The sequence below is a fragment of the Malania oleifera genome, chromosome 1, assembly GCF_029873635.1.
Source record: "Malania oleifera isolate guangnan ecotype guangnan chromosome 1, ASM2987363v1, whole genome shotgun sequence".
Taxonomy (NCBI): domain Eukaryota; kingdom Viridiplantae; phylum Streptophyta; class Magnoliopsida; order Santalales; family Ximeniaceae; genus Malania; species Malania oleifera.
In genome coordinates, this window is record NC_080417.1 from 48,632,976 (window position 1) to 48,705,064 (window position 72,089).

The 72,089-nt window shown below is 35.9% G+C and overlaps 1 protein-coding gene across 1 annotated transcript; it reads left to right on the plus strand.

Annotated features, from left to right (window-relative positions):
* Positions 1-1,227: 1,227 nt before the first annotated feature.
* LOC131155719 (26S proteasome non-ATPase regulatory subunit 4 homolog) lies at positions 1,228-40,593 on the plus strand. The gene is made up of 11 exons (XM_058109077.1): positions 1,228-1,372; positions 1,446-1,559; positions 1,697-1,802; positions 7,851-7,965; positions 8,051-8,260; positions 8,356-8,671; positions 13,323-13,461; positions 14,227-14,330; positions 14,458-14,526; positions 39,940-40,015; positions 40,226-40,593. The coding sequence occupies exons 1-10, from the start codon at positions 1,361-1,363 to the stop codon at positions 39,991-39,993; spliced, it is 1,239 nt and encodes a 412-aa protein (XP_057965060.1). The 5' UTR covers positions 1,228-1,360; the 3' UTR covers positions 39,994-40,015; positions 40,226-40,593.
* Positions 40,594-72,089: the final 31,496 nt, after the last annotated feature.

Here is a 72,089-nt window from a genome sequence, read left to right on the forward strand (position 1 = left end):
TGCAAAGTGCTTGAAAAAGATTTTCAACAAAAGATCAAAAGCTTAGATTTGTCTAATGAATGCATATTTCTCTTTTTCTCTTTCCTAAAATAAGTTAGAAACCTTGTGTTTATAAGCAAGATGGTCTACTAACCATTTTATGATCGTCGGACTTTTAAAAATAATTTATATTTTGAAAAGTAGCCATTTTTTTGGCCGTTGTGGCAATTTGCCACAATTTTCGGTTGACCAAATTGAAAATTCGACCATCCAAATTTTTGGGCAATTTCACCCAGAAACACTATTCAGTATTTAGAGCATAACTTTTGCTAAAAAACTCCAAATAGGGCGATATTGGTATCAACAGAAAGCTAATAAAATATTCCACAACTTTCATGTTGAACATTTTTTACGATGATAAGTTATTAATCAAGAATATCGCTCATCAATGCGACAGCATAAAAAATAAGGGGATTTGAAGAATCTTGTTTTAGGGTTTTTCATTCCAAAAATGATTTTAACACTTTGAAATAATTTTTACACATTTATAAAATGATTTTCAAAGAAATATAAAGTGCTTAGGGTCAAACTAAGGTTACCAATGAGTTTCTTCACATAATCAAAAATAGTGTACTCACATAGGTCATATTTGCAAAATATATGACATAAATTTTTTTAATTCTTCAAGTTTGGACTTCATGTGCTTCATAATCATAGTCGTAGTCTTTAAATTTGGTCTTAATAAGCTCCATGTTCATAGTCAAATGACATTGTCTTGTACGCTTCATGACTTTCCAATTTGCATTTGTTATTGTACTTAATACCTTAATACCTGTGTACACACTTAGTAGCACAATTAGTTGCATTGAGTTGTCATAATTAAAACGTAATGAAACTTAGAAAAACCAACAAAAATTTCGATGTTTAGTTATAAGTATATTTTTGTTTTAATTTTTAAAATATTAGTAAGAGATAGGTTGTTAAATTTTAATTTTTATTTCTCTAAATTTTGAATTTTGATTTCTAATTTGGAAAAAAGTCGTTTCTCCCTTTCAAACCCATTGAGAAAATGTTTAGAGAAAAAAAAAAAAAAAATTTCTCACGGAACTTATCAGCGCATGGCACGGAGAGGAGCTTGTTGATGACTCATTTGGACAACCAATCATTTTTTGATGTCCATTGACTTCCCTATTCGGCACCGCACCTGATTACTTATTATTATTATTATTATTATTTCCCTCCGCAGCATCTCCCCTCTACAAGTAACCTCAAGTCTCAACTCCTCCCCCCCCCATTCTCTCTCTCTCTCTCTCTCTCTCTCTCTCTCTCTCTCTCTCTCTCTCTCTCTCTCGATTCTTGTTTGTCTTCGGAGTCTGCAGCCATGGTGCTCGAGGTTAGGGTTTTGTTACTTCGCAAATGATGATTTCTATATTAATCTTTATTCTAATTTACTTATTTTCAAACAGGCGACGATGATCTGCATTGATAATTCGGAATGGATGCGAAATGGCGATTACTCTCCCACGAGGTTTCAAGCTCAAGCCGACGCCGTAAATCTTATTTGCGGAGCTAAAACTCAGGTCTCTCGATTATTTTTTCTCGTCGCAACCAAAAATAAGCCCGATTATTCCTTGTTGGCGTTTGTTTAGGGTTTCAAGAATTGTGACGGGACTATATTTTTGTTTAGTTTTAAAAATATTTCTGGTTCTACTTGCAGTCTAATCCGGAGAATACTGTAGGAGTTCTAACAATGGCCGGTAAAGGGGTTCGTGTGTTGGTCACTCCTACCAGCGATCTTGGCAAGATCTTAGCTTGCATGCATGGTAAGCTTAACCATCATTGCTTATATTGTGTGTTTTTCTTTTTTTTGTTTTTAGGTTGTGACAACTGCTACTGCGTGGTTGGGCTTGGGGATATGGATTAAGGAATATGCAGATGTAGGACTTTTTGAGGACAGTATGATTGGTTAATGTTGAATTTCTCACTGATTTTTATGAAATTTATGTATTGCCTTTTCTCAATCAATTCGATGGGTTACTGAGATTACGGCCAAATTTGCCTAGATACAAAGTGCTGTAGGTGCATCTTGGACAAAGATAATGTTTTCCAATCATTAGAAGTTAGAAATTAAATCCAGTTAAGAGATTCAATGTCTTCCAAATCTACAATTACAAAAGGCTATATATCTAATTTCATAGTGTATTGTTCAATTGCTTTTGTAGATCTGTATTACATTTATTTGAAATAAACTGAAAAACAAGGCAGTACAGTATGCATTGTATGTGTAAATGTGTATGTGTGTCTGAGATAGAGAGAGAGAGGGAGGGAAAGAGTGACCATGTACCTAATAAGAAATCCAAAAAAAAGATGATGTGTATGTCCAGAAATTATTGCCCAATGAAACCAGCAGATAAAGATCTAAGCCACCTATCTTTGAGTAAGAGAGTTATTTCAATTCTCTCAAACACTTTTCTCTCTTCCCGCATGACCAAAAAATGTGAGAGGGAGTAAAGTTACAGAATTTTTCCATGTACAGTTATTTATTCATCTCCAATTCTTAAGTTTCTCTCCAGCAGACCCAGCTATGGCTAGCCAAGAAGAGATAAATCCAACTCCAACAAATATTTATTCCAATAGATTGCTGTAAATATGATTTACTGATTCTGCTCCATTTTGTACAGGGGGAACATTGTTCACTAGAATTTCCTCCCTTTTTGAAGGTTACAATAGTAAATACCCTGTCTCAAAATTCAAGGCTACTTTGATTGGAGCATACTTCTTTCTAATAGCTCTTGCAAAGTTAGCCCTTCCTCCAACAAGATTCATGCTTTCATGGTCTTTCTAGCTGGAAGCTGCCGGTATTCAGATTTCAGGTTAGCCTGTTTTGACCTTGTATGCTGACCACCATTTCATGGGTATCAAAGAGGGAAAAATTCCACTTTCCAGCTCCCAAACTTTAATTCTTGAGCATTTCTTTCGAAAAGAATGTTTCAAGACACTCCATTGGTTGAGGAGACTAAACAAGAAATCATCAAAGCATCCTTGTTTTGGGCTAGAGAGAAGACAACCTGGAATTGGGTTTTCAAATAGGCATACCAAGCTAAAGAGAATATTGCTTCAGTTCCCCACATCAAGCAAAGCAAAGCAAAAAAGTCATTCCTCCATTTCCATATCCACCTCCAAACTCTTATTACATATGGTTCTGTTTTATCATAGATGATACACCACTTGAGCTTGGATTCATATTTGGCAACAGTGGTCTCTCCTTCCCATACAATCATGATCCTACAAAGCCATTTCACGTGAAAGGGCTCTATGAAACAATGTGAGAGATTTGATGCCCCAATTCCCAATTTAGACGAGTTGCTTAACAATTTCCCGTTTCACCAAATTGTATCCAAATTATTCTCCCTACCACCCCCAAAGAAATCTCTTTTTAATATCTTCTCATGTCTTGGCAATTTCCAAAGGATTGGAAGAAAAGACATGTACCACATAGGGGATCGGGGAGGGTATTATTAATGGGGGGTCATCTACTACCTGTGGAAAGATAATGTCTTTTTTAGCCAGCAACCGTCTTCTCAAAATTTGTCAATGTTGAATCCCATATACCTTTTTTTCCTCAAGTATTATTACCATTAAACTTGGCTATAGGATAAAAATGGACCAGCTGTTTTTTTTTTTTTTTGGGTAATAAAATGAAGAAGAGAATTATTTGGAGAAAAGAGGGAAAAATACAACATTGAATAAGGATTCTTGCCAAAGAAAAACAAAGGCAAACTTCTAGGACAATAAATCTTTTTAGTCCTCTTGAAGGGAATGAGGCTTATATCAAGTAAAGGCGCTACAATATCAATTACAAAAGAGAATCCCCCAATCCCTTTGCAAGTCAGTCAATGAGACCCCCAAAAAAGTCCCCAAAGAAGCCAAAAAACTAAATTCCATCTTGAAGAAAAATGAAGGGAGTGATTTGATTTTCAATGATTTGTTTTGTTGGACGAAGTGGAGAAAAGAAAACAAGAAAGGAGTGGATTTCTCTTCACTTTTCCATCATCCGTCATCCATTGCATGTGGAATAATTGAAGCCTCAACCATCAAAGACAAACGCCTACTCCAAAGCTGCTTAATTCCTTGACAATCAAGAAAATTGTGCTTTGTAATCCAGTAAGAAACCAAATGCGTCACACAAATACGGACTATTAGCTTTAGGCCCCCTCACATACAACAAATTGTTAATATTAATCCTATTTAGGTCAAATTCTAGTTAAAAGCTCTAATCTTTGAAAGAAACATTATCTTCCAAATACTAATCTTTAAAAAGAACCTAATCTTTCCAATTATGTTCTCCAAATGGAAATATTTTTTTTGGGGGGGGGGGGGCGTTGGAGATTTTAATAAATGCAGTGGAAAGATTTGGAGGAAAATGTCTAGTAAAGTATTCTAGAACTATTCTTGAGCCATATGTGAGTATTGTTTGTTAAGTGGAGAAGAAAGGAATCTAGAACTATCATCAATTGACAAGGTTGTCTGCTTGCAAGGAGCCTTATTCATTAAAATTTTGAAAGAAAATTTTTTCTTATCTCATTTTTTTTTTCATAAAGAAATGGAAATTCCAAAAAAAGAGCCACTTCATTAGGAATGGAAAGGGAGGGGGTTATCGGAACATTATTTTAAGAAGGATAGATAAGGAGCTTCTCAATTTGTAGAAGGGGCATTGTCTTTGGGATTTTCACTTTTGGAGGCACCTCAATTAGAGAGAAACTAATGAGTTTGCTTCTTTGACTACTTTGTTTGATTTTTTCCGTGCCTTGGATGGGAGTGATAAATGTGTTTGGAATCTTAATTCTCTTGGTGATTTCTCATGCAAGTCTTTCTTATCTCATTTGGCACATGACCCTAATTTTAGATCCTTTGCCCTCTATTATATAGTTTGGAAAAGTAAAGTTCCTTAAAATATCAAGGCCCATTCTTGAGAGAAATAATACTAATGATATACTTCATAAGCGAACACCCAACAAGTCTATATGTCTCGATATTTGTGTCCTCTGCTTTAGGAATGGGGAGACTTGTTCTAACTTGTTTCTGCTTTGTTGGTTCTCGTGGGGGCTTTGAAATAATTTATTTTGGATATTTGGAGAAAATTGAATTTTCCTTGTTTCTGCTTTGTTGGTTCTTGTGGGGACTTTGAAATAATTTATTTTGGATATTTGGAGAAAATTGAATTTTCTTGGCTTCTTGGAATTGCTTTTGTATAACTATGCTTGGAGGCTTTGATAAGAGAGAGGAGAGGAAAGTTCAATGGAGTTGTATTGTTCTGACTATTGTTTGGTGCATTTGGATGGAAAGAAACGCCAGAATTTTTAGAAGGGTGAAAATCCTATAATATGCTTTGGAGTAGACTAGCTGAGTGGTCTTTTTAGGCGCCTCTTTGGTTACCCATCCCATACACACAAGACAAGTGTTATAGGCAAGCATAATGCCTTGAACAAGCTTGGTTCATGACATTCTTTGCCACTTATGCTGTTGATGTCCTCGTAGATTTTGATGTTAAGTACTTTTCAACTTCGTCCACAAATAGTTCCATTTCTTCTGTTGACATCTAGTTGATTTCTTCAACTCCAAGGCCTGTCCACTTCACTAAGAACTTGTGCTGCTTCTTCCTTGATAATGCAAACTCTTTGTCTACAAAAATGACTTCTACTTATCTTCTGTTAGGTTGTGCTATCTTTTGTGGTGCTTTAGTTAACTGACTTTTGTTTGGATCTTTAGCATCAACAATGAATGGTTTGATGTAGCTAACGTGAAACACATGATGCACCTTCATTCAAGCTGAAGGTTCGAACTTGTAAGAGGCCTTCCCATATTTAGCCATGTTGGGGATTGGTCTTTCATATTTGTGAAGTTGTCTCCTCTTTCAATCTTGTAGTGACTTGGTTTGTTCTAGATGGAGCTTAGTTAACAAGCACCAAGTCACCCATTTTTCGAGTGCAACAGTCTTCTCTTCTAATCTACCCACTTCTTCATCTTCTTGTAAGCTTTCACTTGGTAAGCTTGGGCAGTCTCTGTAGACACCTAATTTTGCTCAGAATGAAATTAATTTGAAGAATAGGAGATTCTAGTTGAAGTTTCTCCCCCTTTTCTCTAAGCCTTAATAAATTTCAAAGTTGGACTCTCAATTGCACTTTTAAGGCTTATTGAGCCTTAATTGAGTTAATTGAGGAGTTATCGAAGATAAGGAAAAATTCCTATCCTTGCAAGAACTTTCTCGTTGCCAAAAACCCCATTTAGGACAAGGAAGGTATTTCCTTATTCTAAAAGGGAAGTTTGGAATTAGAAGATTAAGGTAAGCTCCCTTGCTTCCCTATCCTTGCATAGACACACTTGAAGGATTAGAGTTTACGTTCACTCCAAAAGTGATGGTAAGAGAGAAAAAGCAAGCTTGAGAGAAAGAGCAAGAGAAGAAGGGAAGAGAAAGGGAGGGAAAAAAAGAAAGCTTGGAATTTAGAATTTGAAGATTCAAGCTAGGATGAAGGAGGGATCTTCCGAAGGTGGGAAAAACCAAAACCTCAAGAAGATCAAGGTAAGTCTCTCATTCTCCAATTCCTCTTTACATGATTTAATAAGATTAAGAATGCATGAATGTTTTACATATCAAAATCCTCTTATTTGCCTGCCAAAGGTATGCTTTTTATGTGTTCTTTAGTGCACGAGTTAAAGTTGCAATTTTTCAGACAGATACTGTATTAAAGGCATTATTTTTAAGGGTCTGATTGCATATTGTTTGTCCATTGCAGCATGTTTAGGAGTGTTCTTAAGTTACGGATAGGTAATCTAGAATTTATATGGAAATCGTGCGAAAATTTTGGATCTTTAGGCCATACGTGTGGCTAGGGCTAGAACAGATCAAGAATTGGTGGAGAAGACAGAAAAATGCAGAGAAAAGGTCAACTGAGGCGTTGACTAGCTGGGAAAAGGTGTGCCTTTTGTGCAAATGTGTACATTTCAATGTATAATGTGTTGGTCTTTTTGAGGTTTGGTATCTTATACTGATCATCAAGATGTTTTGGGCATGCCTTGTCTTGAGGTGAGCCTCGAATGAGCCTTTTAAAACATGGTGATATTAGATTTTGTTATCTTGGACCTATTATGTAAGTAGAAGGAGAAATTGAAGTTGTCGTATGTAGAATTAAGGATGTTTGGGTAAAAACGAAGTGGTGCACTTGGTATGTTGAGAACATATAATACCTCTACAATTAAAAGGAAAATTTATGAGACGATTATAGACCATATATCTATATGACTTAGAAAACAATGAAAACTGAGAAACATCATATCCAGAAAGTAAATGTATTTGAAATGAGAATGTTAAGATGGATGAGCAGCATAACTTTAAGAGATAAAAGTAAGGACGGACACATCCCCAGTAGGTAAGGTGTAGTACTTGTAGCACATAAGATAAAGAAAAGAGTGGTTGAGATGGTTTGATCACCTTGCATTGTACCAAGGTAATGCTTAAAGTAAGAACAAAGTGATTTAGTTGACATCAGAGGTTGTAGGAGGGGTAAACCTTGAATAATTTGGACTGAAATAGAAAGAAAAGGTTAGATGATGTTAACTTCTTGAGGATGTTTTCCTAGATTGTACAGAATGACGGAAAAGAATTCAAATAGATGACTCCACTTCATTAACATTAAAGATTAGTAAACTTGTTGATTATTTCTAAACTGTAATGAAAGTTCATCCAAAAACAAGAAAAGAACCATGCAATTTTCTTTAAAAGTTGCGTCAATTGATCATTACTGTCAGTAACCACGTGTTGAATTTATATTTTCTACATGAACCTGTTAAGTTGACATTCCTTCTTTGTTTAGGACTAGAAATTGGTGGTGAAATGAACCTGGCCGCAGGAATTCAGGTGGCTCAATTGGCTCTTAAGCACCGCCAAAATAAAAAGCAACAGCAAAGAATTATTGTATTTGCTGGAAGGTAGGTGCTCTTCACCTTGTCTCACCTTTGCATTTAAAATTTAGATAAATTTTTAATTTGCATAATTTTATTTATGTGCCTCCAGTCCTGTCAAATATGACAAGAAGGTCTTGGAGATAATAGGAAAGAAGTTAAAGAAGAACAGTGTAGCCCTTGATATTGTTGATTTCGGTGAAGAAGATGATGGAAAGCCAGAAAAGCTGGAAGCCCTTCTTACTGCAGTAAACAATAATGACACCAGTCATATTGTTCATGTCCCTACTGGCCCAAATGCTCTTTCGGATGTGCTTATAAGGTTAATAGGTCTTAAGTTTTCTTTGTTTTCTAATATCAATGTTTGGAACTGTCATTGAGCACCTCCCATTAAATATATGCTTTTTCCCATGGCAGTACACCTGTCTTCACTGGCGATGGGGAAGGTGGAAGTGGTTTTGCTGCAGCTGCTGCAGCTGCTGCTGCAGGCGGTGTCTCTGGTTTTGACTTTGGTGTGGACCCCAATCTAGATCCTGAGCTGGCTCTTGCACTCAGAGTTTCTATGGAAGAGGAGAGGGCAAGACAAGAAGCAGCTGCCAAAAGGGCTGCAGAGGAAGCTGCTAGGCAGGAAAAGGGTGGGGAACAACAGTCCAGTTCACAAGATGTGGTTATGACTGAACAAGCTGCTGCTGTTGGAGCTTCTGAAGCTGATGATAAGAGAAATGACCTAACGGTTTGTGGCTGTTCGCTTTTAATTTTCCTGAACTTCATTTATTCATGCCGTTCTAGTTTGAAGTTAAATTTACTTCCTTTATGTTTTGCATGTGTTTATATATGTGTGTGTGTGTGTGTGTGTGTGTGTGTGTGTATGTATATATATATTTTTTTTCAATTTGGGCATCAAATCTTAGAGAAATGTGATTAACATTATTTAAAATTTATAAATTTTTTAGATTAAGTTTGTGTAGAGCAGAACTAGGTGCTCATGGAAACATTATTGGTTGTGGTATCTGAAGAATATTTTCGAGAGATGACAAATGAACATGATCCGCTTCTCAGTCCTCAAGTTCATTGCCTTGTTAGTTGATGATGTATGCCTGGATTGGCTGTGTCATGGAGGGATCCCCTAGATAGAGTAACCATGTCTTAGAGAAATATTTTGAAAATTTATTGTGCATTCAAGTAAAAAACATTTATTATTATCTTGTTTGGAATTTTGTTTGCTCCTAAAGAAATTGGAGTTTGTGGAGGCGAATAAAAGTTGTACAAGTGGATATGATGGATCTGGGAGCTGTCGTAAGTTGATTATGCTTGAAATACTGGAGTTTTGTGATGGGGTTTAGAGTTAGGGCAGAAGGCCTATGAGGCTTTGGAAGGATGTTTGGTGTGGGGTAGGCCTCATGAAAGATATTTCTCATCTCTTTTGAGTTAGCATTGGAAAAAGGAGGCTCTGGAAGTGCAATGTAATAACTAATGAAGGAGACAGAGATATTACCTTGGAATGCACTTTCCTCAAGGAACTAGGAATCAGAGTGTGTGATGGCACTTTCCCTCCAAAAATTATTCATTTTATAACAAACTAGTGGAGGGCCAGGTCATTTGTGGGGGAATTCAGAATGGAAGTTTCTTGGTTTAATAATATTTTTGAGGAACTTTCAGATGGTCGGGTGGTATCTTCTGAGCTAGTATAGTGTGGTTTTTGTGTCGTTCTCAATGGTGGTTCTTTATTTCCTTGATTGCTGGTATTGCACCAATGTTTAATGGTTGATCATTTGATCCATAGAAATTAGTTTATTCTGAATGAGTTTGGAATGTGCAAATAGGAAACCGAAAATAGATGTGTATGTTCTTCTATTGTAACTGTAGGGGTTGCTTTGGACCCTTGGTCCTTTATGCTTTCTGCTATTGTAGTTTTGCGTGTTCTTCGTGAGTTGATAATATAATTTTGACTGTAGCATAAGGTAATTTTATCAAGAAACAAATATAATATGAATCTTTGGAAAAAAAATTATTTCATGCTCTTTTTTTGCATTGTTTTTTTTAATTTTTAATTTTATCAGTAAAAGGTAAATATTATTGATCAAATGGAATATGTACAGATGACTTCGGACATACACTGTGCAGGGAGACAAAAGCTCCAAATCAAAACAAAGCGAGAAGCAATGCTACATAAAACCTGGGCATACCCAGAGGCTCAAAGCCAATCAGAATTAAAGCATCAAAACAAGGATAACCAAGCTACAAGTACAATCGAAACTGGGCATTCCCTGAGAAATCAAAAGCATACTAATACAAAACATTGACGGATATGGTGCAACTGCCAACAGTTAGCCCAAAACTATCAGTCCAACTTAAGAGGGTCGGGACCCTTTTTTCTTTTTCTTACTCTTAGCAAGCTTAAAACTCTCTTTATCCACAAGTGGAGCTTTTCCTTTGTCCATAGACCTTTTCAGCTTCACCTTTACCTTGCTTAGAGAAAGAATATTTGGTAAAGTCTTCAGTAGTGCACCCAGTAGAACACTCACTCTTGGAACCTTCTGCAGAGATTTTTTCCTTGGCCTTCAAGCGTAAACTGGTGTCCTTTGCTGGTGCCTTTGCATCTACCTTAGAAGTACCAGGATTATCTGTATCACTGCCTGATTGTATACCCTTGACTGTAGTATGCTCAGTGACTACAGGTCCATCGGTCTTCTTTCCTTGATCATCACCCGGGCATGCTCTCCTAAATTCCATCAGTTCCTTCTCCTTCTTGGTTTTACAATTTCTTTCAGCATGGCCAAGGGTTTTACAGTAACAACAGAATTTAGGAACATTTTCATAAACAATCTCTTGGGTGAATGAATTATCTTTAGGGAGCCTAACCTTGATTCTCTTTTCCAGGTCCTTTGAAACAACAATCTCAACCAGAACCCTTGTGTATGAAAGCATTTCCCTGTTAGTGGTAAGCTTATCTGCATGCACAGGCCTACCCAGAACAGAGCAAAATTTCCGCAAAGACTTCAGAGACCAGAGTTTAAAGGGGAGATTTCTCAACTGAATCCAAACTGGGAGAATGCTTAGATTCTCTGTATCAAATTGAAACAAGTCTGGCATCCTTTTAAGCAACAGAGGACGGCCAAATGCAAGTTAAGGTCCCCCTGTCAGCACTTGAAACATGTCCTCTTCATCACAAAATTTAAAGATAATCCAACCACTCACATGGTGGAAAACTTCAACCTTTATATGCCAAGCTTCAATAATTAGGTTGAGGGCAGCTTTTCCTGGAAATTTACCGGCAAAAAATCCCACCAAGCTGTATTCCCGCTTCTTCTCCGTTTCATTGAAGTCCTCATCATCAACTTGAGCTTCTTTGCCAACAGGAACAGTTCTGGAACAGCACCACAATTCTGTTGGTGCCTATTTTTAGCAAATAATTCCGCCTAAGAGAACTTCTTGTTCCCCTTCATGAAGAATTCCTTTTCACCTTCGTTTGTGGCATTTTGACAAGCACCAGTATCACTAACACCTGCCAAGCCCTTAGCATTCTTTGGAATCACACTAGTAGCACCCTTTGCAGCATTTGAACGAGCAGCTGGTGCACTAGTATCATGAGACTCAATTGTGCCACTGTTTCCATCAACAATTCCTTTTGTGGAATTTTGTCGAGCACCTGGAGTGCAAACTGAGATTACAGCGTTCCCAACAGAGTATTGCTTCCCACCTTTCCCATGCAAGTCCTTTGGGACCTCTGCATTCTTCACATTGTGAGGGCAAGCAGCAGTAGCACTATCAGTGACCGAGACACTCACACCTGCAGGGGTTAATGGTTGACGAACTTCTGCTCCCTTTGCTGTATTTGGTCGAACAACAGGCGCCCAAACAGCTGCGCCAGTCTTCTTATTACCCAAGGGAGTAGTTGTCTTCCTTCCCCATTCCTTTGTCATTGCGTTGAGCACCTGGTGCATGAACACCAGAAGCATAGTGGACGGTCCAACCAATTGTTCCAAACATTTGTTCTTCGTCATTTCTATCCAGATCTACAGAGGAAGATTCCCCTGGGGTCTGTTCGCGATCCCCATCTGTCTCAGTTTCATATTCGGAGGTAAATTCTTCACTGCATAGCCCAGAATCTACCTCCTCCTTCTTTGATCTGCTACAGGAAGCAGATTCAATCACTCCCGTAGCCTTCTGCAACTTCAGATTTGAATTTTCAAATTTTGATCTGCTACTAGATAGAGCTTCTTCAAGCCCTGATCTGCAATTTCCTTAACATTTGAACCGATTTGAGAATTGTTAACTGGGTTTACAATCTCGTTGGTTCTTCCAAATCTTCCAAATCTTCGGAATAAGATTCATTTTCCTTCAATGGCGAAAATCGGTTGGCTGCTGCAGTGAGTCTGTCAACGTCCTTTCGTATCTGTTGAATGTTCTTTCCTGCCCAAAGGGATCAATTTCCTCCATTATTTGCGATGAAATCAAGGGCAGAATTCCGTTTCTTATTAAAATAAAATGCTGAAATAGCCTTGGAGGTTGAATTTCTCCCCATGGCCAAACAAATCAAGAACTCAGTGAGCAGATTCAATCCAAGCTGTGCGTCCCTCCTAGAGAGAGGGAGAGAGCTTCTCTCTCTAACACGACTTTTTGCATTGTTGGAAGGATAGGAATGGGAGGCGGTCTATCTATTCTTATACCTTTCTTTTCCTTCATGTTATAATTTCCTAGGAAAATAGACCAAAGATAAATATACTTTGACAAAGGATAATTACTAGTCTTGTATGCAATGGAGGGTGCAAGAGAATCTTGATTTTATCTACATTTATACCTGATGAGGAACTCTATCTGTAGTTTAAATTTATAACACACGTTGGTCTTTGCTCCCTACATTTGTTTCCGCAGTAATTAGCAACCCCTAGTTGCTTACAAAAAATGTGCACCTTTTTACTAGGCCATGATTGTACTGAGTTCCTTTTGTTAATGAATTGAAGCTTATTATTTTAGATCCCTTTTCCATTTATTGACAGGTATTAGGTACCTGGCATTTTTTCCTAAGCATTGGATATTTTACTGAAATGGTCGTCTCTATAATCTTGGTCATGTAACTTGGGCTATCACCTGTTAGGCTATTCATTTGGTTTTGTAGCGGGGAAAAACTTGCATGTAGCATGTCAATCAGTTATAGACCTAAATTTATTTAGAGGCTAGATATAAGATTAAGAAAATTAAAATTCAAGGTTATTTTTTCTGGATGCTGAGAGAAGATGGGTTCATTAAATGACCAAGTGATAAGTTTTCACTCTCTGATTGGTTAATTTTGGATTGACAATGACATCGTATCAACAATAATCTGAACTCTAGCATGAAATGGGATGTTTATTCTACATGAATTGACTTTGAAATATTGACAGGATGATGAGAATGCCCTGCTACAGCAGGCCCTTGCAATGTCCATGGATGACACCTCCTCCACCCGTACTGTGCGAGACACGGATAGTGTGCGAGACATGGATATGCCCGAGGTAGTAGATGATCCAGAGTTGGCACTAGGTTAGTTCTTGCAAATACTGTAGCCAATTTTCCTTATATTTAACTGTTGGTTTGAGCCTCTATTACTTTGATCCAGCCTTTGAGTGTTGATACAATTTCACTCACTCAATATACACACATATTGAGCACATATCTGCTCTTTCTGGCACACTTATTCATGATTACTAAGTGTGCTTCTGTGCAAACTTCTTCACATTGGTTTTCCATACGCTGTATATACTACTGTGAACTTCAAATATGAGATTTGTTTTGTCTATACCTGTAAATTTTTTTAACACCAGCCATAATCTATTTGTGAGGCTTAACTGCTAAGTATGGCTAGAATATCAAATATCACCAGTTTCATTCATGTGCTAGTTATAAAATGCTGCCAGGAGTGTATGTGGTAAAGATGAGCTTCAACATTGGTTCATCTGGTTTGGAGGGAGTGGGGTGTGTTTGGGTCCATGAGGGGCTCAAAACAGGTAACTGCTTTCCTGAATGTTATTTAACCCTCTACTGTGAACTAAATTAACATTGCTGGATGGATTTAGAAGTTAACTATGTTTCTGAATCTCTTCCAGAATTCTCTAGTGACATTTTCTGATTTTAGGTTGTCAAGATGCTGAGATTGCTGACTTTTTGCATGACCATACTGTTAAGCACACAAGCATGCCTCAAATTTCATAGTATTGAAATAGTTTGATATCATTTTTACTCCCACTGATGTTCAGATTTTTAATTTCTAGTAGTTATGATGATCTATTTCCCATTATCTTCTTGCAGCTCTTCAGCTGTCTGTGCAGGACAGTATGAAGGAGTCAGGAAGCCAAACAGATATGAGCAAGCTGTTGGCGGACCAGTCTTTTGTGTCATCTATTCTTGCATCGGTATTTCTTCTACAACCTACAGTTATTGACTTCCTTTTTCTTCTTCCCTCCCAGCTACTCAGGAAATAAATGAAATCACCTCTAGTGATACATTGTTGTTGTTGTTGTTGGTTTTATTCTTTTAAAGCTTCCTGGTGTTGACCCAAATGATCCTTCAGTTAAAGATTTGCTTGCTTCAATGCAAAACCAATCTGAGGTGAGTTCATTAAATGTATGGTTTTAGGATGAAGGTTACGCTGAATGAATACTAGCAGTCTGTGAATTGCTATTTGTTAAGTTTTATGGTGCTCCAATTATTTTAATACATGATCATTTTGTTTTGGATGTTGTGCTCATCTTTCCCTCTTTTTCTTGTGGGCATGCATTGCATTGTGCTATCCTTGTTCCTATCTATTAGACTGTTCAACTTTTACAGTGTCATTAATTGCAGGATGTTTGATACATGTTTTATCCTTGTTTTCCTATCTATTAGACTGTTCAGATTTTACAGTGTCATTAATTGCAGGATGTTTGATACATACTCTTGTAAAGTCCTCAATATGTCACCATGGTGTTGTAAGTTTAACCTGCATGTGGCAGTTATATTGAATCCACTTTATGTAGTAATCGCCATTGTCATTGATGTCGCTGTCAAAAGTTATGGAAACAAAAACCACAAATGAAAAGTGAAAACCAGAAACGTAAATTAAGAACTGAAAACTAGCAACTTGTTTGGTTAATATTTCCAAAACTAAAACAAATTTTAAAAAAAATTTAACTTGTGTATCTTTGTCCTCAAATAAAACAAGTAAAAATTATGATTAAAATAATAAAAATGCAAACTAATATAATGATAAAATAGTATAAGAAATAACAGAATCTTTTTTGATAGAAAAATAAATTCATTACTAGAAAAGAGAGAAAATTACTGCAAGTGGAGGATAAGTAATCCTTGTAAATACTAAAACAAAAAATAGGGAAGCAAAAACAGTCACATGAGATCCCCTTACCTATCCCATTGAAGATCTAATGACAAAGTTCCTTGAAAAAGCCCCAAAGCATAAGCCCAAAAGAAGCACAAAAAAGAAAAAAAAAAACTTTATCCCAAAGAAATGTATCAAATGTAATGGTCTCGACCCAAATCTGGTGATGTATTGTCCTTTTTGGCCTATTGGGCCTCATGGTTTTGCCCTATATAATATGCCTCATTGGGTTGAAGTTTTAACCGCCAAAATCTCCCTAGTACATGGCTGATGTGGGATCAAGACATGCTTTCCCTTCTGATCTCTGATGTCCTCACCAGAGTGGCGCACACATCTGTGTGGGACCTACACCTTTTCGTGTAGGATCCACCCACCATTGTTTTAAATAGTGTCCATGACTTTCATAATGCCGTTATGTTTTACAAAACGGTTTTTGGGGTTCCTGATTATTAAATAACAGCTTTTTGGGTTCTTGATATTGTTGCACACTGCTAAATCCGGTGGGAAGAAAATTCAAAGCAGTATTGGCCATTATGGACTGCTACCACTACATAATGGTCACTATGACTAGGGGTGAGCATAATTTGGTTAAAACCTAATTAACCGAGTAAATTCGGTCAGTTCGGTTCGGTTAAAAATTTATTCGGTTCGGTTCAATTTTCATTTTCATTGAATTTTGATTTTTGGTTCGGTTTTTGGGTTCGGTCGAATTAACCGAATAGTATAAATTAATAATAAAAAATTATATATATTATATATTAAAATATTATATATATATATATATATACACGCAAATTTTATTTATTTTTTGTATATTATATATATATATTAAAAATTTATATATTATATTAAAAATCTATATTTTTGTATATATTAAAATATTAAATCGGTTATAATCGGTTAACCGATTTAACTAAAATTCGGTTCGGTTGGTTTTGAGTTCGGCTAAATAAGGAATTTTGATCGGGTCGGTTAGTGAGATTTTTTATCCGAAAATTTTCAGTTAATTCAGTTAATTAATCGAATTAACTGAACTGATCGAATGCTCACCCCTAGGCCCTAGCTATGACCACTACACTATTGCTGTGAGAATTTTTTTTTTTCCTTATTTTTCTTTAGAGTCATTCTTGATAAGCCATGTGACAAGGGGGTTGAGAAGATCATAATGAGGATGATGATGCTACAAAAATGATTTAGTAATATTCACAAAGGATACATTAATTAACAATTTGATATGAACACCATTTTGTTAAAAAGTTTATTTTTTTTTACAATATTAGTAATTTGATATTTCTTTCTATATTTTTTGTTTTCAAATTCAACCTTTTCTTTCTTGTTTTATTGTGTTTTCAAGTTGCTAGTGCTTTATTTATTTAGTAATAAATTTTATGAATTTGCATAATAGAATTTTAAAGGTTAGCATATAGTTATATAGTATAACTCCTTGGTCTAAATTTGTTTAAATTTTTATTGCTTTAACGAATAAAATAATAGAAATTGTTAAATTTGTTGTGTTATTTGTATGTCTTTTGTGCCTAACATATTAATGGTGTGTATAATATATTTTATTTTATTAATTAATTTACCACACATGATTAACTAAAAAGTGAAAAAAAATTACATAATTTTTTTGTCAATAGTGGTTTAAAGTGAATGTAAAATTTATTGCCCTCACTGAACAATGTTAGTAAGTTGAGCTTAAGGATCTAAAATAAAAAAGACTAAAATTTATTGCCCTCACTAAACAATGTTGTAAGTTGAGCTTAAGGATCTAAAATGTACAAAAACTCTTTTTTAAGAAGGGTTGAGAGCTTAAAACATGCAAATAAACCAATATTCATAAGATTGATTGTGCGTGAAAAAATTCAGGATGTTAGACACACTTCCCATATCCTTTGCTCTTGTTTCCCACTACACCTATTTCTACAATGCTATGCTACCCACTGCCACTATTGAAAACCATGCCACCTACATGGAAGTATCCCTTGGGTGGCTTCGACATCAAATATAATGGCCTTGATCAAACTCTAGTGAGGCATTGTTTGCTTTGGCCTATTGGGTTTCACGGTTTTACCCCATAAAAGGTGCTTCACTAGATTCTTAGACAAAATTTATATTGCCAAGATCTCCATAGTACATGCCTGATGTGGGACTGTGATAGGCTTTCCCCTCCATTATCTCATGCCTTCGTTAGAGTGGTTCAAGGGATAAGAAATAATAGAAACTAATTAAAACAATTTATTTAATTATTTTATGTTTTTAAACTCACCTTTTAGTATGGGGGCATTACAGTTGATGTTGTAAAAATTTTGGAATAACTTTTATTTTTTTCCCCAAATTTGTAGAAATGTTACAGATATTTTGAAGACCTTTGAAGTTTCTCTAATACTAGTAATTTGCTGCAAATTAGGAGACCTTTGAAGGTTCTCTCTCTCTCTCTATATGTATGCTCTGAAACAAAAATTCTGGGACGGCCTCTTCTTCTTTTGCACTGTGAATTTTCTTGGAGGATTTTGAATATGCTTTTTGGTATTTCTGGAGAGAGCTTGGTTTGCTCTTCTTCGGTTGGTGAACTGTTAGCTATTTCTTTCAAAGGGGTAGGAGAGAGGATAAAACAGTCCTATGGAGGTGTGGAATACTTGCAGTTTTATGGGGGTTATGGTTGGAGCGTAATGCAAGGATAATCAATGGGAAGAAACTAAACTGGGTGCTGGTTTGGAAAAAAAATCAGTTTTTGGCCTCACTGTGGTGTGCTGGTTTGGGTTTTTTCAGAGGAATTAGTTTCCACGAGTTAAATAGAGATTGGAGGAACATTTTGAAGTGCTGATTTTGTATTTTTTGGTATTTTGAGCTGTTCTTTTCTGGATTGTTCCAGGTTTTTTTAGGAGATGTCCTGTGTAAATTCTCTTCCTATTAATGAAACATTCTTTTTCTACAAAAAAATGTTATGGATATTTTTGGGTAAATTTATTTAAATTTAATTAAAAATTTGGTATAGAATGAATGATTTAGTCCACAAAATTAAAATATGGATATCAAAATACTGTAGCAACAGGACGACAATTGAAAACCATAAAATTAGGTTTCCAGTTTTTGTGTGTATACTAACAATAAAAACAGTAAAACTAGCAGCACAAACGAAGTTGTTGCCATAACTTGATTCTTCATTGAACAAGCACCAAAATAGAAGATAAAATTGATGCAAAATAGCCCCTAAGATGTACAGTTCTTTTCTAGTGTTTTTTTTTTTTTTAAATTTTTATTGTCTTGACTGTGTGGCTATGTTTTTGTGGGCTAAGATATTAAGTAATGGAAAATAGAGATGATGCACTGGGTGGAGCTGCGGGAAGAGTTTTGTTGTTAGTACTTTGGTAGCAGTGCGTAAATATGTTGGTATGTGAGAGTCATGATTTGCTGTTTTTGTTGGTGTTGATACTCAGGCTGACAATTATGTTGAAATGCCAAAGGATGGTAGTGACAGTGGGATCAATAGATGCATTGTTGGTGAGCTGATGTTAACATCAAAGGTGGAGTAATTGGTTCTGTTGCTGGCATTGCATAAGTGGGCGGTGGAAATATAATGTTTTGTTCATCTAATCATGTTATAGGAGGTTGTGTCTGAATTTAGTGTTGGTGGTACTGAGTGGGTTCTGCTGTGATTTATCATTAACTAATTTATCAATTTAGCTTTTTAAATTGCATTTCTTAGGAACAGCCTCCCTGAATGTGGAGGTAAGGCTGCATGCATCATGCCCTCTCAGACATTGATACGGCATAGTAGCCTTGTGCATTGCCGTTATGTTTTATCTGTTTGATGATTGAAGTGCACCTTGTTCAAAAGGTGGATGGTTTATTCACATTTCAATTGATGGTGAGAGGCAACTTGAAGGTTAAGCAGTCTATTTTTACAGAGAGTTATGTGCTGCAAACTCTTCTGTTGCTTATGCTGAGGGCTTTAGGTTTGTGAACTTCAACTTGCGTGAGCTGAACTTAACATCAACAAGGCTGGCCTAGATAAGATTTCACTCTGCCATAGGGAGAACAAGGAAAATAGTTGATGGGTCTGCTCTGTCAAAGAATGAGGTTTCGATTACTGTGGTTGAGGGTGAAGATCTAGGAACTGGTTTTGAGATGACGTCTCAGCTTGACAAACCCCCCCCCTGCTGCTTGAGAATTATTTCCCTGCTTGGAGATGCCCCCATCCTTCTTCTCTCTCTCTCTTTATGTTTTATGTTGTCTTTTTTGAAAGCATTTTCATCCCTCTTTCATTCTTTAGGCACACTTTATTTTTCCTGCTTGATGGGTAATTTGAATCGTGGTTTCCTTCTTTTTGATCCCTTCTTTATTTCCTAAATTTTATATGTGTCTCTGAATGTTGCCTTGAATGCCTTCTATTTGGATTCTATCTTGATTGTCATATATTGTTGCTTCCACGCTTGGGCATGTGCATTAGGCACATTGATGAAAGTAGGTCCTGTTTATGTAGCACCTTATAGTCAGACTGCCCTTTGAGAGATATGGTTAAAGGGAGAGCATATCTTCATCATTGTGGTTGCAACTTGTAACCGACCTATGACAGTTTTTTTTTTTGGAAATATGCATCCATTTGAGAGGTGGTAGGACACATTCCTTTTAAGAATTGGGTGTGAGAACAGGTATTCTTTAGGTCTTTGATCCTTATTTGGTGGGTTTGCCAATGTGAGGATAGCTTTTTGCTACTCTTATAGGCAACCACCTTAATCTTTGATATGGATATCTCCCTGTTGAATGTAGGAAAGAAGCCTGCTCAAAATCAAACTTAGGTGGTGTTTGGTAATTGAGAATCAACTCTAGGAATCGGAACCGGAATGTTTGATTCCCATTTATTTCGTTTGTTTTACTATAATCTTATTCCGATTCCCATTCCATGTAGGAATAGGATTTCTCCTTTTACTTACATTTTGATTCCTAACTTATACTCTGGAATAAAAAATCCTCATTCCTGGAAGCACAATATTTATTATAATATGATAATTTATATAATATAATATATTACATAAATTTAAAAAATAATATTAATATTGTTATTTACATTTAAAATATTATTATATATTTTAATATAAATATTAGGCCATCATTATTAATATTTTATTATATATAATAATATTGTAACATATAAAAATTAATAGAACAATATTAGATGTTAAAATATTATGAATAGTTATGGTATGATTCTTGTTTTATTATACTATTATTTATAATATTAAAAATAAAATAAAATAAAATATTTATTATTATAATCAATTATAAATATATAATAATAAAATTTAATAAAAATATAGTATAGAAAAAAAATATAATATTATTGTATGTTAAATATACGCAGGCACACATATAAATTAAAATGTAATATTATATATAATATAATAAAATATATATTATATAAATATAAAAAATAATACTAATATAATACTATATATAATATAATATATATTACATAAATCTAAAAAATAATATTAACATTATGACATCATTAAATATGAATATATAATAATATATTATATATTATAATATAAAATATTTTAATCATTATTATTAATATTTACGTTATATATAATGGTATTACAACACATAAAATAATAATATAGTTAAAAAAATAATTATAATAAATATGAAAAAATATAATACTAAGTATATTCAAGTACATGATCATTAAAATGATTTTATTGTAAAAAAATGTTTATTGATTATTATATAACTTTTTAAAATAATACTATATAATAGTTATATTTATTGTTTTATTATTTCATATTAAATTAATTGGATAAGTTTTTTATATTAACTAGACTACTTTTCGATTCCTATGTCTATGTATTTCAAACACTATAATACAATTTCGATTTCGATTTTGTGTCAAGCCAAACATGAGAGGAATCTAGGATTCCGTTTTTGATTCCAGTGAATTATGATTCCGATTCCAATTTTGATCCCAACTCTGAACGAAACGCTACCTCAGAGATTGTCTTTAGATCATTTTTCTCAAATAGTTTAGTGTTGTGGTGTGGTTAGGTCTTCACGACCTTTAAGTGGCAATTGGTCTATGACATTCATTAGCGGCATACTTCATATCTTGGTGGAAAATGTGTGATGGAATTTGTATATTTTGGAGAAGAAGATGATGTGTTTCTAAATCTAAAAGTGTTTTTCTTCATGAAATATAACAATAATGACAGAAAATGGAATTATAAATGAGATATTATCCACTCATAAATAATTAAAAAAAATGTGTTGTGATAAATATTGAACTAAAACTTTGGATGCTATTCATAGTAGTTAAGAAAGCGTGCCTAGGTGCGAGGCGCAATGAGGCGACCAAGCTAGGGCCTCATCCTTCTTCAGGTGAGGCGCTCTTCAAGAGGTGCAGGTAGGCACACTGAAGCGCACCGATTCTCCAGGCGCAGTGAGTCGCGCCTTGAAATTTTTGAAGCTGTTAGGAAATATAATGTAGCCAGAACCAGCCCTAGCGCACTTCCAGCAATCTAGCCTTCTATAGTTCGACTTGCACCAACCTTAGCCCTTCCATCCATATCCCAATTCCATTCATTTAATATCCCTTTGGTGTCATTGACATAAGAGATGTCGTTTCTAGTCTATCTGTTTCTATTTCTATATGTGGAAAGTTTAACAACCAGCAGGAGAAGTTCGTTTCGACCAATCAATCCTTCGAAGCAGTACAAAACCAGAAGGAGCCCTTTGTCTTCGACCCTTCAAAGTTCGAACCAGCACGAGGCTTTCGTCTTCGACCATTTGAATCAGCAGGAGCTCTTTGTCTTCGAGCCTTCAAACAAGCATGAGCCCTTCATCAGTTCGTCTTTGAGCCCTTGAACTAGCAGGAGCCCTTCGTCATCGAGGTTTGAGCCTTCGTGAGTCGTCAAGCTACTTCGATTTTCAAACTAGTGAGTCATCGTTGTCGTCTTCTTCTTTTTCAGCTCTTCTTCTGCTTATTCTTCTTTTCTGGTTCTTCTTCAGTTCTGCGGCCTCCTTCCGACCACTTCTTGTAATTTTAACTTGCATTAAGCCTCTAAGTTAATATTATATAATGTGTAATTAATTATGTAGTTTAATGCAAGTTTATAATTAATATATAACATTTTTTATTGAATTTTGCTGCTGTTTTATAATTTGTTTGGAAATGCAATATACAAACTATACATTTTTATGAAATATATTAATATATAATATTTTTGTACTGAATTTAGCTGCTGTTTTATTGTACTATTTTCTTTTGATATTGAAGATGCTTTTGGGCCTTCAACGTGGCAATTTTATTTCATTTCTAATTTGAAGCTTGAAATCTTGCAGCGTATTACTTATGTTGAACTTTGTTTATTTCACTTGGAATGGAACTTGGTACTTGGCTGTCATAATTACTATTGAATATTTTGGCTTTTTAAAATTCTAATATAACTATTGATGTGTTTTTATATCAATTACCCACCAAATAGGCATTGTACACAATTTTAATAATTGTGCACTTCACCTTCGTGAGGCGCAAGGCTTCGCCTCGCGCTTCGCTCCTCAGCTCCAAGTACCCTTTGCGCCTCGGTGCGCCTTGCGCCTTTGACTACTATGATGCTATTTAGTGTTTTGGAACAAAAATGTATCATGTTTTGAAACATTCGTATCAATTTGTGATTCACTAGGGTTTCAACCTTTTTTGGTAACTTTGGGTCTTCACCAATTCCACTGGGCAACTGACCTTTGATTTGATCATTTTTGCTCAAATTCAGTCAATTATCATTTCATGTTGCTTGGAGTTGATTTGTACTATAGGTGATATCTTACCAGGATGCATCTTGATCTTAGGCAATTTTGTATTAGAATAGCTCAATGGCTTTTCTTCTCACTACTTCAAGTTGTTAATGTCATGCCTCACGTTTACCGTTTAAAGTTCTCATAACTTTTCGAGATTGTGGACTTGTACCCTTGCACTTCCGCTATTTGATTTCTTGTCAAAAACTTCATGAAGACGATAGGTGGAAGCGAAGGCCTTCATATTACCTAGACTTGATCTTCCCAATATCATACTATTAAGTTGGGTTTTGTTTAACAACAAGGAAGCCTATCATCACTATCACTTGTGTGCACTCCGTCCCCATCCTTTCGGCTACGTAGTTTCTCCTTTCAATCCCATGATAGGATTGCTAACCAGCATTAGGCGATCTTCGCTAATTTTCATCTGATTGACAACATGATGGAATGTCACATGTGCCAAGCTTCCATTATCTACCACTATTTTCTTGACTATGTAATGTGCTATTACTATTACTATATTGATCATCAATGTGTCATTGTGAGGGTATGATGCATTTCTCGAGCTATTACTTGGAAAAGTAGTTACTTGATCTTGCTCAAAGATTTAGCTTTCTATTTCCCTTGTCTTCCTAAAATTGAATTTCCTTTCCAAATGATCTTCCAAAGTTAACATGGATGCTCACCCCCGAGTCTACCATGGTCCTTAGTTGTGTGCAGTGTTTTGAAATGCATTTTTTTGGACATGCGTTGGTGTGTTTTCAGCCATAAATGCCCCAAGGAGTACCCCAAAATGTGAAAAGTCATGCCTTTTGGCTTTGTGCATGAACCCCAGCCAAAAATGCTCACCGTTTATGCCTCAAAACTAAGGCATTTGCCTTTTAGTATCCATATTTTAACTTATTTATAAACAGAAAAAAATGATTAGGGCACACATGCCCTTCTCCATTCAAGTGAGACTACTCTTTCTTTATGTTTAAGGAAACAACCTCTCCTCGATGAAGCTATTTCTTTAACTGGGTCATTGATCTTCTCTAGCAATCTCTCTTTGGTGAGATTGCTCCTCCAACTGACATTGTCACTCTCCCTCTTATGAGTCTTTGTGAATCTCTCTCTCTCTCTCTCCCCTCTTGAGGCTCACAGTCTCTCTCCTCGAGGCTCATGGAAATCTCTAATTGAAATTTGAAGTTTGAAGCAAGGAGAGTCTTGGTTGTGGCTCTCTTTGAGTTTTGCTAGAATTTTCTAAGCTTTCCCTCCCTTTACAGCTCGCTCATGCTTTCTTATGCTTGCCAGTAGGATGAAATCATGAGACAAATTTTGGGAGGGAGATATTGAATTGAGTTCCTTTGGCAGTGTGGGGCCATGAATGACACAATTTTCACATCTTGGTTGTATCAAGATTTCAAATGCTTCCATGGTAAGCTTTTGTGCATAATCTATAAGGGGCTTGCTTGGTCCGTGTTTCTACCATCAGGTCTACTAACCTTCTTGGTGTCAAAGAAGTGCGCTTTGAACAACTCAGAATGCTAGTCGAGATCTTGAACTAAGTTTTGTGGGAGGCTTGAACTCGGTCTCGCACAACTCCTTTTGGAGTTTTTGCAAGGGGTCTATGCATGTAACATTTGAAATTGCCTCAATTATTATCTTGAACCTGGACTCCTTTAGAAGGTTCATTGAATCTCGTTTTCCATGGTATCTATCAATTATTCAAAGAATGAGTGTGTTGTGAAGAGGTTCGTAAAGAATTTATGGATGAAAGGAAGATTGTACTTTTGTCGTTGTCTAACAAGGCCATGGGCATTTATTTTCTTTTCCCTTTTCTCATTCCCTTTCTCTTCCTTTGTTTCTTAGTGGTGAATGGTGTGAGTCGGCACAACATATGGAGGATTCTTTGTCCAAAGGTTGCCTTCACGAACAATGACTTTATTTTGCATGGGGGATGCATTCTAAGATGTTCTTGGTGTTGGGCATGATGAGAGCTTCCACTAGCTATAACAAAACCTGATTTCCTATTTTGTAGTTTGATGATTTTAATTATATTGACAGTGACATTGGTTGCTCTTAGCCTAAAGTGCATTAATCTCCGCAAAAGAATCTCTCTATGGCATTTGGTTGTTAAAACTAAGTATGGATTAGACAAGAATGGGTGGGATAGTAATTTGAGATTTAGATGTTCTTTGGAGAGTATGTGGAAAGCTATCTGTTGACGTTCGTTCAATTTGAACACGCGCAGTGGAAGCTCACAATCAAACACGAAACAATCAACAACCAGCAATGCAATCACTCAATGATGAAATATACTCGAGAAGCAATCAAACAATAATAAGAAGAATAAAAAACACTGCTAGAACGCACAAGATTTACGTGGTTCGGCGATAGCCTACGCCCACAGTAGCAGCAACCTTGGTTTCACTATGATCAATGTCAAAGCTTACACTTTTGGGTTACAATGTTGTTTTAAGTATGAACCCAATGCCTATAGAGGAGTTTTAGTAAACCTAAACTACATCTTTAGTCATCTCTCGGAGGAAAATGCTCCAGATAAGCCCAATCCACGAGCCCTCGAATTTAAATCACGTAATCTGCGCCGACGGAAATTGTCAATGGTTTTGTGCTGAGCAAAGGTCCTTTTGCATATTGCTTGAAACCTCTTCTCATGCAATTGTCCCTCGCTTCACATAGCTTTCTCTGGTACATGTGATTCGCTCTAAATATGAGCCACATCCCCAACAATCTTCACCTTGGTGAATATTCACCACCTTGGAAATCTGAAAGCATAATCGCTGCTCCACGTGGGCTTGTAGATTGGGACCCGCCTCCCCTCTAACACTTGGAGACGTAAACCAAGTCCAAGCCACGCTTGAACTTGACCGTGGTAATAGGAACTTCACCTAACTGAACATCCAGCTCCTTGAATGATCCTCTAAACCACAATGCCACCTTGGCAGCCTTAGCTTTTGCCAAGAATTTCGATCCAGTTGTAACTAGCGCACCGTGAGACTGTACCTCGGACTTCCAACATTTGGGCCTTCCCGCAACATACCCCATTGTAAGCCACATGTCTTCCAAGTCCCCTATGTAGCCTGTAACTACGAACCTCACAACTGATAGAATCCTATGTTGCCCGCCGAAGTACCCAACTTCACTAGCGTAGGAAACCTTTGACATGACCCGAACATCACTGTTCGTTCTTGAGTACTGAGCGGTCGACTGTTTACTTAGATTCGCCAACGGTGTACTAGTGACCGCTTTAAATCTAACCATGCTAAACCTCACCAACACCTGTTCCCAAAACCACCATGAGATAACCACAATCTCCATGTAGTTTTGTCCATACAGCTATCTTGAGATAACACCAATCTCCCTGTAGCTACAAAGTCTCCATGAGATAATCCCAATTTCCCTATTAACTTTAGCCTTGCGAATCTCCAACCCAAGAACACTCTTGGCAGCACCTAACACCTTCATGTCAATTTCCTTTCTCAACAAAGTCCCCGACTGATTTACCTCAGTCGGAACCTTCCTAGCAATTGACATGTCACTCACATAAAACAACAGAATATTTGCCCACTTGCTCCCTATCTTCCTCTCCTCCTCTAGGAGCACAACCAACCCTCCCCGTTTGATTCTTATACAGTACCTCCATCTCCTCTACCATGACACCTGTCCACCTACCCTTTCCTGGCCATGCACTGCCTCTTGAAAGGTAGTGTGATCCTTCCTGGTAGTAGTGGTTGCATAAGACATCATATCACATCTAGGCGGTGGCACTGATAGTGCCTCTGAGCCTATTTTGATCTTGCTGGTCTCCTGAGCTGGAATTCTTTGTATCATGATCAATGTCATCTCTGCGCTGAGTGTGGAACTCCACCTGTATCACAATCCCTTTTCTGTTCCAGTTTATTCTGTGATACTGCGAGTCTCCAAGTTAGAATTCCATGCACTTCTGCCTTGAGTCATGAACTCCACCTGCACAACATGCTCATTGCTGCTATTGTAGTTTTCTAGCACATGTTTTTCTTTATCTACCTGAGTACGCTGTCCCATGGCTTTAACACCTAAAACTATGTCTCCATCAATCGCCACCCTGTTTGCCATTGGATTACCCAACTTGAACTCATCTTTCTTATATACTAGAAAGATGCACTGTCCAGACGTAACACTAAGCTTAGATTCCACCTCACTAGAAACGTGCATAGCTAGACCTCCAAAGTCTATCGCATAACCAGTCCAAGCTTCTCCTGCAAATTTCCCATCTAGTGATACCTTTGGAGATCGATTAATTGAGAAACACACCATACTCGCTGACTTCACCAAGAATTCCTTTGCAAGCCTTGCATACACCATGCCCCGCTCACAAAACTCCTTGGCCCCCAGTGTACTTAGCAACAATATCTGACCTGAGGAATTCTCTCCCGGTTTGGTACTCCGCCTTAGCCACAAGTTACACCTAGAAAACAACTCCAACTTGTGCCGCATGAGATACCCCTAGAACTTTCATGATAACCTCACGAAATACCCATGTCCAACTTGTGATGCTGCCCTCACTGGTCCCCAAACACCCATACCGATGTAGTTAAGAATACCCACCGTTTTGTGTGTACATTGCACAAAACAATATTTCCTGACTCAGAACTCTCAGCTGTAGCTCCACCTACTTTTGTGTTACCCTGCAGTGCATATAGATTCCTTGCAATCCTCTGTCCCTTCATTACCATCAATACGCCATCACACACCATCATCGTCCCGCCTTTGGACTTGTAACTACACCCATCACAATCCAAAGCACCCAATGATATCACTTTCTTCTGTAGATCGAGTACATGCCTTACCTTACCACGTCATACATCTTGATCCTTATATCCTCCATTCCAATAACTTTGCAAACCACACTGTTTCCCATCAGAATGAAACCGGGACTCACTAATTTGTAAGTGGTGAACTAGGCTTTGTTGGGCGTCATGTGAAAAGAATATCCCGAGTTTAAGATCCAAGAACCTGTGAGGCATTGTGAATATGATGAAATAGTAAGCATCTCACCCTCACTTCTCCCTGAATCCCCTTCTTCAACTACATTCAAGGATTTTGACGAACCCCTTTGAGATTTGCCTTCCCCTTCTCCCACTTTGGGCATTCCGATTGTATGTAACCTAGTTTCCTGCACTTAGAACAACCGAACATCCTTCCTCCTTCTGGACTGAGTTTTATTACCACTCGATCCACTTAAGGACTTACCTCTCCCAAGATCCTGATTACCTTTCGCCATGAGCCCTTCACCATCTCATCGTTGGCATAGTTGTCAAAAGTGCAAGGCACACCGAGTTGTAAAGGGTACTTGGAGCCGAGGCGCTAGGCGAAGGCGTGCTTGTGAGGTGCACAATTATTAAAATTGTGTACAATGCCTATTTGGTGCTGAATTAATATAAAAGCACATCAATAGCTATATTAGAATTTAAAATGCCAAACTATTCAATAGTAATTATGACAACCAAGTATTAAGTTCAAGTGAAACAAACATAGTTGAACATATGCAATTATGCATGCAAGATTTCAAGCTTCAAATTAGAAATGAAATAAATTGCCAGCGCATCTTCAATATCAAAAGAAAAAAGTACAATAAAACAGCAGCTAAATTCAGTAAAAAATGTTATATATTAATATATTTCAGAAAAATGTATTGTTTGTATGCTGCATTTCCAAACAAATTACAAAACAACAACAAAATTCAGTAAAAAATGTTATAAATTAATTATAAAGTATAGACTTGCATTAAAATACTTAATTAATTACACATTACATAATATTAAATTGGAGGTTTAATGCAAGTTAATATTTGTAAAAAGAAGTAGCCAGCAGAAGGCTGTAGGAACTGAAGAACTGAAAAAAGAAGCAGAAGAACTGAAAAAGAAAAAAAAATTGAAGAAGAAGAAGGAGAAGCATTGGAAAAGAAGCAGAAGCAGAACAAGAACTAAAGAAGAAGAAGAAGAAGATGAGACGACTTATTAGTTTGAAAATCGAAGCAGCCTGATGACTCACGAAGGCTTGAAGGCTCTTGCTAGTTTCGTAATGCTTCGAAGGCTCTTGCTAGTTCAAAATGTGGAAGACGAAGTTGCGAAGAGTCGTGCTGGGTTGAAATGTCGAAGACAAACTCACATTGCTGGTTCGAAGGCTCGAAGACGAGCTCGCAAAGGCTCCTGCTGGTTCGGAATGTGCAAGATGAACTTGCGAAGGGTTGAAGAGGGCTAGGGCTCCCGTTTGTTCGAGTTGAATGAGTGCTAGGGTTCTGGCCTCTAGCTATTTCTTCATTTAATAGGCTCAAAATTTTCAAGGCATGACTCACGGCGCTTGGTGTCACGGTTCGACTATTCTCACACCGTTGTGAAGGGCTGTGCGGCGCTAGCTAAAGCACTCTTGCTTAACTAGCCAGCCTATCGTTTACCAACATTTATCCACGAAGCACTTTCATTAACATTCATTTAGATAGCAGCGGAAATAGTAATCAATTCATGAAAGCCGTAGCAAGCAAGCAGTAAACATTGAAGCAAACGTAATTCATTAACAAATCCTCCGTTGACATGTTGTACTTAGCGGGGAGGCAAGTAGGCTAAGCACGTTGACAATTGCTAGTGAGTTTTACAATGAGTGATGAACACTCACCCTCCCCTAAAGAGGTTTTTATGTAATTATCATCATGGCACTAGGAAACATTAAAGTGACCGAGGAGTCATATTGCCTTATTTGGCTTACAAAGACTCTACTAGCAGAAAATAACCCCTACACTAGTATTTACATGATGGAAACCCATCCTAAGCACACGAGATAAGCGGTCACAGGCAAGCATAATGCCCTGAACAAGCTTAGCTCGTGACATTCTCCCCCACTTATGCGGTTGACGTCCTCGTAGACTTTTGGCGATAGGTACACTTCAACTTTGTCCACGAATGATTGAATATCTTCTGCAAAAATCCAGCTGATTTCTTTGTCGTCAAGGCACTTCCACTTCACTAGGAACTTCTGCCGCTTCTTCCTTGAGGATATGAACTTTCTATCTACAAGGATCACTTCAACTTCATGTATGTCAAGTTGCACTGTCTTCAACTCTGCGCTGTTTGATTGACTTCTGCTCAGGTCGTTGGTGTTGGCGTTGAATGGCGAGGCAATTGACATGAAACTGCGGTCTTCTCTCCTGATCTGCCCACTTCTTCATCCGCACAGAAGCTTTCTCCAAATAGGCTTGGGCAAACTCTGCATTCTGTCTCCCTTCATTGGTGAAGATGTACGCCTTGGGACTCTTTCGTTTGTACGGCTCACCCACTGTGTGAGGTAATAGCGGCAGTTGGCCTGTAACAAGCTCAAAAGGGCTCTTGTTGGTTGTTGAGCGCCTTTGGGCGTTGCCACAAAACAGAGCCACATCAAGTAGTTGCACACCATTCTTCTGGTTGTCATTGACAAAATGGCTCAAGTACTCATCTAGCAGCTCTCTGAATCTCTTCATCTGTCCGTCTGTCTGTCGGTGATAACTCGAAGAGATGTCAAGATGTGACCTGAATATCCTGAAAAACTCTGTCAAGAAGTTGTCAGTGAACATTAAATCTTGGTCACAAATAATAACTTGGGGAACACCCCAATGTTTCATAACAGTCACAAGGAACAATTGTGTCGTCTCCTTTGCCGAATAGTACTTTGGTGCGAATATGAAAGTACCATACTTCTTCCGCTCCCCCTTGTCTTGTTGGCAAGTGAGACAAGTTTTTGTATAATCAACCACATCATCCCATGTGTGCGGCCAATAATACCTCCCCTGTAGTTCTGTTATTGGAGTCATTCTCCGTGAATACCCCTCAACAAACTTCCTGTAGTATCTAGTAAGGCCAAGAAAGGAACGCAACTCCTTCATTGTCGTGGGGATCTTCTGTTCTTGAATCATCCTTACCTTCTCCATACCCCTCCGGATACGACCTTGTTCAACCACTTGACCAAGGAATTTGTTGCTCCGTCGAGCGAAAGAGAAATTCTCCTTCTTCACAACTAGACTGTTTCCCCTCAGCCTGTCGAACACCTTTCGTAGATGCTCTTCATGTTTCCTCTGAAACAACACCGATGCTCCCAACGGTGTTTTGGAAGGGCGAACACATCCCGCTTCCAATTCATCAAGCTGTTTTCCCAACTCTACTATCTCTCGAGGCGCAATTCGACATGGCCCTTTAGCAGGTGGTTTCATTCCTGATAACAACTCGATCTCATCCTCCATAGTCCGTCGTGAAGGCAAATTGTGAGGCAGCTTATCCGGCAACACCTCCTTATACTCATCCAACACCGCTTGGATGGTCGTAGGCTTCAGCTCTTGGCCTACTTCTTTGTCTATCACCACCGTGGCTAGACGTGTCTGCTCACCCTTACCCAATCCGTCATTGAGTTGTATGGCTGAAAAGAACTTCCCGTCGTCTCCTTTCGTTGCAACGACTTGCACCATGCACGAGTGATCTTCTATTAGACACAGGGAACCAGCCGAAGGCATCAACACTGCCCTCGTCCCCATTAGGAACTCCATTCCTAGAATGACCGGATAGTCATCCAATGGCACCGCTGTGAAATTCGCATGACCTTCCCACTGTCCAAGCTTTATAGCCATTTGCTTGGCTACTCCTAGAGTAGGCTGGGCTAAAGAGTTAATGCTTTCATTCGTCCTGTATAATTCTCTAAGGATAAGTTGAGTCTCCCTGCTTCCAACTGCGAAACAAAATTATGAGTAGCTCCTGTATCCACCATAGTGCGAGTACTCTTCCCATTTATCCTCAAGTCCACAAATATTAATCCTTTTACTCGTGTAACTTTCGGTGTTTTTGCTTGCTTTTCCAATGCATTCATCAACCGCACTGAACCCACCCTTGGGGCATCATCGTCTTCCACTGCCTGCTCTACAATGGAAGCCTGTAAAGCATTAAGTGATGCTTTGTGAGGGCACTCAAAAACTCTATGAGGACCTCGACACAAGAAACACTCAAGTTTACCCTTTCCCTTGGGTGTGTTGAACCCTTGAGACGACGAAGCTTTCTTTGAGGTTGATGATTTAGAGTCGGCTCCCCCACTCTTGGGTTTGCCATTCTTGAAAGACTTTCCACTGTTTACCTCTTCGCCAAACCGTTTGGATGAAGCGGTCTCATCACCAGCGTAGTCTGTCAAGCGTTTTGCAACCGCTTGTGCAGTTGACAAGTCTTGAACCCTTTGCCTATGAAGTTCAGTTCTTGCCCATGGTTTCATCCCCTCTAGAAAATAGTACAACTTGTCCTTCTCCGACATATCTCGAATATCCAACATTAAAGAAGAAAATTGTTTCACATATTTGCTAATCGACCCCATATGCTTGAGTTCTCTCAGTTTTCTTCTTGCATTATACTCAACATTTTCAGGAACGAATTGTGCCTTGAGCTCTCTCTTCAAGTCTGCCCAACTTTCAATTACACAGCTTCCATTTTCAATTTCTTTGTACTTTGTATGCCACCATAGTTTGGCATCACCAACTAAGTACATGGTCGCAGTATCCACCTTTGCCTGTTTTGAGGCCATCCTCACAACGCAAAAGTACTGCTCCACATCAAACAAGAAGTTCTCTAACTCCTTGGCATCTCGGGCACCCCCATACGTCCTGGGTTCTGGCACCTTGGTCTTGTTAACTCTTGGAGTGTTGGAGTTCCCCATAGCAAGAACCATCAGATTCACCTTTGCATCCAGATTAGCCATCCGCGATTGTAAAGTTTCAACCGTGTGGCGAAAGTCCTCTGACATGTCACCTATCAAACCTGTTTGATGTTTTTGTGATCCCATCACCTCATCAACAAGTTCTCTCATCTAGGCCACCTTCGCGGCCATAGTGTTGGTTGTTGTCTCAACCTGTGCTTCCAGCACGTTGATCCTCTCAGCAGTGTTTGGTGCCATGGTCACTTACCAAAGCTTCCCAAATCCAACAACGAAGGCAATCAAATTCACGTAGCAACTCAACCTTGGGCTCTCACCAAGTGTCACCGACTTGGCTTTGATACCAAATGTCACGGTCCGACTATTCTCACATTGTTGTGAAGGGCCGTGCGGCGCTAGCTAAAGCACTCTTGCTTAACTAGCCAGCCTATCGTTTACCAACATTCATCCACGAAGCACTTTCATTAACATTCATTCAGATAGCAGCGGAAATAGTAATCAATTCACGAAAGCCGTGGCAAGCAAGCAGTAAACATTGAAGCAAACGTAATTCATTAACAAATCCTCTGTTGACATGTTGTACTTAGCGAGGGAGGCAAGTAGGCTAAGCACGTTGACAATTGCTAGTGAGTTTTACAATGACTGATGAACACTCGCCCTCCCCTAAAGAGGTTTTTATGTAATTATCATCCTGACACTAGGAAACATCAAAGTGACGGAGGAGTCATACTACCTTATTTGGCTTACAAAGACTCTACTAGTAGAAAATAGCCCTAGACTAGTATTTATATGATGGAAACCTATCCTAAGCAGACGAGATAAGCGGTCACAGGCAAGCATAATGCCCTGAACAAGCTTAGCTCATGACACCTGGCGCCTCAGTGTGCCTCTTGCAGGCCGCCTTGCCTCGCATGGAATGAGGCGTTGGCCTCCTCGCCTTTTTGCGCTTTGCGTAGGTGCGTTTTTAACTACTATGATCGCTGACCTTCTTCCTTTGATAGAACCCCAGCAATGCACTCGTGATGTCCTCCAACTCTAGGGTTTCTTTCCCTTAAGTCAGCATGGCAATCGGATTCTTGTATGTAGGCGACGTAGGTAGGGAATTTAGCAGCATCACGTAATCTGCGCCAACGGAAAGCCGTCAACGGTTTGGCCAAACTGTCGACGGTTTTGTGCTGAGCAAAGGTCCTTGTGCGTACTGCCTGAAACCTCTTCTCATGCAATTGTCACTGGCTTCACGTAGCTCTATCCAGTACATGTGATCCGCTCTAAATATGAGCCACATCTCCAACACTATCTTTCAAAGTTACCCCTTCTTGATTCTCCATATTAAATTCCTAGTGAGTAGAGGTAGTAATATTCGGTTTTGGAAAGATCCTTGGTTGGGGAATGTAGTTTTGTTCACCTCTTTTCCATGCCTTTTTGGCCTAAGCTAAGGGCAGGATGAGTCCATTTCTTCTTTCGTTGTTGATCCAAATGGTCCTTTGCTGCCTTGGGATTTCCATTTCTAATAGATCGTTGAATGATAGGGAGATGGGAGAGTCATCCTCTTTGATAGTCTTGTTGAATAACTGTTGTTTTTATTTAAAGAAGGATAGGCGGTCTTGGTCTCTGGTTCCTTCTGGGGTTTATTCATGCAAATTTTGTTATGATTTTTTGAGTAGGTTGAATTTTTATTTCCCTCTCCATAGTTCCATTGGAAAGCCAAAGTCCCTTTTAAAATTAAAGGCTTTTAACTGGTTGGTTGCGCTTGATAGAATTAATACACGTAACTTGCTGCAGGTTAGGAGACTTTTGAAGGCTATATCTCCAGACATATGTTTTCTCTGCTTTAATTGTTCAGAATCATCATCGCATTTGTTCATTCATTGTAACTTTGCTTAGACTGTTTGGAATAAGTTATTTGCTATTTCAGGCGAATGTTGGGTGAATTCTAGGACAGTGGAGGATTTTTTGGCTGTGAATTTTTCTGGATTTGGCAGGAAAAAGGATAGGACAATGCCTTGGAAATGTGGTTTTTTTGCTGTGTTGTTGGGTGGGGGGGGGGGGGGGGGGGGGGGGTTGTGGATGAAGAGTTATGCACACATTTTTCTAGGAAGAAAGTTAGCTCAGTCGCTGGTTTGGGAAAAGATACATTATTTGGCTTCTCTTTGGTGTGTGGGACAAGAAAATTTTAAGGGGGTGAGCTTTTCTAACATTCAGCGCTATTGGCATTTTGTGTTGGAGTTTTAGTTTGTGATGTTTTTTTATCTTTTTTTCATTAGTCTGTAGGTTGTTCTATTTTGTTTTTTATCTAGATTTTCCCGACTTTGGTACGATGTCTTATTCTCCTGACTGTACATTCTTATTCTATTAATGAATTTTTCTTTTATAAAAAAAAAAACTTGTTGGCAGCTTTGTTTGTTGAGGTAATGCAATTCTATTCCAGTGTCTTTTGCTGATGTGATTGTTGATAGTCTCTTGTTTATGGTGGGGAACCTCTTTCATGTTAATTCTGAAGATTAACCATGTTTTGTTCAGTGGCTTCCCATAGACAGCTCCAATGAGATATCTCTCTTACTCAATATTGAGTGTCTTGGTTTAGGAAGGCCTGCAGAACAAATTGCTTGGAGTCAGCTTCCACGACGGCCCTCTGGTGTCTTAAGTTTCTTGGACAATCATTAAGGAGAGGTGGAATTAGAGACTACCTCCATTTTAAGAGATTTATTTTTGTTTTGCTTTGTTGCTAATTTAGGCTTCATCTTGTGTTGAAGGAGCTATTAATAGGACAAATCAAGTCGCATTATACCAGTGACTTCAGTTGCTATTGTCATCTGTTCTAAGGTGTACCGGTTGCTTTTATCTATCCTTTTGGTTGCTTGTTCGAGCTGTTAAGGTCGCAGCTCCTTCGACAATGAAATTGATGGGCTAGGATGTTAGGTGTTAGTCTCCTTATGGCTTTCAACCATAGGTAGGTCGAGGAAATGGCGTGGACTAGGTATGCATTAGCCTCTGGTGCTTAGCAGCATGCGTGCTGGCAAAGGGGTTGTCTTGTGGGTGCTTAAGTTTCATGTTGTGTGTGGGGTGAGCACGACCACTTGGCTATGCAGGATGAGCATCCTTGCTTGAATCCAATGGAATTTTGGCTGCCAAGTCCAGGATCAATGTTTGTGTGTGGTTGGATAACTTGCCGAATTGTGGCTTAAGCATTTTGCTAGCATGGAACCTTGACTAGATACTAGCTTGCACTGTATCCAAGTCAGGATGCTCACTGAAATAGCAGCAGGGTCGTGCTCAACCCACACAAGCACCGATGGCACAACCCCCCTACATATCCAATGCTTCCCAAGAATATATATGTCCTAGTTACAGCTGTACAGAGCAAAACAGTGGCTTTCACTGTGCCAAGCCTGCTCTCTAGTTAACCACTTGCCCCACTGAGGGCGACATGATTACCAAGGCTTCTAACCACATGAGTACTCACCATAGCATCCAGAAGTGTTGCCTGCAATAAAAACCTAACGTGGTGTAGCATCCATGACTTGGCACCAGTGTGAGTCAACAAGTACCATTAAATGATGAGAATCGACAAGCACCATTAAAGGATCCATTGCATGTTTCAGTTGTGCTTATCACTAGAGAGAGATCTAAGAAGATCAAAGAAACACTTCATGGAATAGAACATTGAATAAAAATGTGAGGTTTTGTTGCTTCTGTTGGTTCTTCAGAGAACTTGAGAACTTATCAAGGTTTCTTCCTTGTGGCGTTCAAATTTTATACCTTTGGTTCGTGATTTAATTATAATCATTGGGTCGAGGTTTGTTACTTTATGCATTCGGTTCGCGTTTAATTTATAAACGTTGGGTCGGGAATTTCTATCAAAAATTTGAATTTTAGCTTTCTTGGGCAAACATTCTAATATTGATTGTTGGGTTTCAACGCGTATTAGTTGAGGTTCGCATCATTTGGCAAGTATTCCAATATTGTTTGTTGGGTCTTAACGCGTGTCAATTGGGGTTCGCATCATTTGGTATCAGGGCTTAGGTTCTAAAATCAGGTTTACTATCCTTTTATCTTTTGTTTCTTGTTATCATCCTATCTTGTTTCGTTTATGTTCATTATTCATTGTTCTTGTTTTTTAACGTGTATCAAGTAGAAAAAAAAAAAAGAGGCGTTAGAAAAGAAAAAAAAAGAAAGGAGACATCAAAAAAAGAAAAGAAAGAAAGAAAAAAGGTGATATGGAAGCAACATATACCATCATTTGATATCAGAACTTAGGTTCTAAAATCAGGTTTACTATCCTTTTATCATTTGTTTTTTGTTATCATCCTATCTTGTTCTGTTTATGTTCATTATTCATTGTTCTTGTTTTGTAACGTGTACCAAGTAGGGAAAAAAAAAAAAAAAAGAGTCATCAGAAGAGAAAAGAAAAAAGAAAAGAAAAGGAGACGTCAAAAAAAGAAAAGAAAGCAACAAAACCTCACATTTTTATTAATGTTCTATTCCATGAAGTGCTTCTTTGATCTTCTTGGATCTCTCTCTAGTGATAGGCCCAACTGGAACATGCAATGGATCCTTTAATGGTGCTTGTCGATTCTCCTCATTTAATGGTACTCGTCAATTCTCATCATTAATGATGCGAACCCCAATCGACACGCATTGAGACCCAACAAACAATATTGGAATACTTGCCAAATGATGCGAACCTCAACTAACACGTGTTGAAACCCAATAATCAATATTAGAATATTTGCCCAAGAAAGCTAAAATTTAGATTTTTAATAGAAAACCCCGACCCAACGTTGATAAATTAAATGCGAACTGAAGGTATAAAGTAACGAACCTCGACCCAATGATTATAATTAAATCATGAACCAAAGGTATAAAATTTGAACGCTACAAGGAAGAATTCTTGATAAGTTCTCAAGTTCTCTGAAGAACCAGCAGAAGCAACAAAACCTCACATTTTTATTCAATGTTCTATTCCATGAAGTGCTTCTTTGATTTTCTTGGATCTCTCTCTAGTGATAGGCCCAACTGGAACATGCAATGGATCCTTTAATGGTGCTTGTCGATTCTCATCATTTAATGGTACTTGTCGATTCTCATCATTTCCCCTCTCTTCAAAAGGATTCGTTCTCGAATCCGTGTAGTATTTTAAACCAATATTGATAGCAGGAAAATATTATAAAAACAACGGATCAAGGAAGAGGACAAAAAATCAGATTTTTGAGGGAAATGAAACTACAAAGGCCACGATTTAAAAAAAAAAAAAACTTTGGTAAGTATCAAATGATAGTATCTGTTGCTTTAATATCACCTTTTTTTTTTTTGCTTTCTTTTCTTTTTTTGACGTCTCCTTTCTTTTTCTTTTCTTTTCTGATGCCTCTTTTCATTTTTTCTACTTGGTACACGTTACAAAACAAGAACAATGAATAATGAACATAAATAGAACAAGATAGGATGATAACAAGAAACAAATGATAAAAGGATAGTAAACCTGATTTTAGAATCGACAAGTACCATTAAATGATGAGAATCGACAAACACTATTAAAGGATTCATTGCATGTTCTAGTTGGGCCTATCGCTAGAGAGAAATCCAAGAAGATCAAAGAAGCACTTCATGGGATGATTCAAGATATTTGGGCTTATTAAAAAATGGGGCACTCCAAGCTTGGTCCAAAGAAAGATGAAGACTTAATAAACTTGATCCAAGTTTCTGATAGAGTGCTTAAATGCTATAATCTCCTTAATAATGGTGTGCTATTCAAACATGAGATTTGACTCTTTGACTTTTGCGTTATATTTAATTTGTAATCTTGTAAGAAGTCTTAGTAAGTTGTTAGGCCTTCCTTTAACTTTTGTGTTATATTTAATTTATAATCTTACTAGAAGTCTTAGTAAGTTGTTGAGAGTAGTTAAGATTGGTTGGAAGTGTTTAATGCTTTGTCTCCCAAGCTATGCCTATAAATAGCATTCTCATTGTAAGAACAAACATGCAATGGATCCTTTAATGGTGCTTGTCGATTCTCATCATTTAATGGTACTTGTCAGTTGTATTGCTACGACACATACAAGGGGTATGGTTCTGGCCCTTGGGCAACACTTCCATGGGTCACTGTGGCGTGTGGTTGTGCAGTAGGAGCCTTGGTGATCAAGGAACCCTCTGTGGTGCAAGTGCCTTGCTTGAGAGAATGCTTTGTAGTGAAGCTACCATTTTATTGTGTTTGGGACTTGTTTGTTCTCGGGAAGGCATTGGATGTGTAGGGTTTGCATTGTTGAGTTGTTCTTGTTGGTTATGGGTGATCATACCTGAATGGCAATTGTGGGATGAGAGTTAGCGTTTCATTGCCTTACTGACTTGTTTCTGCCATGAATTGGGTAAATTGCCACAAATGAAGCTTTGGTTAAAAATTTTACAAAAAACCAAAATTTTCCCATCTTGAGTTTTCTGTAAACCAAACTGACCGAAGCACGTATAGTAACTGATAACTGAATGAACTGAGTTTACTGGATGAAGCTTCAAGATAACTGAACCAACCAAAGAGCTTGATACTGAGGAGGATGCCCGAAAGCTTAGTTTGAGGTCAATCTGAGTGAAGAACCGCGCGTGAAGAGAAGAGTGCCTGGCTAGGCTTTAGTACTGATAGAAAAGAATTGTCTGATTGATTTTGGTGCTAGGAAAACCAAAAGCCAAACTGAGATTTTCTTCTGAACCCAACCAAATTGTTTTAATAATCAAATTTTTTGATTTAACCGAGTTTCTTTGGTTTGGTCAGTACATTCTGTTTTTTAACTGAATTGTGCAAGCTCCTAGTTAGCAGAACACACTTTTTGATGGGTGCATGGTGATTCAAAAAACGCTATTTTGTTGGATGGAATGACTCTGGTAGCTTGTAAGATTTTAATTACTTAATTTGGGGACTGCATTGAAAAATTTACGATGTAAGAGCAGAGGAAGCTAGTTTTTAACTCCCCAAGCAGTCGGACAACCAATAATTTATTTATTTATTTCACTTTTTTGTTTCCTTGATTGATAATTTTTTGGCATGCCTGATGACTTTATGCTAGAATTGTAAGCGCATATCATAAATATTTGAAATTTGCAAGGATTTATTCTCTATAATGGTTATAATAACTATTATTTTTAAATATTTCATTCCACAATTGATTCTGCAGTCTGAGCAAAAGAAGGGGGAAGACAAGGAACCACCAAATGAGGAGGACAAGTGATGACGCCCTGCCCTGTTTTCAGGTTCTAATTTCTGATCCCATCTCGTCCGTGCTTGATGATTTGTTATTATTAAGCTTTCTGAAAGATGCATTTGTATTTGAGACACTCCATGGGCTCTTCAACACGTCTGAATATCTGATTATCACTTGTGCGCTGGTTTCTTTCTTTGTTTTTGGTTTTTTGGTGGGAGAAATTACTTGTTTTACTATATTTACTATGTGGGGTGTGCAGACGAAGGCGGCTTTTTTTTCCATCATGTGGCTGTGAAGGTGGATTTGGATGGGTTGGGTTACACCATTCGTCTGCAAAGGGGCTATATGCAGAAGTAAATGCATCCATGATGAGGATATTTCTGCACTCTTTCATTATTCAGAAAGAAAGGAACTTGAAAACTGGTCAGCCTTCTTGTGTTACATTTTTAGTTGAAACTAGGTTTTTTTATTTTTATTTTTATTTTTATTTGGATGTATGGTATGGACATGGAGCTTGAGATTGGTGGGGGGCACATGCCCAAATTAACGACGACTTTCTGTATCTGCTTTTGTTATTAGCACTGTAAAACCAGCATTTATAGTATACATGTCTTTTTCCCCCATAAAGCACTGGTGTTTGTGATTAATGACAAATGTGGGTTCCCAAGTCCAGCAGGGAACCATGACATTCTCAACCCCACCTGCTGCCTTCTCTTCCCCTCCCCTCCCCCATTTAATGTACTGCGATCTTATCGCCACGCAAATCTTATCATCATTGTCGGCCCCCGCCCAACCATAGCAGTACTCAAATCTCTATTCTGCGCTGCGCATCTCTTTAAATACAGTGACAGCGCTTCGAATTTTTATTTGTTTTTTCTTTTTTAATATACAAAACAGTATCAATGATTGGATTTGTTGCTGGTAGCCTACTAATTTAAATCCAAATAATGGAAAAGTGAAATTTAAAAATTATTCGCTTAACCTTTAGTGAAAATAAATTCTTGTGTAGTTTTGTTTTACTTTTTTCATTTGACCTTTTCATTGGTTTTGCAGCCATACCCTCTTTCACTTTTGTCGTTCAGAAGAGATGATGAACAATAATTCCGGAATTCATTACGCATATAGTAGTGTTATGCTATGGGTTTTAACAATGCGCTGTTATTTGATTGAAGAGATTGATAAAAAAATGTAAAAAAGGTGTATGTTTCTCCATTTTTCACCGTCCCATCTTCCATCAAAACTTTTTTCGTCTTAATAAATGTCTTATTATCCATAATCTTATAAAATGACACTTTACACCTCACATTTGGAAGACACATTTTTGTATATTTGTATACACATTATATGCTTATATACTCATTTGCATGCTTGAAGTAGGGTATATAGAAAGAAAAGGAGAAAGAAAGAAAAGAGAGATATCTTGTATTAGGCCGGTTCTTATATTTGTACAAGGTCGGTTTCAAATTATCTTGTAATCCTGTTCGTGATATTGAAATTTTGATTTCATCCGCCTATATAGAAAGAATAAGAGAGAAAGAAAAGAAAGATATATTGTGTAAGGTTGGTTCCTATATTTGTATAAGGTTGGTTTCAAATTATCTTGTAATTTCGTTCGTAATAGTGAAATTTTGATTTCATTTGCCAATGGAGTAGGCATAGCAGAATCACGTAAATTTCTATTTTGTTTTATTTTTTATTTATTTTTCTACAACTTTTATAATATGTTATCAGTAGGAGACTAACAAATTGAGTTATTTTTTTTAATTCTTATTTAATTTATTTATTTCTTGTAAGTTTTACTTTACAATGATATAATATTTTTCAAAAGAGATGATAAGATAGTCCTCCTAAAGAGACTTATATTTAAATATTTCATATATATATATATATATATATATATATATATATAATCTGTTGGAATTGGTGTGATTCCAAGAGGGGGGTAAATTGGATATTTAAAACTTTCTTGTTAATTTAAAACATTTCGCCAATTCAATACATATCATATCCCGTTCAATATTAAATGCGTGTATGTAAAATGATTAAACTATTAGTTCATGCATACACGTGTATCTCATTCAATGTAAATGTGTGCATGCAAGTGAATATAACAGTAAACAAATAGGTATACACATGCTTAATTTAAAGTACAGTAATTTGAATGAGATAAGGAGAAAGAGACACAAGATTTGTTATCGAGGTTCAGCCAAAATCAGCTTACGTCCCCTCCTTGGGCATACCCTTAAGGATTCTACTATACCTGTTCACTTAACCAGGCGGAGCAAAAACTTTTTACATCCTCTCCTTATGGGGCGAGGAAAACCCTAGCTCAATTACTAGACTGAGCCGACCTAGTCTCATTTATAGGGTTGAGACTCTTCAGTTCAATTAATGGGCTGAACCGAGCTATTACAATAAAATATTTTTGTACATGAAATTGCTTCTGAAAATACAAGTTGAGATGTACACAATAAGTTCAGTAAAAGTATGCACTCCAATGATATGAAATAATGTTCAGGGAAGTAAGGGTGCTTAACTATATTTAAATCCTAATAAAAGTTTTTTTTCCAAAAAGGTATTTCAATAATAATATAGAAGAACCCAAGATTTTGCTCTTTCAATGGGTTTTGCACAAATAAAGTGTATATGAAAAATGAGTATTATGTTCTCCAATCAAAGATTTATGCAAATTAGAAATACTTCAAGAATTTAGGAGTTAAACTCAATAAAACATTTATACAAAAAAATTACTTTTCTCTCAAGAATATTTATCAAAGAAATAACTAGGAGAAATGTAAGCAATACTCTCAAAGATTGATTTTCAAAAAGTAAGTATCAAGTGAGAGTATATGCATGTAAATACAAATATAAAGGCCAAAATAAAATACTCTCTTTGGAAATGATTTTGAGATAAAACAAGTGAAAGAGAGTTGGAGAGATTTGAATAAAATATTTTGCCCCAAAGAAGAAATTTTTGCAATAAAAACAAGTTGGGGGAACTTTGATTAACAGAGGATTAGAAAGAAATTTAGAGTTAATCAAAGTTGCTAATTTGGAGTAATGAGGGGGTATTTATATAGTTTGTGAAAAATATGACCGTTGGGGACACGCTCGGTATTTTGGAAAAGTTTAATTAAGTTTTAATGACGTTTTAAACCTTTTAAAAAATTCCAACCCGAGAGCACTGGTGGACCATGATAGGTTTGGTAGACCGAAGTTCTTGAGGTTCGGTCGACCGGCCAAAAATGAACTGTTCGTTCAGTCGACCGGCCAAAAATGAACTGTTCGTTCAGTCGACCGGACATGTATGCCCGAAGGGCGATTTTTCATTTTGCGAGGTTCGGTAGACCAAGAAGATTTGAACTAGATGTTTCGATCGACCAGAAAGTTGGGGCATCTCTCGAGGACCCTCGGTCGACCAAAGCGTTGGAGTTTATTTTGGGTTCGGTCGACCAGGAAGTCAAAATGTTGACTTTAGGAGGTTTCGGTCGACTGGGACCATTTAAACTACAAGAGTTCGGTCGATTGGGATATGGTCAACCGTCGAGTTGGACCTAAGTTGGGTCGACTGGCCTATAAATGTACTATAAGGGTCGGTCTACCGAAAGTGCACATTTTGTGCATTTCAGTCCTGTTTCAGCCAACAATCACCCTATTCAAATGACTGACACATATAAGTACAAGAGTGAGTGTCCTAGGGTCATTCGTAGGTTATTTTGAAGACACAAAAAAAATTCGGTGTCGGTCGACTAAAGTTTTTTTTAAACTTTGTTTTAGCCTCGATTTTAACCCGAAAGCTATTCTAAAAACTTTGTATGATTTTAGTCTTTTTAAGAAAAAAGTTTTTGGTGAGATGTGCTGGTTCCTAGGGTCTATCTACGGTCGTTCTGAACATTCAAACACATCATGTAGATGCATGCATTATTACAGACCAAAGATATAAAATTAAATGCAATTTCATATAAAACACAAATGTCTTCATCTTCTTCTTTATTCTTTTGCTCTTCTGACTTTATGGAATGCTTGATCGTATAGTCTTTAAGTCTTACAAGTTTCCATCGCTATTTCCCTATGTGTGTGTTAAATTAATGGACATGTTCACATGCTAAATACACACATAAGAAACATGTGCTTTGTCAGCATCAAAATAGGGATCAGACTCATCAGACTCAAAAAGTCAACAAACTCCCTCTTTTTGATGATGACAAACGCACCAGAGCAAAATGGGTACAGCCTGAAAAGGCTCCTTCTAAGAATATGCATAATATGAAATACATACAATAAAACTCAAACATATTCATGAAAGAAGATACTTCAAAAGATTATGCATTCAGTTTTAACGTTAAGGCACATGCTCAGATATTTACCCCTATATTTTTGCCCCTCAAGATATTTGCCCCTATGGTCATAAACATTTTGTTCAAAAATATTCTCCCCCATTTGTCATCAGCAAAAGGGTTAAGCTGAGTAGAAAATAATTTTACCATTTAAAAAGACTCAGCAAAGAGAACTCCCTCCTTTTGAAATAATTTTTAAAGAAAACTCTCCATTTTTAGTATAAATTATGGGCATAGAAGATCATTCTCATATTTCAAAAAAATATGTCAGTTAAGCACATAACGGTATAACTGGTTAATAAGAAATTTAAAAGGCACATGACAAATAAGAGCAGACCAGGATTATCCACAAACCATGACAATTTAAACATATCATAAGACCCGTGAAAGATTTGAGTTTAACACACATGACATATGATAGCAAATGTAGGTTTGAGCATAAATGCAGTCGAATAAGTTCATATGCATTTCATATATGATCCATGAATCAGTTATGTAGTACCTTTTTAAAAATAAAGTTTCATGACACAAAATTCTAACATAGAAAGGCACAAGTCATGAAAGCATTTAAGCACACAAGTAAGACATAAAATATATTCTATATAAGTTTAATTCTTACTTTCATAAATATATATATATATATATATATATGTATGTATAAAAATATATATCCCCTTAAAATTTTCAATGAATACTGGGGGATTTATGCTTGTTGAAAAGGAAACTTTAATTTAAAACTCAAGCAATCATTATTTTCCTGATTTATTATTTAAACACAAATCACAAAGTACCAGAAAAATGCAACCATATAAATCCAAGGATATTAAATAAATTTAAGAAAGGGGATTATATGACAAAACCTAAATCATTGTGGCAAACAAAATATTTTTATTTATTATATTCAATGAAGACATTACAATTAAGCACAAGCTACAATGAGTTCAAAAACCAAATCTAAGCTAGAACTATTGTGAGCACAAGGGGATCGAAAAAATAATTTCTAGGTGCTCCCTCTATCAATTTGAATACATGCTTAGATTCTTTTAACTACTTATACTGATATAATTCGTGAAAATTTATTAAAAGTCCAAATGGTATAAGTATTAATTTCAGATTTTACTGGATAAGTGCTAGACTAATAAATTTCACTAGTAAAATATCCCTAAACACACATGCACTAAAATCAAACACTAATTCATGCATGGTGTTCATGTATACTCAGAACAATCCATATCAAAGATATTTAGTAGAGACATGATATGATATTCAGGGTGCCTAGAAAACCTTTGGACTCAAAAAGTAGAAACAATAGAAATAATGTGAGTCCATGGGTCAGGTGATTCTTATCCTTTTTCAAGGATGGGGCTTAACCTCCCTAGTATAGTCTCAAGCATACACAAGTGCATTAATGTTCAAGAATGAATTTCATTTAAGCATACTCAGCGCATGTACATCCTTTTAAATATTGCTCAGCATGCAGGAGATTATAGGCATTAAGTTTATTTTTCTTAAAAGTGAGGCTTAAACTCCCCCTGTATATTTACATGCATACATACTTGCATTAAGTTCAGGATGATAGTCATTTAAGAGTATTCCTCAAAAATTCATCCTTTCAAAATATTTTCAGCATGTAACAAATATAGGCATTTAGCACATACTAGCATGACCTATTGCATTTCATTTTAACAACACGATAGTCAATTAAGACTATACTTAGAGGTAATACAATAGGGGATTAAAAGAATGACACAACTCAAAATGCTCAATGAGTGTGCATGGAATATAAAGCTCCCCCTGAGTCATGCAATCTTTCTAGTTACATGGATTTGAAATGTATGACATGATTAATAACCATTTAGGTCCAACATGAAGTTCACATCCCAAGGTTAGGACCAAATGGTGTCCATGAACTAGTTTCTCCTAGGTCCATAAAATGTGTGCATGTTTTCAAAATACATAGCGGTTTGGATTTCACATGTACTGTCCTATGTAATTACTGTGCATCCTAGGAAGGGAAATGTGTTGCTTATTATAATCAAAAATTAATTTCACTAGGTATATTAGATAGCATAAGCGGTCCTTTTAATGCAGTTATACTGGTTATCTGTTAAGAAATTTTGTCATATGTTCAGTATAGTCTTCTCTATAAGCCATAGATGCATCAGAAAATTTATATTGAGGCATGCAATAATGTTCATGACCCAAAAACCTTTCATATCAAATCATAAGACTTTAAGCACTGGATATAATGTTTAGGGTATTCTCAAGAGCCTCGATATTCAATAAATGAAGGTGATGCATATGGATCATTTTTGTGCTTCTTATAGGGATGAAGCTAGGCTTTCCTAGTTATTCGATGATTATGCAAGGATGAATTTTAATTTTCTATTTGGTTTCACTCATCATTTCAAAAATATTTTAACATTAATTCTATCATAATCATCTTTAGCACAAGGTTTTGGTTTGGGAAAAATCGTATCGAAATTTCGGCAGCATGCCGTCTGTAAATCAGACATTTCTCAAATTTACCATGTACCTTTAAGCATGCAAGAACCTATTTCCACTACCAACATGTAATTCTCATCAACTGCATCCGCCATGCAGGAGACATTTTAGACTAAGCATACAATCAGGTAGTTCAATTAATATATCAAATAAAATATAAACTATCTATACGAAGATATAATCATCAGGCAAGCGATGAATAGTGGCATTCAATACAAATAAGTTATCCATCAAATATAATTGAACTTAAATCAAAAGATGGATATGTGCATTTATTTAAAAACAAATTATCCATTCATAAGAAAATATAGTCATTTAACTAAGAATGGACATAGACATTCAACTCACATCAGATCACATTTAAACAATATCCATCCATCATAGAGTATATTCATTTAGCACAAATGGATATTTGCATTTAGCTCAACAAAAAGTCATCTAAAAGGTATAAGCACTAAATTAATATGTTTATTGGATGAATTTTAAATTTTCTACTCCCCCTCAGTTATGTAGCTAAAGAGTTTTATATTTAATTAAGTATCTAGTATAACTGATATTTTCAAATGGGAGGATGAGCTTATGAATGTGTTTGAGTATGATTAAACGTTTAAGCTCCATGATAAGTTTAGGGTACCATGATATACAATACTATGATAGATTCCCTAAACCTCAATCTGTGTGATGGACAAAACATGCTATATTTAAGAATTTTCAAATTACAACGCATATACATATAACATTATGAATGTAATGACATTTTAAAATCAATTAGTCCATTTGAATGGGATTTTATTTAAATATGTTTATGACATTTGAATGAAGAATTGATAATGATATAAGCACGCACTAGCCAATATCAGCATATATTAACCAATCATAATTACATGTACATATATTAAGCTTAGATTGGGTAAGATCATTGAAACTCACACATTGGCTAGATTTTTCTTAGGGTTCTCAGAATGATAATAGTGTATATTAAGGTTTTGAATTTTAAGCATTATACACTATTTAGGCATTTAAAGTATTCTAACCCTATGTATAACAATTTTTGAAATCTTATGAGTATATAAAAATTTCTTTGAGATGAACCTCATAAGACATCATGCTATTGTCATAAAAGATTTATCATGATTTATACAAAGATTTAATACAAGATATATCATACAAATCATGATATGAAATTAACACAAATGTCATATGATTCATAGCAACAAATAAATCAAGCACTAGATATATCATGTGAATCATACTATGAGTTATTTGATATATTAGAAGGAGAATAGATATACCTTTAAGTTTTACTCCTTCTTAATCATTTAAACTCGGAGTGGTGTTCATCTCTCATTTGGTTTCTCATACCTCTTATGTTTCCCAAAGGACCTTAGCACTCAAAAGAATAAACTTACAAAGGCATTAGTGACTAAGGCACAGAAAAAGTATACATGGCACACAAATGATATGCATTAAAACACATGTCATGCATTTTCAAATCATTTTCAGATTTTGGGAAATTATGCCTTTTTTTAAAATCATTTTTCAATGGGATATGATAACATTCACAAATACTTTCCAAATCCTTCAATCAATTGATTTTACAAGAATATTTTCAACAAACACATAGTAAAATCTACACAGTGAAAACAATAGAGAATTTGCAAAGCGCTGACCCTCAAAATTGGGATACACCGAAAAGTTGAGCCGTTGCGATCTTTAGCATAAAAGGTTAAGCCTTTTGCAACGAGACTCTGATACCAATTGTTGGAATTGGTGTGATCCCAAGGGGGTGGGGGTGAATTGGACATTTAAAACTTTTCTGCTAATTTAAAATATTTCGCCAATTCATCACATATCATATCCCGTTCAATATTAAACTCGTGTATGTAAAATGATTAAGCTATTGGTTCATGCATACACGTGTATCTCATTCAATGTAAATGTGTGCATGCAACTGAATATAACAGTAAACAAATAGACATACACATGCTTAATTTAAAGTGCAATAATTTGAATGAGATAGGGAGAGATAGACACAAGATTTGTTATCGAGGTTTGGACAAAATCAGCCTACGTCCCTGCCTTGGGCATACCCCCAAGGATTCCACTATACCTGCTCACTTAACCGTGCAGAGCAAAAGTCTTTTACATCCTCTCCTTACGGGGCGAGGAAAACCCCAGCTTAATTACTAGGCTGAGCAGAACTAGTCTCACTTACGGGGTTGAGACTCCCCAATTCAATTTCGGGCTGAACCGAACCGGTCCCACTTGCGGGGTTGAGACTCCCCAGTTCAATTAACGGAATGAACCGAACCGTTATAATAAAACAAGTTTGTACATGAAATTGCTTCTAAAAATACAAGCTAAAATGTACACAATAAGGTCAGTAAAAGCATGCACTCCAATGATATGAAATAATGCTCAGGGGAGTAAGGGTGCTTAACTATATTTAAACCCTAATAAAAGTTTTTCTCCAAAAAGGTATTTCAATAATAATATAGGAGAACCTAGGGTTTTGCTCTTTCAACGATTTTTGCACAAATAGAGTGTATATGAAAAATGAGTATTATGTTCTCCAATCAAAGATTTATGCAAGTTAGAAATACTTGGAGAATCTAGGAGTTAAGCTCAATAAAATATTTATGCAATAAATTACTTTTCTCCCAAGAATATTTATCAAAGAAATAACTAGGAGAAATACAAGCAATACTCTCAAAGATTGATTTTCAAAAAGTAAGTAACAAGTGAGAGTATATGCATGTAAATACAAATATAAAGGCCAAAATAAAATACTCTCTTTAGAAATGATTTGAGATAAAACAAGTGAAAGAGAGTTGGAGAGATTTGAATAAAATATTTTGCCCCAAAGAAGAAATTTTTGCAATAAAAACAAGTTGGGAGAACTTTGATTAACAGAGGATTAGAGAGAAATTTAGAGTTAATCAATGTTGCTAATTTGGAGTAATGAGGGGGTATTTATAGAGTTTGTGAAAAATATGACCGTTGGGGACATGCTCGGTATTTTGGAAAAGTTTAATTAAGTTTTAATGACGTTTTAAACCTTTTAAAAAATTCCAACCTGAGAGCACTGGTGGACCATGATAGGTTCGGTAGACCGAAGTTCTTGAGGTTCGGTCAATCGGGCCAAAAATGAACTGTTCATTTAGTCGACCGGACATGTATGTCCGAAGGGCGATTTTCCATTTTGCGAGGTTCGGTAGATCGGGAAGATTTGAACTAGATGTTTTTGTCGACTAGACAGTTGGGGCATCTCTCGAGGACCCTCGATCGATTAGAGCGTTGGAGTTCATTTTGGGCTTGGTCGACTAGAAAGTCAAAATGTTGACTTCAGGAGGTTTCGGTCGATCGGGTCCATTTGAACTACAAGAGTTCGGTCGACTGGGACATGGTCAACCGTTGACCTGGACCTAGGTTTGGTCGACCGGGCAACAAATGTACTATAAGCGTCCGTTGACCGAAAGTGCACATTTTGTGCGTTTCGGTCCTATTTTAGCCAACAATCACCTTATTCAAATGATTAACACATATAAGTGCAAAAGTGAGTGTCCTAGGGTCATTCGTAGGTTTTTTTGAAGACATCGAAAAAATTCGGTGTCGGTCGACCGAAGTTTTTTTTTTAAACTTCGTTTTAGCCTCGATTTTGACCCTAAAGTTATTCCAAAAACTTTCTAGGATTTTAGTCCTTTTAAGAAAAATGTTTTTGGTGAGATGTGCTGGTCCCTAGGATCTATCTACGGTCGTTCTGAGCATTCAAACACATCATGCAGATGAATGCATTATTACAGACCAAAGATATAAAATTAAATGCAATTACATATAAAACACAAATGTCTTCATCTTCTTCTTTATTCTTTTGCTCTTCTGACTTTATGGAATGTTTGATCGTATAGTCTTTAAGTCTTGCAACCTTCGATCGCTGTTTCCCTATATGTGTGTTAAATTAATGGACTTGTTCACATGCTAAATACACACATATGAAACATGTGCTTTGTCTGCATCAAAACAGGGATCGGACTCAAAAAGTCAACATAGCCTTCCTAAAGAGACAATATATTTAAATTTCTCATCTTCATATTTAATCTTCCGAAAAGATAGACCTCTTGAAGGGGTTATGTATTTAATCTCCAGAAGAGATGGTAAATATTTATCTCCTGAAGAGGCTATGTATTTAATCTCCAGAAGAGATGGTAAATATTTACCTCCTTAAGAAGGTATATTTTTAACCTTCTGAAAAGATGTTAAATTCGACCTCCTAAAGAGGTGAAACATTTATCCTTAAGATGAGATAGTATATTTAACCTCCGAAAGAAGTGGTAAATTATTATCCAATTTAATATCCAATTTAATATTGTAAATTGGAATCATACTCTTGAAGAGTACGAATTGAGAAAAATAAAATAATGTTTTTGAAGAAACATATTTAAGTACCCTAGAAGGGTGGATATAATATTATATTATTATCTCAGTTTTATTTTAGTTTTTACATTTTATTTTTTAAATTGCCTTATTATTGTTAATTAATTCAGATATCGAACCTAAGTAAAGTTGAATTTGTTCCCCATGATATCAAAGGCAACGATTATTTATCATGATTTTTTTATGTTGATATTCATCTAAATGTAATGAACTTGGGAAACACTATTTTAGATGAAAATATCGCATCTCTGAGGATCATGCAAAAGTTATGATCTTCCTTCGTTATCATTTAGATAAAAAATTAAAGAATGAATACCTCACTTTTAAAGACCCACTTATCCTATGAAAAACTTTAAAGGATAGATTTGACCACTAAAAAACTATGATTTTACCTAAAGCTCGATACTAATGGTTGCACTTGAGGTTGCAAGACTTTAAACAATCGGTGAATGTAACTCGGCTCTGCATAATATTAGCTAGAAGTTAAAATTATGTGGTGAAAAAATTACTGATGAAGACATGCTAGAAAAAACTTTTTCTATTTTCTATTCCACTAATGTGCTCCTGTAACAACAATATAGGGAGAATAAATTTACTAAATTTTCTGAACTTATATAACGTCCTCTTGTTGCTGAGCAAAATAACGAGTTTTTGATGAAAAATTACCAAACTCGTCCAACTGGTTTGACCCCATTCCCTAAAGTGAATATGAATACTGTTGGCCTAACAAGACTTACAATTCTTATTTTGATGATAACAAATCAAGATAAAGTTGATACGGTTTTTAGTTGAATTATTGCAGGAAGCGGATAATAGAAAGGTCGAGTGTTTAAAAGCTAAAATCAATGATAAAAGCTCAAGATGGGCATATTCTATAAAAGCTTGAAGAATGAAAGAGTATTGAAAGCTCAAAGAATGCTTAATGATCAAGGAAAGAACTCAAAGTAAGGACTGTCATGAAGACTTGAGAAGCTCAAGGGTTTAGAGTCTTAAGAAACTCTTTATGTAAGTATTTCATGTAAAGTTCAATATAAATTGAATTGAAGCCCATTAAGAACAAGAAACTAAGAAATCAATTTTTGAAGACCTTAAAATATGTTTTTCTAAATTAAAATAATAAAGGTCTCAAATGAGAAAAAGTTTTCAAAGTTAAAATTAGTTTTCTAGAAGCCAGGTGACTGCCCAACTCAAGCAGGTGACTGCTTATTTTAAGAATTTAAAATATGGTAGACAGTAGGATCTCAGGCGACTGCCAGGAACTTGCCAGGTGATTGGGTGGTCAAGCCAGGCACCTGCCTGTGCTTTGGCAGGCGAGACTGCCTACCTTCTGAGTTTCAGTTTTGTGGCAAACAACTGCCACTCGAACAGGTTGTTTAAAATTCCAACGGGAAATTGTTTAAATTTGGTTTCTTGGGCACTACTCTTGTTGAAAACTTGGTACATACTCCAAGAAAACTTGGGGGACAAGGTATTAACTTTTAGACATCTATAAATAGCCCCTAAAACAAGATTTTTAAACACCAAGGAAATTTTTCAACAATCAATAATTCTCAAATTACTCTAAATCTCTCTTGTTCATATCTTGATTTTACTATTGAGTTGCTGTTGATTCTAACTCCGAATTAGAGTCTTCAAAGTCCGAATCTTTCAATCCAAGGAAGATAAAATTCGGTGATTTAATTCAATAGAGTTTCAATCTCTTTATATTGAATTATATTGAAGTATATTGTGCTGATTATTGTACTAACCTACTCTATTTGAGAGTGTCTCTTGTACACAAATTCTTTCCTACTTCTTTGTTGTTTCTAGACAATTTAGGGTTGTTTGATTGTTGTAACCAAGCAAGGGAATATCGTTTGGAGAGGTTTCTCTTCCTGAAAAAGAGGTTTTGTAAAAGGTTTGGTCTACCTGGAAATGAGCGTTCATAGTTGAATCCTTTGGTAGTATTTGCCAAAGGCAAGGACGTAGGCTAGGGATAAGTCGAACCTTGTAAAATCTTGGTGTCTTCTCTCTACCTTATACTTTTATTTTCTGCACTATATATATTGTGAATGAAAATTGCTGATTGCAGGGCTTAAGTAAGAATTTAGAGAAGACTCTTAACTCTAGAAAGTATGTATTAATTAATCTTTTGCAGAAACCCACAAGGGAGTACGTTGATTAATTTTTGAAAATCTTGGTTTAGTGAGTGCATTACAAACAATCAAAACAGGGCTTGCACATACTTATAGGATTGTTACCAAAAGCATAAGTGTTTGATTGATTGATTTCAATTTTGTTGATTGATTGGATTGTTTATCTTTCAAGTACTTTGTTGAGTGTTTGGGTTGTGATTGTTGTTTGGTTAATTTAATTAAGTTTGCTATTGTAATTTAAAAGTTTTAAAAAGAACTTAAATTTTTAATTAACCCAATTCACCCCCTCTTGGCAACGCTATTCTATTTCAAATACACCTAGTGGTTGAAGACGTGGCCGCAGGCATGGTTGTGGGCATGGTCGTAGACGTGGTCGAAATAATCACTGACATCAATGTGAGACTACAATCCCCTAGAAGAGGGATAACCCCTAGAAAAGGGATGACCCCAGAAGCGGGTTAATGATCAAAATTAGTGACTTAGGTAGCATGAAATTGAATGTTATAGATACGAAGGAAAATTTCATTGGTCGCGTACTTGTCGTATGCCTAGGCACTTAGTAGATCTATACCAAGCATCTATAAAAGAAAAGGAAAAAAGTAAATAAGTTGAAACAAATTTTTCTAATAATGTTGTTCTAATAAATCTTAATGCTAGTCCATCTAATTCTATTTATCTTGATGTTGCTGATTTCCTTGTAAATCAAGATGAAAATAATAATGTAATATTTTAAAATATATAGATAGTAATATTGTATTTTGATTTTAATAAATAAATTATCGTATTTATTGTTAGTATGATAAATTATAATCATGTGTTTTTAAAATATGTGTTGTAGTGTGAATTGTCTAAAAGTTTTGATCGATGCTAAGATGTCTTTGGAAGAAATATGAAATTTAATGCATAAAGGTGGTATGAAAAATGAAGGAGAAACAAAAAATGTGTAGATATGCTCTCAAGATATTTCTCCTCAATTTTTCAAGTGTCTTTTACTTGTATTTATAGGAAAAAATAAAAAACTAACCGTTTTATGACCGTTGGGGTATTAAAATATGATTTAATTTGAAAACTAGTCATTTTTCAGCCGTTGGAGAGTTTTCTACGCGGACACCCTTATGATTTTTGTCCATAACTTTTTATGTACAAGTCCAAATTGAGTGTTCTTAGTATCAACAGAAAGCTAAGAGAAAAACCCACAACTTTTACATTGAATAAGACAAGAAGTTATGGATTAAGAACAATGCCTATCAATGAGATGGAAGAAACATGAAGGAAAATTTTCTGCTACAGATATCTTTCATTGTTTTGACCATAACTTTTTCTATATGACTTAAAATTAAACATTCTTGGTAGCAACAGAAAGTTAAAAGAAAATGCCACAACTTTCATGTTGAGCATGTTTTAAGATAAGAATGGATTGATCAAGAAAATTGCTCATCAATGAGATGAAAGAAACATGAAGGGGTCTTTGAAAAGCTTGCTTTGGAGTTTTTCATTTAAAAGGAAAAAGATTTTTGCACTTTAAATAATTTTTACACATTTGTAAAATGATTTTCCATGAAATATAGAGTGCCTAAGGTTAGTCTAAGGTCAAGTATGGGTTTCAAATTAAATAATGAGATGCATGTACAATTAAATCTAATTAATTATTACAACTCAAAAATAAATAAAGTCTTCAAGCTTGCTCTCATGATTCCCATGGAATATGCCGATTGGTGCGAGCTTAAAGTGCATTAACGGATTCCATTTTGTATCCTTCACTTGTGCTTTCAGAATTATAAACCTGTATATTCACTAAGTATACAAGTGAGATGTTGTTGTTTGTTATAATCAAAATAGGGATCAGATTCAAAAAGTCAACACAAGCTCATTTTCTTGATTATCCAATTAAATCAATTCGTTTGATAATGCTGGTGGATTTACATCTTAAACTTTTGATAACTATTACATGTCACTTGGAATAGATGTCGAGCATCTCGTTGCTCATACCCATACACAAAATGGTTTAGCTGAATCTTTTATTAAGAGACTTCAACTCATTGCTAGGCCTATGATTATGAGAACCAAATTATGTTTATTTGTTTGGGGACATGCTATTCTTCATGTTGCATGTTTAGTTCGTATAAGGTCAACTGTTTACAATAATCTTTCACCAATGCAATTAGTTTCTAGATAATAACATGATATTTTTTATTTAATAACTTTTGGTTGTGCAGTATATGTTCCTATTGCCCCTCCTCAAAGGACTAAAATGGGCCCTCAACGTAAGTTTGGTATATATGTTGGTTTTGATACTCCTTCCATTATTAGATATCTTGAACCTCTAACAAATGATTTGTTTAAAGCACGGTTTTAAGATTGTCATTTTGATGAAGCAGTATTCCCTACATTAGGGGGAGCAAAATCAGTGCCTGTAGCATAACACAAAATCACATAGAATGCTATGAGTTTATCTCATTTAGATTCTTGCACAAATCAAAGTGATCTTGAAGTTCAAAACATTATACATTTGCAAGGGGTTGCAAATCAATTACAAGATTCTATTGCATATGCTGACCATATTAAAATCTTATATACCTACTGCAAATATTAATGTCCTTGAAGGACAACAACCGACTAATGAATCTAAACTGCAAGTTAAATGTGGAAGGTCTGTTGGTGCAAAAGATAAAATTCTCAGAAGAAGAAAAATTGAAATCTGTAAACACTCTAGAAAAGGTTACATTGGTAAATAATCCATTCGACATTCACAAACCCATTTCTCCTGAAAATGAAATCCCTATGATTGAATCTCCTGAAGAGGAATCTCCTAAAGATAAAACTCCTGAAGAGACATTCCTTGAAAAGGGATAAGTACCTGGAAATAATAATGAGATCTCAATTCATTACACTGGGGGATAGAAACAAAGTTGTTGTCAACAATACATTTACATATGAAGTAGCTACTGACATTACCAGAAGTAATGAGGATCCTGAACCTAAATCTGTTAATGAATGTTGATATAGAAGTGATTGACTAAAATGGAAAGAGGCTATCATGCCAGAATTAAACTCTCTATCAATACGAGAAGCTTTTGGACATATAGTCCAGACACTAGAAGATGTCCAACCTGTTGGATACAAATGAGTATTTGTGCGCAAGAAAAATGAAAATAATGAAATTATTCGATATGAAGTAAGGGTTGTGGCACAAGATTTCTCGCAGAAACTTGGAATTGATTATGAGGAGAGATATTCTCTCGTAATAGATGTTATCACTTTCAGATTCTTAATTGGGCTATTAGTTGCTGAATGACCGAGCATGCGTCTTATGGATATAGTAACAACATACCTATATGAATCGTTGGATAATGAAATTTATATGAGAATCCCTGAAAGATTTAAATTTCCTGAAGTAAAACCTAAAAATTTATATTCAATTAAGCTCCAACATTCTTTATATGGATTAAAACAATCTGGACACATATAGTACAATCGATTAAGTGAGTACCTTTTGAAAGAGGGATTCATAAATGATCCAGTTTGTCTATGCGTTTTTATTAAAATTCAGAATCTTGATTTTCTATAATTGTTGTTTATATTGATGATTCGAATTTTGTTGGGATTCTTGAAGAGCTCATTAAAACTGCTAATTATTTAATGGTGGAATTTGAGATGAAAGATTTAGAAAAGACAAAATATTGTCTTGGCCTATAGATTAAACATGTAAATGATGAATTTTTTGTTTATCAATCTATATATATCGAAAAAGTATTAAGACAATTCTATGGACAAAGTTCATCCTTTGGGATCTCCAATGATGGTGCAATTACTTGATGTTAAGAAAGATCCATTTCGACTGAATCATGAGGGGGAGAAATTACTTGGTCCTGAAGTACCATATTTAAGTGCTATCGACTCTCTAATGTATTTGGCCAATTGTACAAATCCCGAAATTGCATTTGCTATAAATTTACTAGCAAGATATAGCTCTGCTACTACTCGATATCACTGGAATGGAATTAAGTAGATTCTACACTATTTGAGAGGTACATCTGATTTGAGTATATTCTACTCTCTTGATTCCAAATCTCAACTAGTAGAATATGCAAATGCTAGATATCCATCTAATCCTTATATTTCTAAATCTCAAACTGAATATGTATTTCTTTACAGAAAAACTACTATATTTTGGAAATTAGTAAAGCAGACAATTACAGCAACATCCTCCAATCATTTTGAAATAATAGCTATCAACAAAACTAGTAGCGAATGCGTTTGACTCAAATAAATGATTTCTCATGTTCAAGAAAATTATGATCTTCAATCAATCAAGGATATTCTAATAGTTTTATATGAAGACAATGTTGTATGTATAGCTCAACTAAGAGGATGATACATAAAGGGTGAGAGAACAAAACATATCTCTCCAAAATTTTTTTATACACATGAACTCCAGAAGAATGGTAATATAGATGTTCAGCAGATCCGATCAAGTGATAATCGAGAAAATTTGTTTACCAAAGCTTTGCCTACTACAATATTTAAGAAATTAGTTCATCTCATCGGAATGAGAAATCTTAAAGACCTTAATAGGAGTTAATATATGAGTGACATCTGTTAGAGATGGAGCCAGAAGACAGCCAGGAGTTGAGTTGGAGACGTGTATCATTCATGGAGATGAGTTGGAAAAACGCGTTGAAATTAAGTGCAATTTATCTCTCCATTATCCTCTCCATTGTAACTCTCATTCTTGATTAATTTTTATCTTAATTGTAATTTAATCCAAGCCCTATAAATAGAGGGTTGTGGAAGATGTATTACATAGCACAGAACAGCACAGAATAGTGCAGAGAGAGTTGAGAAGAAGAAGGGAGGAAGAGAGAGAGAGAGAGAGAGAGAGAGAGAGAGAGAGAGAGAGAGAGAATTGTAATATTTTTCGGTGAGTAGTGAATTCTTGGTGTGTGCTCCGTGGATGTAGGTCGTTATTGACCAAACCACGTAAATTTCTTGGTGTTACTTTGATCTGGATGCTCACAAGTTCCTAACAAGTGGTATCAGAGCCCGGTTGGAACAGAAAAGCCAGATCAAAAGTGATCCTGAAATTCAGAGCACTGTCTAGTTGATCAAAACTGTGTTTTGAGGCCACCATTGCATTTAGATTGCCGAGACGAAGAGAAGCGTGCAAGCCGGAGCTCGAACAGAGTTCTGTAGAAGCTACATGCGCCCCCACGCATCTTGCTAGAGCAAGACGTCTCTCCATGCATCGGCGAACAGTCCCTCACGCGGTGCACACGTCTTGTTCGCCCGATCCGCCTCGACCCGATCCGGTCCACTACCCGACTCGTACCGGCAAGAGACTCAGACCCGGGTGAACCCAAGATTTGATCTTTGCCATGGATCCGATTCGCCACTCAGAATCAACCACGTCAGCGGTGTTGCGGTAGCTGCCACGCTAGTAGCGCCATGTCAGCAAAGGCCACGTCAGCTGGAGGCGCCACGTCATTGGCCACATCATCAATGGGCCCACCCTGCCACGCCATCAGTAGGTCCCACCGCTACCACTTCAGTAGAGGTGCTACGTCAGCAGGTGCACACGTCAGCAAGCTTGACCAAGTTTGACAAGCTTTGACCAAAACTTTGACTGAGCTTTTCGAAGTCATTTTGGATCCGTTTTTCGAGCGACTTGAACCATTTCTAGGGTTTTCGATCGTTTTAGATCCAACCACGCTATCCATTTGAGCTAGTTCCATCTCTAGATCAGTGAATCGAGATGTTGAATGAAAAGAGCTCAAAAATCGAAATGTTCAACGGGAACAATTTTGATTTCTGAAAGATGCAGATAGAAGATTATTTGTTTGGGAAGGAATTGCCCTTACCGTTGAAGGGTAAGCCAACATACATGAACGACGACGAGTGGGAGTTGCTTGATCAAAAAGCCCTCAGAGCCATTAGAATGACGTTGTCGAAATCTGTGGCGTTCAATATCAAGCATATAACATCCACAAAGTCTCTGATGGATGCGCTCTCTAATATGTACGAGCAGCCTGCAGCCACAAATAAGGTACATCTCATGAAAAGACTATTTACAATTAACATGTCTGCAGGTGAGAGTTTCAGCAGGCATTTGAATAACTTTAATGAGTTGTTTGATCAACTCGCTTCAATCGGGATAACGTTTGATAATGAGATTCGGGCTCTACTGATTCTCAGTCAGTTGCCTGAAAATTGGAATGGTGTCGTCACTGCCATTAGTAGCTCCGCAGGAAAATCAAAGCTTGTATACGATGAGATTGTCAGTATGATTTTGACGGAGGAAATAAGAATGCAGCCGAACCATAGCTCCAATTCGAGTTCAGCCTTGAACATGGAGAGTCGAGGCAGAGGAAACAGGCATGGACGATCAAACAACCGAGACAGATCTAGGCCTAGACGGTCTAAATTCGAAAATCCTAGAGGTACTTAGGACATAGGTTCTCAGAGCACTAAAATTATTAAGTGCTAGAACTGTGGAAAACTGGTCATTTCAGGAACCAATGCAGGAGTCAGAAGAGAGAATTCGAGATGAGGGCAAAGACAGAAGCAAATATTGCTTCCGAGAATGATGAGATGTTGATCTGCTCTTTGGAAAGCAAACAGGAGTCTTGGGTCTTAGACTCTGGAGCCTCATTTCATGCCACATGCTGTAGAGATTGCCTAGAAGAGTACACACCAGGTAATTTTGGTAAGGTGTACCTTGGCAACGATCAACCTTGTGACGTAACCAGTAAGGGAGTTGTGAAGATCAATATAAACGGGTCAGTATGGAAGCTGAAGGATGTTAGGTATATTCCAGACCTGAGAAAGAATTTGATCTTAGTTGGTTAGCTGGCAGATGAGAGATACATGATGAAATTCATTGGCGATGAATGGAAAGTTTCAAAGGGTGTACTAACGATTGCCTGAGGTAAGAAAAGCGGAACACTTTTTCTAACCTCCAATGCCTCCATGTCTATTTCAGTTGCTGCAGGAAATGATGACAACAACATCTGGCACCAACGACTTGATCACATGAGCGAGAAGAGACTCAAGGTGATGCACTCAAAGGAAAAATTGAGTGGTCTACAGTCAGTGCAGGTTGACATGTGTGAGGATTGTATAGTCAGGAAATAGAAGAGGGTTAGTTTCCAGATAAACACCCGTGCCCCAAAGAAGAAGGGACTAGAACTGGTCCACTTAGAATGTGTTGGGACACATCAGAAGAATACTGAGAATCCTCAGGTGGAGGAACCAATGGAGCAGATTGTCACACCACCGTATCCTACTCCAGTTCTGGAGCTGAGGAGATTTACTCGGTCCCATATATCGGACAGAAGGTATATTGATTACTTACTTCCTTTAGATGGAGGAGAGCCCGAATGCTATGATGAAGCATGTTAGGCGGCAGATACGAGCAAGTGGGAGCTTGCGATGAAGGATGAGAAGAAGTCCCTCACCTCCAACAAAATGTGGAAGTTACCCAAAGGGCTTCATAACAAGTGGGTGTATAGAATCGAAGAGGAGCATGATGGCTCTAGAAGGTACAAGCCTCAGTTGGTAGTCAAAGGCTTTGAGCAGAAGGAAGGGATTGACTACACCGACATTTTTACACTAGTTGTGAAGATGACAGCTATCAGATTAGTCCACAGGAATCGAGCAAACAGGAAGATGGTGACTACAGAGAAACTGAAGTTGTGTTCAACTTCAATTGGTCTTTATGCTTGAAGACACATATTTTGAGCACATCATTTATTCATGATACTGGTTGAAGACGCGTCTCTGTCTCCAAGTGGGAGATTGTTAGAGATGGAGCCAGAAGACAATCAGGAGCTGAGTTGGAGACGCGTATCATTCCCATGATGAGTTGGAAAAACGCGTTGAAATTAAGTGCAATTTGTCTCTCCATTATCCTCCCTATTGTAACTCTCATTTTTGATTAATTTTTATCTTAATTGTAATTTAATCCAAGCCCTATAAATAGAGGGTTGTGGAAGATGTATTACATAGCACAGAATAGTGCAGAGAGAGCTAAGAGGAAGAAGGGGAAGAAGGGAGAGAGAGAGAGAGAGAGAGAGAGAGAGAGAGAGAGAGAGAGAGAGAATTGTAATATTTTCTGGTGAGTAGTGAATTCTTGGTGTGTGCTCCGTGGACATAGGTCGTTATTGACCGAACCACGTAAATTTCTTGGTGTCACGTTGATTTGGATGCTCACAGGTTCCTAACAACATCTAAGGGAGAGTGTTATGAAAAAGGTGCATGTCACCCCATCTTCCAGCAGTTTGGTTTTTCCACCCTAATAAATGTCTTATTATCCATATTGTCTTATAAAAGGGCACCCTATCCCTCACATTTGGAAGACACATCTTTGCATACTTATATACACATTGTATGCTTGTATACTCACTAGCATGCTTGAAGTAAGTGAGGTATATAGAAAGAAGAGGAGAGAAAGAGAGAAGAGAGATATCTTGTGAAAGGTCAATTCCGATATTTTGTACAAGGTCAGTTCCAAATCATTTTGTAATTTCACCCGTGATAGTGAAGTTTTGATCCCATCCATCCGTGGAGTAGGCATAGTCAAACCACGTAAATTTCTGTCTTGCCTTTTTATTTTTTTATATTTTTCTGCATCTTTTATAACAGCAAGTTATAATTACATTGTTCATAGGTTTTTTTTTTTTTTCTTTTTTTTAAATTCCTTTGTATGTGGTATGGTAATAGCACTATACTTTTAAATACAAATAACATGTAAAAGTTAAATTTAAAATGTATTTGTTTAACTTTTTGTGAACTTTTTTTCCAGAGAATGGTTTTTTTTTTTTTGTTGTTGTAATTTTTCATTTGATTATACCTTTTGATTGGTCTTAGCCATCATCCCCTTCACTTTTCTTTTTCAGATGGGATAATGAACATTAATCTAGTGATTGATTACACGTATATTGTAGAGAAATGTTACGTTATGGGGTTTAACAATGCACAGACTTATTTGATTGAAGAGATCTATAAAAGATTTTGTGGAGCATAACTATTGAGCCTGTAGTTTTTTAAAGCCCTTCTCTCCATGTGCTATAATAGTAATAGCACTATACAAAAACAAATTGAGAGAAGCTTACTCTCTCTCTCTCTCTCTCTCTCTCTCTGAATATCATTTTGATATTTGAAAAGAAACGAACAATTGTGAACCTTGGAATTTCCATCTCAATCTGAATCATACGAAATAAAATATCTTTTATATGTAACAATTGAAAAGATGCGTCAAATTAGAAAAATCTATGAATAGCCAAAGGTACACCGGTCAAGTATAATATATAACATACAATCTTTGACACTAAAGCTATCCCTTAAATCTTAATTTACTCAGGTGAATGATAAATAGGTTCTAGGACTTTTACCTCTCGTTTGGTTTGCGGAATAAAATTGAAGTAGGAAATGAATCCAGAAAAGAATGAAATCAAGGTTAGAATGAAATTACTTTCGCAATGCAATTACTATATTTGGTTAGTAACATGCAATTACTATAAAAATCTATTTTTAATTTCTTTTCAAAATCTTCAATGGCTTCTATAATGAAATGAAAAATAAATTATTTTTTATTAAAAATACCTAATACATAATTATTTAATTTTATATTATTATTTTTATTTTATAATAGTGATTTTTATTGTTATCATTATTATTTTTTTATTTTTTTATACTAATTATTATCCTTAGAAAATAATATTTTTCTTTATTATTATTATTATTTTTGCATTTTGTATTATTATTGTCCTTGTTATTATTATTTTATTAGTAACATATATTATTAATTGTTATTATTGTTATTGCAATTATTTTTAAGGATAATTCTATAATGAAATGAGAAATAAATCATTTTTATTAAAAATACCTAATACATAATATTTTAATTTTATATTATTATTTTTATTTTATAATAATATAAAATAAAATATATTATTATTATTGTTTTTTTTTTTTTGGATTACGCACCGGGTTTCCACGTGTCCGTTTTACGGTTCACGTGACTAATCCTCTGCCTCTTAAAGCCGACCCCACAACTCCAAAAGGAGGTAAATTTTAGGAATCCAGGGATGGAAACGAACCCGGGAGAGTTTGAACACCTAACCTCGTGAGAGGCACTCCCGCAGCTTGTACTACCACCTAAACCACACCCTGGGGGTATTGTTATTATTGTTATTGCAATTATTATTAGTTGCTATTATTTTTATAATAATGATAACAATTAGTATTATTATTTTTTGTTTTTGTTTGATTACTATTTTTCTATTTTTTTCATAATAGTGAATATTATTAGTATACTTATTATTCTTTACTGTTGTTATTACTAATTTTTTAAAATTATTTTTATAATAATTATTATCCTAAATAATAATAATAATAATAAATTTCATTTATTATTATTATTGTTCCTGTTATTATTACTACTTTACATTAATAAATATTATTTTTATTGTACTTAATATTAGTTATTATAATTTTTTATTATTTTTATAATAATTAATTAACCTTAAATAATAATAATTATTTTGGCCTTTTTATTAATAATAATTTTCTTGTTGTAATTTAAATAGTAATATATATTATTATTAGCTTTCATTTTATTGATGTTGTAATTATTATTAGTTATCATTTTTATAACAATAATAATAAAAATTACTATTATTATTTTAAATTTTTTTGTTTAATTATTATTTTTATTATTTTCATAATAGTGATTATTTTAGTGTAATTATTATTTTTAATTATTGTTACTATTTTTTATTTTCATAATAACTATTATCTTGAAAATAATAATAATTAATTTTCCTTTATTATTATTATTATTGTTTTACAATAATAATATTATTTTACTGTAGTTAATATTATTTGCTATTATTTTTTACTATTTTTATAGTACTTATTATCCTTAATAATAATTTTAGCCTTTTATTATTACATTTTTCTTGTCGTTATTATTATTTCAAATTATTATTTTAATAGTAGTAAATATTATTAACAATTGTCATTATTGATATTGTAATTACTATTAGTTATCATTTTTATAATAATAATAAAAAATAATATTATTGATATTTTTTGTCTGATTGTTATTTTTTTATTTTCATAATAGTGATTATAATTAGTGTAATTATTTTTATTACTATTTTTTTTATTTTTTATAATAATTGCTAGCATTAAAATAATTATTATCATTTTTGCCTTTATATTATTATTGCTCTTGTTAATTTATTTTAGTTATTTTTAGTTGTTATTATTATTATTTATTATTTTTATAGTAATTATTATTCTTAAAATAATAATTTTTATTATTATTTTGGCATTATTTTATTATTAATATTTTTATTGTTGTTATTATTTTTTATAATAATAAATATTATTTTTTGGTATTGCAATTACCAAAATTTAGATTTGAATCGTAATTCCCGCATTCACAAGAATTGTATTTCTTCCGGAATAAGATGCCGTCCTTTATTTTGCAAACCGAACACAAGAATGCGATTCTATTCTTGTGATTTGATTCTATTTTAAGCCTAATTTTATAAATCAAATGGGAGATTACTTTTACTGCCATCACAAGTCCTTTTAAAGCTTGGGATAATCTATTTTAAATTAAAAATAGGGATATGCAATAAAATTTAAGTAATTTCAGTAGATGAAGATGAATCTCCGTTCTAAAAAGGAGTTGTTTCTTAAATTCAATACTTATGGAAATTAGCTTTCACATTTTTCATTATTTTTTGTATTTTAAATTTCAATCTAATTTCAACATTTTATGGACTTTAGAAGGAAAAAAAATGGCTCTTGAATTTTCCAAGCTTAGATTTTATCTTTTTAATGATTTTTAAATTTTTTTGTATGCTTTTATCTTTCGGAGTCCCCATCATTCTGGTCAAAATTAATAGATTGAGCTCCTCCATCTTCTCTGGCGTTGGTTGGACAAGGTTCGCCGGAGCCCGGAGGCATCAACGGAGAGGTTATTCCTCCCGGTCGGCTTCCGGGCCCTTGCTGACAGTCATTTTCACATTGATCGGCAGCTTAAATGATTCGCACGACGAAATTTGAGACGCGATTGAAATGTGCGCATGTTGATAATACCGGCATAATCGTGTTTGAGGTGTTTGATTGCCAATGAAATAAAACAGATGCATGAATGCAGCCACCAATAATTTCTGGTCCCGCCATCGAATTCCAACTGCGAAAATGAAGTTTCGACATGTGGACTTTTGTGGGGTTTGGGTATTACAAGTTGCATGCTTCTGTCAATCATCCATGTCTGGGAGGATCACATGCTCGCCAAATTTTCACAATGACAATTGTGGCTCGCTGTCATATGTGAAGGCATTTATGGCTCTCCAATAGCCCATTCCAATTTGCAGATTTCATCTGAACTGCACAACCAAATCAAGTTGGTGTCCCAATCCAAAGGATGCCTCTGTGTTTTATCCTCAGCTCTTTAGATTTGATTTGTTATTGGACAACCAAAAGATAGAGGGCCCTTTTCGTTTCAATCTCAGCATTGCACGTTTTGCAGGTGGGGTTCAGGCTTCAGCCCATGGCCCATCCATTGTGGGCAGCCTATTCAAGACTGCTAACCAGGCAATGAAAGAGTATTTGGGAATATGGTGTTCTGTCCATAGGATGGATGCTTGCCTATTCCCCTTCCTGCTGCTGACAGAGTCCCAAGCTATTGATAAGGAGAATTTACCATTTGAAGTCGCATTTAGGTTTAGGAATGCATCCTATGTTCTGTTTTACTGAGTATCTTTGTTGTTAATCTTCTAGTCCATACCCAACTTCTTCCTTTAATCAGGACCCTCCTTTGACATTGTGTTGGAGTCCAAATTCAATGGGTGAATTTGAAACGAAATGACCGTTACCAATAGTATAACTCGGTACTCTGGTTTGCGTAGGTTTAGTCATGAGAACTTTTTTCCATGACCATGGCCATGACCAATTTGATGTTGCTTGAACTGCCCATATATTTTGTTAGTCTTTTTAAACATTATATTATTAAAGCTGATTGATCATCTTGGAAAGGGCGTGTAGCTTGCAGTTAGATTTTTATTTATTTGAGTCTTTGATAAGGGCATCTACCGTAAAGTAGTTAGACTTTTATTCAATTCAATCTTTAGAAAGAGTATATACCTTAGAGTTAGATACCTATTTATTAAGGTTTTGGCTTTTTGTGTTTCTTAAATTCAAAATATTAAGCGTACCTTATTTTTAGAACTTGTGTGACTATAAATACCCTAAACATTAGCTCTAAAATATAGTCTCTACACACAATTCTCTCTACATCACTCTTATCCAACCATTTTATCATTCAAGTAGAGAGTTTGACAACTTAAGAAAGGTGTTCTTTGTGGAATTTTAGACTCTTCCATTTGTACAAAATTGGAGAAAGTCGTTCAATTCAAATTGGACAGCTATATCTTGGGAAGACAAGTCTAAGTGAAATTCTACTACATTTGTGGGCTAAGTCGAAAAAACCGTAGAGGGCTTGAATCTTCTTAAAGAAAGTGAGATATTCATGCCTCAGTCCAATTTTGAATCCTATTTGCGTTTGATTTGTATTTAAGATTTTTTTTTTTTTTGGTGATATTTGTACTATATTCCTAACAATTTTAAGGAGAATCAATAATATGAAGCCTATAGTTGAAAAGCCCAATGAAAATGTTAGAGATCTTAACAAGCCCTTTCGATTTAAAGGAACACACTTCAAGAGATGGAAAGACAAGGTGCTCTTCTATCTTAGTCTTCTCAAGGTTGAGTATGTTCTTATCGATAAACATTCCAACAAAATCAATGTCGACAACATGAATGAAGATGAGATATTCAATCACCATGAGAAGTTGGAACAATACGAAAAGGATGAATATAAATGTCGATTTTATATTTTTAATTGTCTTGCTGATCATTTTTATGATTATTATGATACTACTTATTCCTCTGCAAAGAAAATTTGAGAGGCTTTGTAGAATAAGTATGATATCGAATGGGCAGGGGCTAAAAATAGCTAATTTTTCTGCTATCAAATGGTGGATGAAAAATTGATTGTAGTGCAAACACAAGATTTCTAGATGATAGTGGCGGAAGTTACATCCAAAGGTATCAAGATTAGAGACACTTTTGTTGTGGTTAGAATCATTGACAAGTTACCTCCATCTTAAAGAGAATTTCAAAAGAGCATGCACCACTAGTAGAAGGATATATCTCTTAAGACTTTGATAACTTGAATCTGTATAAAGGAGGAGACAAGGGAGCAAGAAGTGCTTATACTAGAAAGCAATGGTAATGCTAGAAATGGTAATACCACAAAGGAAAATTTAATTGCTTCCGAATCTACTACTTTGTCTAGTGGCCATTTTCCTAAAATCTGCAATTAAAGTCTAATAAGAAAAATATGAAAAATAATGGTAGACCTCACAAAACTAATAAAAGCAACTCTAATCAAAAGAATTTGAATCAAGGACCACCTTATAATCAAAGCAGGCAAACTATTAATGTTTGCTTCATTTTTGGAAAAAAGTGGATATGTAACGACCTGAAATTTCATATCATTTTTTTTTAAATATAGATTGTAAATTACTTTACTCCGATACCCCTGTAAAGACTACTGGAAAACACCTATGCAGCGAAAAACACAAAACTGTACAATCATATATACAATACCAGAATTCAGTATCTTCCCAAAATATACATACATAATTATACATCATTCCAGCATCTTCTACCCAAAAACTCTTGAATGCTACTAAAAAATACAACCCCCTAATAATACTTACCCTACAAATAGGGTAGTGTAGACGACCTCTCTACCTGCGAGCTTGACCTACTTGTCTAACTGGATCACCTGAAAAATGTTAAATCACTGGGATGAAACAACGCTCAGTAAGACGAAATATGCTATTACTAGTGTGTGATAACTAGGTTTACATAAATAAGTTACTGATAAATAATTGAACTGAGATATCATACAAGATATAATACTATGTAACTCACACCTATGTGGCTTAAAATACATCTGTAATATCTGAGTTTTCTATTTAATCATACTGCTAGTATTATAATATATTTGTTGTTATTCTATAAATCTATATATTTATAAATAATTGGGAAAACCACTCTGAAAATCTGTATGTCATGATTTAACCCCTCATGTCAGGGTTGTGCGGTCTGTAGGCGGGACTTAACTCTGGTTGGCCCACCAGGATTAGTCAACTCCTCAGTTTGGCCTTGTCACAATCCCTCTAAAGGCTCGGTACTGGCATCTACCTCATAAAACCGGCCACCTCTACCCAGAATTCTAGGGAGCCTGCAATCCCTCCAAGGCACGGTTGATGAAAATCCACACACTATCTGAGATATGTGGTTGCACTCTGATATGAAATAGCTACGATACCATGCTCTGCTGATTGAATCTAATTGAAATAATTCGTCAGGATTTGATACTATATAATAGTAATATATAACTATTTTGTTGTTTCATCATGATTCCAAAATAACCATAACACTATAAATCTAATTTGTAAATACTGTAATATCTGACTGAAATTACGGTATATCCGATCTGTATTATCTGACTAAATAAATTGTAATATTTGAGTGTTATGGTTTTGTAATTCTAGAAATCACGGTATTTTATAAATATTGTAAAATATCTGTCTGTATATACACTGTAATTTATATTCTGTAAAATCTGGTAAAACATATTTCTGTGCCAAAAATACTATAAATCATGGTATTCTGAAATACTGTATAAACTCTGAAATGAACAAATATCTACTCAGGCTACACAATTAATAAAAATCATGTTCTGAAATCTGTAAAACTATATAGTTTATACCTTGTATCTTAATAAATAAATACTATAATTTACTGATAAAATTTTTGAATTTACTAACATAACATATTTCCCTTACCTGACAAAATAGACTCATCTACTAATCCTAACTCACGCCCACAACGTTCATAATTCCATAATCTTGAAATTACATATATATATATATATATATATATATATATATATATATATTCCTGTCAAATAACTGAATTTCCTAGAATAGTTTCATACTCACTTTTCCTGAATTTTGTAAACTATTTATCATTTACTTAAACTCCTGAGAACACCCACCAGGTTCCCTAACCTGCCTACAGTAAAAGCCCCAAAACCCTGAATTCACAACACCCACATAAATCATCCTAAACACCAGTATAACAACATCTACTACTAAATATGGGTACATAAAAACCTACAAACCAAATAACCCTTAAAAAAATCCACTTACCTTGATTTTGGGATGGTTCCCAAACCTCTCAAATCGAAATTATGCTCTGACTAAGTTGTAGAGAATCTCCCCAGGATCATCGTGGTAGCTTTTGATCATTGAATCGGGGAGAAATGGGGCCAAATTTTTAGAGAGAAGGCAGAGGGACCGAAATTCTAGAGAGAGAAAGTGAAAGAGGAAATAATTTGTCGCTGAAATGTGATTTTTGCATATATATAAACTGTTGCCATGTGGCTTCATCGACGAGGTGAAAAAGGCAGTTCGTCGATGAAGGTAAAGAACTTGTCGATGAACCAAAGGGTCTGAAAGACACCCTCTTGGTAACTCTTTGTCGACGAACACTGAGACTTGTCTACGAATCCTATAGGGAGTTCGTTGACGAAACCAGGACATTCGTCGATGAACCTTATTTTAACCCTTTTTAATTTTTCCTTCTCTCTATTATTTAATTATTTTAATTTCTAGGTCGCTACATTCTCCCCTCCTTATAAAAATTTCGTACTCAAAATTTACTATCTGTGCTATGCACCATCCTGTGAGGAAAAATTGACTACTTATTTTATTACTTACTCTCACTTATGGCGGAGGAATACCGTGGTTACATAGACGGTTCTAGGAGATTACATATATGTACATAAAATAAAATTCTCTCAAAACCAAAAACACTACCTATCTTATAGCCTAATATAGAACTTGTATATACATTATTATGCTTTACATAAAATAAAACCAAACTACATAAACTGAATTTACTTTACCTGAATTGCTATTATTCTTTCTGTCTAATACTAATCCCCACTGAATAGATGTGGGTATCTTTGTTGTATTTCCTCCTCCAACTCCCACGAGACCTCTTCTACTGCATGATTCCTCCACATGAATTTTACTAATGGAATTCTTTTAGTACGCAATTCTTGTTCCTTTCTATCTAGAATATGCACTAGTGTCTCCTCATATGCTAGTGTATCTCTGAACTCTATTTCCTCGTAGATAATTACATGGGAGGGATCCAGAACGTATTTTCTTAGCATGGAAACTTGGAATATGTTGTGTATTCTAGATAGAACTGGCGGTAAAGCTAGCCTGTAGGCAATTGGACCCACTCTTTCTAGTATCTCGAATGGGCCAATAAACCTAGGGCTTAGATTACCCTTCCTCCCAAATCTCATAGTCCCTCTCAGCGGTGCTACTTTCAAAAATACCTGATCTTCCACATCAAACTCTAACTTCTGGCGGCAAGTATCTGCGTAACTTTTTTACCGATTCTAAGTTGCACTAATCTTATCTTTAATTAGTTGGACTTTATCATATGCTTGCTGCACTAACTCGGGTCCCAACTCACCTCTCACCCATTTCATCTTAGTATAATGGAGAACGACACCTCCTACCATACAATGCCTCGTAGGGTGCCATCTCGATGCTGACTTGATAGCTGTTATTATAAGAAAACTCAACCAGCAGCGTATACTGGGTCCAACTACCCCTAAAATCCAGCACACATGCTCGAAGCATATCCTCAAGTATCTGAATTGTCATCTCTGTCCGCCCATTAGTTTGAGGATGAAAAACTGTTCTGAATGATAACTGAGACCCCAACACCTCTTGTAAACTCCTCCAAAACAATGATGTGAAAAGTGGGTCGCGGTTTGAAACTATGGATACTGACACTTTATGGGTTCGAACTATCTCCTGAATGTATATCTCTGACAGTCTATTCATAGGGTAGCTAACTTTAATAGGTAGGAAGTGGGCAGTCTTCGTCAGCCAATTTACAATTACCCAGATAGCGTTCTGGCTATGCAACACTAATGACAAACTTGTGACAAAATCCATAGATGTATGGTCCCACTTTCACTCAGGAATGTGGAGTGGTTGCAACTGTCCTGCTGGCCTCTGGTGCTTAGCTTTTAACTAATGGCACGTCAAACACTGCTCCATAAATTCTGCTATCTCTCTCTTCATGTCGCTCCACTAGAAGGATTCTTGGAGATCCTGATATATCTTAGTATTGCCAGGATGAACTATGTACAGGGATCTGTGTGCCTCCTCTAAGATAGCTCTCCTAATCTCAGCATCTGCAAGAATGCACAGTTTGGTATGAAACTGTAGGGCTCCATCATATGATATACTGAACTCCTCCCCTTGTCCGTCTTACACTTTCTCTGTCAACTCTACCAATTCTGCGTCATTTCTTTGAGTAGATTTAATTCTTTCTTGCAAGGTAGGATGTATCACCAGGTTAGCAATAAATGTCTAGTGACCACCCTCTACTAACTCTACATCGAGCCTCTCTAGGTCCATCCAAATCGGATGCTGAATCTCCACTACCGACAATGCTGCTCCCACTAACTTTCAGCTCAGTGCATCAACCACCACATTTGCTTTTTCTAGATGGTAGCTGATCGTAC

Bases quoted from the DNA above. Each gene is read 5' to 3' on its own strand.
- LOC131155719 (XM_058109077.1), top strand. The intron at 1,560-1,696 runs GTCTCTCGATTA...TTCTACTTGCAG, and splicing joins TTTGCGGAGCTAAAACTCAG to TCTAATCCGGAGAATACTGT. The intron at 1,803-7,850 runs GTAAGCTTAACC...TTCTTTGTTTAG, and splicing joins GATCTTAGCTTGCATGCATG to GACTAGAAATTGGTGGTGAA.